General features: G+C 54.2%; 3 long non-coding RNA genes across 3 annotated transcripts; all 3 read left to right on the forward strand.

Moving 5' to 3' along the window:
• Positions 1–2959: 2959 nt before the first annotated feature.
• LOC125114661 (uncharacterized) lies at positions 2960–5422 on the forward strand. The gene is made up of 4 exons (XR_007131870.1): positions 2960–3370; positions 3528–3766; positions 4162–4313; positions 4822–5422. It is a non-coding gene; the product is annotated as an uncharacterized LOC125114661 (long non-coding RNA).
• Positions 5423–8423: 3001 nt separating this feature from the next.
• Positions 8424–9035, forward strand: LOC125115177 (uncharacterized). Its single transcript, XR_007131994.1, has 2 exons — positions 8424–8574; positions 8820–9035. It is a non-coding gene; the product is annotated as an uncharacterized LOC125115177 (long non-coding RNA).
• A 6753-nt stretch (positions 9036–15788) lies between these two features.
• Positions 15789–58347, forward strand: LOC125115044 (uncharacterized). The gene is made up of 3 exons (XR_007131969.1): positions 15789–15939; positions 53107–53263; positions 58227–58347. It is a non-coding gene; the product is annotated as an uncharacterized LOC125115044 (long non-coding RNA).
• The last annotated feature ends 11811 nt before the right edge of the window (positions 58348–70158 follow it).

Genomic DNA, 70158 nt, shown 5'->3' on the forward strand with positions numbered 1-70158 from the left:
CTGGGGGCCAGGGCCCTCCCCGTGCCCTGATTCCGACCCTTGCTGGAGCAGATGAAAGCAGCCCCGCAGCCCACCCACCTCGCAGTTGCAAGCGTTGGGGGACAGCTGGTGCGCCCCGATTAAACCTATTCATTTCGCCGGGGCACCGAAGGGCCTCTGGCTGGTGACTGTCACTCTGCGGGGCGCCCGGAACCAATTTCCGGAGGGTGATGGATTTCTTCTCGTTCGCTGCTCTCAAGCTGCGCTTCCTTCTGTGGCGGGGAGCAAAGCACTTTCAAAAGGGCTCGTCTCCTGGGACTGACCCCCGGGGAGGGGGCTTCGGAAGGCAAGTCCCAGCAGCTGGCCCTCGGCCCTTCTGCCCGGTGGTGGGGCTGACTGTCCCCTGAGGCACGAGGGAAGCCAGGTGGGGTGGAAAGGAGAGGAGGGAGGGTGGGACAGGGGTAGGGGCGCTGAGAGGGGGTGGGAAGCGAGGTGGGCGGGGTCAGGAGTGGGAAATGGGCTGGGGGGCCAGGAGGCCCCCGGACCCCGCCTGCTTGGAGGCTAGTGGTTGTCAACTTTGAGTGCAGGTCAGAATCCTCTGGGAGCTTTAAAGATTCTAACGCCAGGAACCACCCCGAGAAGTACTGATTTTTAGAGTCCAGGGTGTGGCCCGGGATCCGGATGTTTAGACGTTCCCCTGGTGAGTCTAATGCTCTGGACTGAGGCGCTCTCTGTCCTGTAGGTGTGAACAGAGTAAGAGTAGATCTGGGAGTTCCCGTCGTGGCGCAGCGGAAACGAATCTAGGAACCATGAGGTTGGGGGTTCGATCCCTGGCCTCGCGCAGTGGGTTAAGGATCCGGCGTTGCCGTGAGCCGTGGTGTAGGTTGCATCCTGCATGGCTGTGGCTGTGGTGTGGGCTGGCAGCTGCAGCTCTGATTAGACCCCTAGCCTGGGAACCTCCATGTGCCGAAGGTGTGGCCCCGCCAAAAACAACAACAAAAAAAGTAGATCTAGAGAAATAGTCCATTCCTGGACAATGAGTGAAGAGATGCTGGGTGTGCCGGTGCAGTCCCTGCCCAGGGCTCGCCTGGGTCTGGCCCAGCCTGGACCTTTGTCTTTCTCTTCACTAGGCTCTTTTACAGCTGGGAGGGGAGAGACGCTGGGCTGTAGAAAATGGAAATCATTCTTGTCCACAATGATGCAAACGGATTTTGTCCTGCAGAGAAACCGTTGGTTTCAGCTGCCTGGAAAATATGACCTCAGCCATTACATTTTATTGCTCTGATGACCAGTTTTGCATCTATCAGCAAACCCGTTCCAGCGTTCCTGATTGCCTGTATGCATGGCTGGCTTTCAGATGTTCCTTTCAGCTGGGCTTCGTATCTTATTGGTTCCCTCATTCATTAATGGGTTGGAAACAATTACTTACATGTCTCCATTTTATATGTAAAAGTCATGTTTTCAGCTTTTAGAAAATTATCACGCAGCCCCTTCAGGGCCAGCAGGTGCTCTTTCTGCTCCCTCAGCCCCTGCAGGCTGCCGGCCCAGCTGGCTCCACCCCCGGGGCTGCCCCTGCCCGTCTCCCCAGCTCTGCTCAGATGTACTGATGTAAGTTGTTCATAGTATTTATAAATAATTTTGAAACTCCTTCATCTGGAGTTAACCCCTCTTTTCCATTCCTGGTCTTTTACCTTTTTTCTTGGCTGAAATTTTTCGTAAATTTTTCAAAGAAAAAAAAACTAGATTTTATTGATGCTGTCTATTGTTTTCTGTTTCATGAATTTTTGTTTGCACCCTTATTATTTCTTTTATCTTACTTTCTTCAGCTTTGTTCTGCTGTCTTTTTTTTTTTTTTTTTGGCCACATCCCACAGCCGACAAAGTTCCAGGGCCAGGGATGGAACTTGTGCCACAGCAGCAACCTGCACCACAGTAGTGACAACACCAGATCCTTAACCCACTGAGCCACCAGGGAACTCATGTCTTTTTGTTTTTCCCTAGCTTCTTGAATTGCCTGCTTGACTCATCTTTTCCATCTTTTTTTTTTGGCTACCCCATGGCAAGTGGAAATTTCCAGGCCAGGGATGGAACCCAAGCCATAGCAATGACCAGTGCAGTGACAACACAAGGTCCTTGCATCTGCAACCTACAGCACAGCTCACGGCAACGCCGGCTCCTTAACCCACTGAGCCAGGCCAGGGATTGAACCTGCAACCTCATGGTTCCTAGTCGGATTCGTTTCTGCTGCGTCATAATGGGAACTCCCTGAGGATGACGCCTTAATCTTACAAAAAAAATTGTCTTGCAGCAACGTACATTGCCTAAATTATCCACTTGGAAGTCAAGTGTTTTGTTTTTTTTTGGTTTGGGATTTTTTTTGTTTGTTTTTGTTTTTGGCCACTCCCACAGCCTGTGAATATTCCCAAGCAGGGATCGAACCCACACCACAGCAGTGACCAGAGCCACAGCAGTAACAACCCTGGATCTTTAACCTGTTGGGCTACCCGGGAACTCCTGGAGGTAGAATTTTAACCTACTCATGGGGGAGGCTGCCTAAGGAATGAAGAACCCGGACTCGGAAGAAGCCAATTTTTAGCTTCGGCTCCCTTCCTTAGGAGCTGGGCTCCCTCGGGCAAGTCACTGAACCTCTCTGTTGCAGTCTTGGCTCTTCACGCGTACTGTGGTACGCCCATATCCTCGGTGCGGTTAAATGGAACCCTGTCCATTGGAGTTCCCGTCGTGGCTCAGTGGTTAACGAATCCGACTAGGAGCCAGGGGGTTTCGGGTTCCATCCCTGGCCTCACTCAGCGGGTTAAGGATCTGGCGTTGCCGTGAGCTGTGGTGTAGGTCGCAGACGCAGCTCGGATCCCCCGTGGCTGTGGCTGTGGCGTAGGCTGCCAGCTGCAGCTCTGATTTGACCCCTTGCCAGGGAACCTCCACATGCCGCGGGTGCAGCCCTAGAAAAGGTGAAAAGACAAAAACAAAAAAAAACTCAAAAACAAAACAAACGAAAAACAGAACCCTGTCCATAGCATATTTTACGCCTGGTGCGAATAAGTTCTCAGTACATAGTAGTTTTATTCCTCTCCATGTGTGAGTAAAGACTATCGCCCAGAGGTCCCCGATGTTATCAGGGACCCAGTGCAGAAGGAACAAATCGTGGGGATTTGAACCGAGACGACAGCTCATCAGGTGCAATATTTCTGCCGCTTGGCTCTTCGGAGATCCTCCGTGTCCCCGGTGCCTCGGCTTCTTGGGTTCTCGGTGGGGCTGGAAAATAAAGCCTGCCCCACCTCGCCTTGTTCTACTGCGTGGCAGTATCACTGGATGATCCGCTGGGCTTCTGTTCGTCTCCCCGTCTTTCAAAACAGCAGCCACAGGACGAGTCACACGTACGTGTTTTATAAATTCTCTCTCCCTCCTGTCGATTCCTTGGCAAGCGTCTGATTCCATTATGACACGGAGAATCAACTCGGGGCCGCGGGAGGCTCATTGAGTCTCCGGAATGCCAGGGCATTTATTCATCATTCTCTCCCACGCTGCTTCCAGGCTTGTCACTCAGCACCACAAATACTTAATGGATCCTGGCTCCCTCGAGGCTTCATGTTTCACAACCGGGAGGCTCTGTAGTGGGTCTGCTCCTTCCTGCTTCGAGAAGAACGGGCAGCGGGGTCATCGTGAAGGTTTATTCTCCCGTCTCCTCCTGCTCATCTGGAAGGGCTTCGGGACACACAGGACTTATTTATATTCTGACTCTGAAAGACCCTTGCTCCGTGAATGCCTGCTGGGTAATTGAAATGATGGCCCTCAGAATTTTTCCACTTGCTGTCAGTTTGCATTCAGTTATAGACAATGGCAGCCCTGAAGCTCGACGGCTCCTCCGTGCCCTTGTGAGGCTCTCCAAGGGTTTTCAGAAGCCGTTTGACTGGGCTTACTGTGGCTGGCTCTCCTGCTTACGTGACCCGGTGACGGGCTGGGGGGGTACCCGGGGCCCCGAGGAAGAGCCTTTGTGGATGGAGAATGATGGAAGCCCAGAGCCAGGAAGGGACTTTGTGTCCTGTTCCAAGTTAATCCCTAAAGGGGCGTTGCCTGTAAGCTTCACGTACCCATGATGGCCCATCTCTGGGAACCCTGCCTCCCAGGTAATGAGCATTAAGCTAAAATACCTCTGTTGACCTCGCAGGAAACATCCAGGCCAGGCCCACCTGTGAGTGATGGCAGGTGGAAGAAATGAACACATCCCCTCCCCTCCGGACCCCGCCGGCCCGGAACCAGGGGGTGTTGGACTTTGCTCCCTCCCCTCTTAATATAAAAGACGCCTGACCTCTAATGCAGGTAAGATGGTTCTTTGGGACACGAGTCCACCATCGTCTCCGGCTGCATCTGTATGAACAGCTTCGCTATCCCTCGCCCCCCAACTCCTCTCTCGATGTATTGGCCTGTCGAGCAGTGAGCAGCATGAGCTTGGACCCAATAATAGCATCTTTCTGTGTATCTTTATGGCTTTTCCATTCTTTCTTCTTCTTTCTTTTTTTTGGTCTTTTTGTCTTTTTTGAGGGCCTCACCCATGGCGTATGGAGGTTCCCAGGCTAGGGGTCGAATTGGAGCTACAGCTGCTGGCCTACACCACAGCCACGTCAATGTGGGATCTGAACCACATCTGTGACCTACACCACAGCTCATGGCAACGCCGGATCCTTAACCCACTGAGTGAGGCCAGGGATCAAACCCACGTCCTCATGGATGCTAATGGGGTTCGTGAACTGCTGAGCCATGATGGGAATTCCTCCCTTTTAAAATTTTTTTTTTTCTTTTTTTATTGCACCTGTGGTTGTTTTCCCAGGACAGAAGTGCGTGGAGCAAAAGGGTGAGCCCAGAGACTCTTGAGTCAGACAGCCCTGCATTTAAATCCTGGATCTGCATCTGTGGTCAATGAAATCTTTGCCTCTGATCCTTTACTCACCCCCAGTGTCAGGACTAGAAGTTGCTGCCCTTGAGCGTGACTTTGTGGCTCCTCCCACCCCAGCGGGCAGAGGATGCGGGATGCGGGAGCCTGGTCCAGCCAAGGGCTTCAGAGATGCCATGTCTTTCTGCCCACACGTCCTCCGTCTGGGAGAAGAGTTCCCCCAGAAAGAGGCTCTGCAGCCTGGAGACCCTCCCAGCCAGTCCAGGAAACTGTGAGGGAGAAAAATGAACCTTGGCAGGGTGGGCTCACTTTTCTGGAAAGGACCAGATAATGAATATTTTGGGCCAGCTGTCACTGATGCAGCTTCTCAACCCTGCTGTTGTGGTTCAAAAACAGCCCGAGACACCTCGTAAGCAAATGAGGGAGGCCGTGCCTGTTAACACTTTGCCACTGAAATTTGAATGTCACATAATTCTCTCATGTCACAACATATTCCTCTTTGGAGGTTTGTTCTTTTCTTTTTTGTTTTTGTTTTTTTTTACCCTTTAAAAATATGAAACCTGGAGTTCCCTGGTAGCTCAGCAGGTTAGGGACCTGGTGTTGTCACTGCTGTGGCTCTGGTTACTACTGTGCCTCGGGTTCAGTCTCTGGCCCGGGAACTCTTGCATGCTGCAGGCACGGTCAGAAATGATAAAAATAAAAGAATTAAACATCGGAAAAGCATTTGTAGCTGTGGGCCATAGATAGATAGGTGGGGGGCTAGGTTTGGCCCCCTGGTTGTGGTTTGACCCCCCCCACTAAATCTCAACTTTTTCATCATAAGACACAGGTTACAATAGAATATTTCTCTCAAGGGGGAGTTCCCGCCGTGGTGCAGCGGAAACAAATCTGACTAGCAACCACGAGGTTGCAGGTTTGATCCCCAGCCTTGCTCAGTGGGTTAAGAACCTGGCGTTGCTGTGAGCTGTGGTGAAAGTCACAGACACAGCTCGGATCTGGTGTTGCTGTGTCTGTGGTGTAGGCCGGCAGCTGTAGCTCTGATTGTTCCCCTAGGCTGGGAACCTCCATATGCTGTGGGTGCGGCCCTAAAAAGCAAAAAAGAAAAAAGAAAAAAAAGGAATATTTCTTTCAGGGGAAATGAAATGATGCATAGGGATGGCTTCGATGATAAGTGTTTCATCTATCATGGTTAATTATTATTAATTGGGGTAATCTATTATGATTTTGTTCTGTAAATCTAGTAGAGGGAGGGAGAGGCGCTCTGCTCTTCAGCCCAAACCGAGAGAGGCAGTGATTCCCAAGATCAAACAAGGGGAACTCTGGGGGGTAGCGCTCAGAGTTGGGGTTCCTACCAGGAGAGGCCAGGGGCAGCCCTCCCCCCTCCAGCCTGGCTCCTGCAGAGCTGCTCAGTTCCTGCTCTCAGGACAGACTGGGGCCGAGGAGACGTGCAGGGAGCTGGGCCTGGGTCCCTGGAGTATCGCAAATCTGTACATCTAGAAGCAGAGGCCTGCTCCCACCTGGAGCACTCTCAGGGCAGGACTCTGGCCGGAGCAGCTGGTGATGCTGGGCAAGGAGGACCATGGTGCAGCTGCCAGGAAGAAAGGAGAGGGGACCCCCCCCAGCCCACAGCTTCCCAGTCCTTCGAAGGCATCGGAGAGGCCCTCATGGACTCCCAAGCTTCCGCATCAATGACAGTGACCCGGGAGGAGGCAGCCACCATGCACTGTTCAGGCCGCCGTTGAGTGACCGCTGGGTGAGGGCCCGAGGAGATACGCGGGCGTTTCTTTAAGGGGGCGTCCCCGGCAGTGGAGATGAGGTCCAGCATGGGTCTGAACAGCACCCTGGGAAACTCGCAGGGGGGTGGTCTCCATGGAAACCACCTGGAGCGCAGGAGCCCTCAGGCCAGATGGTCCAGAACCAGCCAGAGAGAGACGGGCAGCGAGCCCCCGCTCCTCCTGTCTCAGGGCCGGGCCCGGCTGCCGTGGGAGACGGGCGCCCAGGAGCTTGGACCTGAACGCGAGGTAGTGATTTAAACCCAGGAGGCTATGTAATAACTGGGGGCCAGCAGGAAGCAGTGGGATCTGCCTGAGCTCTCGGTGGGAGATGGAAAGCAGAATTTGACAGAGTGCAGCTGGCGGCATTGATTAGAGAAAATAAAAAAACACTCTATGTTTATACCCCCGGGTCTGAGGCTGCTCAGTAAACCAGCTAAACAACTGATCACAGGCCTCTCAGGGGCCCTCGGCCCAGCTCCCTGCCTGTGGGGAAATGGCACAGGCTTCACCTTTTTGCTGAAGGAGGGGGGAGGAGGAAGGGGGGAGAGGGGTGAGAGAGAGGGAGGGGGGAGTGGAGGAGCTGCTGGCCTGCACCACAGCCACAACAACACCTGATCCGAGCCCTCTCTGTGACCTACACTGCAGCTCACAGCAATGCCAGATCCTTAGCCCACTGAGCAGAGGCCAGGGATCGAACCCGAATCCTCATGGATACCAGTCGGGTTCGTGACGGCTGAGCCACAGCGGGAACTCTTCTTCTAGTGTTTTAATGGTTCCCCTTTGTGCCTTGATAGCTCCGATCTAAAGTGGATTCAGGGAGTTCCCGTCATGGCGCAGTGGTTAACGAATCCGACTAGGAACCATGAGGTTCGGTCCCTGCCCTTGCTCAGTGGGTTAAGGATCCGGCGTTGCTGTGAGCTGTGGTGTAGGTTGCAGACGCGGCTCGGATCCCGCGTTGCTGTGGCTCTGGCGTAGGCCGGTGGCTACAGCTCCGATTCGACCCCTGGCCTGGGAACCTCCATATGCTGCGGGAGCAGCCCAAAGAAATAGCAAAAAAAAGACAAAAAATAAATAAATAAATAAAAATATTTAAAAAAAATAAAAAATAAATAAAGTGGATTCACTTGTGTGTAAGGAGGCAGGTGAGAGGCATGGTTTCAAAACGAATGTGTATCCCCCCAAATCGTGGGATGTCACAGTTCCCAGCTCCCCCCTCCCTTTCACACCTGAGGGCAATGTTCCCACGGGTAACACAGCCCATGAGCCTGTGTGGGGCTGCGGAGGTGCCTGGTGGGTCGGGAGAGGGGACGGGACACAGGCTTGGAGGATGGGCTGTTCCCACAGAGACAGTGGCAGAGCTTGGAGGGGCGGCATTTTCCAAGGAAAGCAGCCGAAAGAGCAGAGCACGTGCTAAGAACGGAACTCGGGGTCACGGCCTGGGCTGGGAAGCAGGGACGGGAACGAGAGCCCTCAAGCTCACAGGCTGGTTGGAGGGTGGAGGCGAGAGAGGAGAAGGCTAGTGTCGCAGGTCGTTTGGCCAAATACCACGCGGAAGGACATCCCAACAGCTAGAACAGGTCCGGCTGCAGCCGGGGTCTCCTGAGCATTGGTTGGGGGGGAGCTGGTGGCAGAAGCAAGAGCGTGGGCTTCGGGGCCTGACATCCTGCCTCCACCCTAGCCCCGCCCAGGGACCGTGACCAGCTGACTCCCCTCCCCTAAAAGCCTTTGTAAACTGGAAAGAATTCCTGTCTCCGGGCTGTTCCGAGGATTAGCTGAGACCGTCTGTAAAGCTCCCGGCCCGGTGCCCCGGGCCTGGGAGAGGCTCATAGGCTCCTTAATTTCTCTCCCTCCCTCTGCTTTGGATTCCACCAGAGGGGTGCAGCGACCGAGGACCCAGATCCACACACGTCTTCAGGTGAAGCAGGTTTAAAGGCCTCCCAGGTGGTTGCTCTCAAGGGTGGGGTGGGCGCTTTGGGCTGTAAGCGGGGCTTCTCTAGGAGGCCCGCCCTGGAGGGCACGGAGCCCCTTCAGTACCTCTGCACCCCCTTCCTTGGGTGCCACGCGTCTGTAGCAGGTGCTGTTGTCTGCGGCTCCCGGGGGTGGGGGGGGGGGGGCTGTGACTGCAGGAAAGAACCACGGGGTCTGAAACTCCGCCTGCAGGACCATGGGGACTTCAGGAGCCACCACGCCACCCGTTGGCTGGAGCAGCGTCACTCCCACGGGGACTCACCTCCTGACACACGACAGAAGCGGGCTTGCTGGGGCTCCTCCTCAGCTCTGAGTATCACTCGGCGGGAAAATGTGGGTCCCCACCTGCACGTGTCACATCCCCACAGGGTCCAAGAGCCAGCTCTCGAAATCACCTTGTGGCTCCGAGAACCCAAGCCACCTCTTCCTTGTTATTTTGCTATGATGGCGCCAGAAAGAGGTGAGAGAGAGAGACCGACAGAGCGGGTGGGGGGAAGAGACAGACAGTACGAAGGAAGGACCCTCAAGATAAGAAAAGAATTCGGAGTCCCGTTTTTGTCTCTCTAGAGGTTCTCATTTTTCAGGCTGCCACAGGGACGCTGGTGGATGTCAGCGCTCGCGTGCAAACCCAATTCTCCCTGATCCCACAGCGCCTGGGCCCCGTGACAGCCTGAGTATGGGGACGTGTCACCCATTTGTCCTTCTGACCAGGCTCCTGCCACACACCACCCATCAGCCATGGTTGGGGGGAGCAGTGTTTTCCAGCCCCCCCCCACGTGCCTTCTCTCTCTACCTGCTCCACGTGCCTCTGCAGACAGGATGTGGTGGGAGGGGCCCCCGTTGGGCCCCTTTGCCTCTTCCGCCCCTTTGCCTTGGGTGTCTCTGGGGTCCTTCGAGCTTAGACTGTCCTGAGGCTGATGGCCTTAGAATGACTTCCCAGTGACCCCCGTCAAGTTGTTTTGGAATTCTCCTTTATTCTGGTGGGGGGGGGGGGCGGGGGCAGAGACAAAGAGGGACAGGGGAGCTGAGCCTCCAGACCCTCCGATTCCGCACTTCAAGGGTGCAAAGGAAGAGGAACCGGGGAAGCAGAGTGGTCAGGCTGGCTTCTGCAGTTGATGGGGGAATGAGGACGCAGGTGCTGCGGGGGCGCTGGGGAAGGCATGGCGTGGGGAGGGGCACCTGTGGGCCAGGTGCACCAGGGACCCTCCGTGCCTCCCCTGCCTCTGCGTCTCCTACCCGCTTCCTGCCAAACCTCTTTGGTTCCCCTGCCCCGTCCCCCACCCCCACCACGGAGTCCGCACGGTGGCCGCAGCAGCCTGCGTGGGAAGGGGGTTATCGGTCCACAGCGCGCCAGCCGCTGGCATCTTTTATGGGATTCCGAAACCGTGGCAAGAGGAGGGACATTTTTCTGCCAAGCTTCCCCCAGGAGAGAGAGAGGAAAAAAAAAAAAAAAAGAGGAAGGGGAGAGATGAAAAGCCTTTTTCCTCCTTCTCAAATTGGAACCGGACTTCAGATGAAAATACTGCACCTTGTGGGTTGTGATAAGATGGAGAAAACCCGCTCTCGAAGCGTCTGAGGCAGCGTCTCTCTCTTATCTTCTGTGTCCATGTCCGCGGGAGATGGTGTTTTCCACTGATGGAGCAAACCCAGAACGGGGAACAAAAGCCGTCTTTAAAACCCGGTCTCTGAGAACATTAGCCCATTTTTTAAAGTGTTTAATTTCAAGGCTTCAACACTTTCCTTTTTTATTTTTATGTTTTTTTTAAAAAAGGAATTCATGAGGCAAAACCGTGGGGAGAAAACAAGAGGCTGTCAATTAGTGCAGCCTTGCTGGCTGGTCCAACTGCTCATCTTTTGTTAAAGCTGTCAGTGCGTTTTTCCAAGTCACTGGGCTTCCTGGATGCCATATATTTAGTTCGCCTGGAACATTCCACAGATCGGGTGCATTGGTTTTTTGGTTTTTTTTTGGTTTTGCTTGTCTTTTGCATTTTTAGGGCTGCTCCCATGGTACATGGAGGTTCCCAGGCTAGGGGTCGAATCGGAGCTGCAGCTACTGGCCTACACCACAGCTCACGGCAACGCCGGATCCTTAACCCACTGAACGAGGCCCGGGATTGAACCCGCAACCTCATGGTTCCTAGCTGGATTCATTTCCACTGTGCCATGATGGGAACTCCATCTCGGCTGCTTTTCAATAGCGTTTCTTTGGCGCCTGTGGATGGCCCAGGGAGGGTGCCAGCCCGTGCTCTCTCCGACAGGGTGACACTCGGCTCACCTGGCAGCCTTCCTGGCAGACGTTCATCAGAGAAATGGGTCACTGGCGATTATGGGTTGACCTGTGTCCGCCCCCTTAGGCCCCCCCAGATTCATATATTGAAGCCCTAACCCCTAGCACCTCAGCATGTGACCTTACTGGGAGGGAGGCATTGCAGATGTAACCAGCAGGGGTCGTGACCTAATAACCCGGTGTGACCAGTGTCCTTATGAAAAGGAGGAATTGGGGCACAGAGACATGCCCAGAGGAAAGACGCCACCCAAAAACCAAGGGGAGGCACCTGGAGGAGGTTCTCCCACCAGCCTCAGCACCAATCCTGCTGACACCTTATTTTCAGACTTTGGCCTCCTGGACCAGGCGACAATGTTCCCACTGCTTAAGCTGCAGGTCCGTGGTGACTTTGTTACAGACACAGAAACCCTGACTTCATAGGAGAAGCCCCTGTGTGGGCTAGAGCATGCAGGAGGCAGCCTCAGCGTCCCTGCGTGGCTGAGCATACACCTGTTTTAGGGGGTGGGGCCAGCTTTTTTTTTGTTTTCTCCTGCTGTGCCTGTGGCATGCGGACATTCCCAGGCCAGGGATTGAACTCTTGCTCCACCAGGGATGGCGCCAGGTCCTTAACCTGCTGAGCCACCAGGGAACTCCGGGGTCAGCTTTCCTCAGCCCTGTTTTCGAGCCTCTCCTCCCTCATCCTCACCCACCTGGTCTCCTCGTGGGACCATCAGTCCAGGAGGCCAGGTAGGGGCGAGAGGAGTCTGCCGTCTGGTTCTGCTCCTTGAGCACCAGCTCCTGTCCGCCACCAGGCCCTACTCTGGCCACCCTAGAGGTGCTGGTGTCTCAGCCGAGCTGTCCTCTTCCCCAAGGCTCTCAGACCCATGGGAGTAAAACTTCTCCTTAACAAACTAAAAGGCTGACCCCTTAACCCAGGAAGTCTGGCTTTCTAGAACATTTTTGGTTTTTGTTTTTGCTTTTAGGGCCACACCCACAGCCTATGGGAGGTCCCAGGCTAGGGGGTTGAATGGCAGCTGTAGCCACCAGCCTACACCACAGCCACAGCCACGTGGGGTCCAAACCACATCCACGACCCACACCACAGCTCACAGCCAAGCCAGATCCCCGACCCACTAAGCAAGGCCAGGGATCCCACGCGCAGCCTCATGGATACTAGTTGATTCGTTTCCGCTGTGCCACAGTGGAGACTCCCCTGGACTTTTTTTTTTTTTTTTTTTGCATTCAGATCAATTGGTCACGTCTCCCTCAGAGGCCTTCCTGGACCAGTCAGGCGGCCGGAGCATCTTCTGACCTTGAGAAGCGGGCTGAGGGGCTAGAGCCTGTCTGTGCTGAATCCCAGGAGAGGCGCAACAGCTGGCGCCTGACTGCCTGCACCTGCTGGGGGGTGGGGGCGGGTGGACGCTGGAGACGGATCTGGGGACACTTAATGGGGTAGAGACCACTCCACATCCCTTTAAGGGGGGGAGGTGACAGGGCTGATGGAAGTGATTTCCAGCCTGAACAAGGCCAGACGTGACCACCGTTTGGAGGTGGCAGCCTGCAAACCCGGCATGGAGGGTCCAAAGCGAACGCGAGTCCCCCTAAAACCAAGTCCCTCTGCGGCGTTTATGATTCCAACACCTGTTCCCCTCAACACGGAGGTGCATCAAAGAAAAGGGGGCATGGAAACCAAGCAGGACCAAGCCTTTCTGTGTCCCCCGTTCCTGGATTGCGGGGGCAAGGCTTCAGCCTCCAAGACCTTCCCTGAGTTCCAAAGAGCAGATTCAAACCGTTAGTAATTAGGCCAGGAAGGGGATGCTGAAGAGATGGAGCAGCCCCCAAGAAACAATAGTGCAGCATTAAAGCAGGGCCCTTGAGTACGGCTGTGAGTTTTTCTACCCAGGGGGAGGACGGGACCTCCAGGCTGAGCACAAGCACGTGGACCCAGGCTGGGTGGAACCGGAAGCCTGATGACCACGCTTCCCAAGCACCGCCCTCTTACCCCCACCAACCCATCAGAGAACGGCCACACACCTGCAGCCCATCTCCCAGATTTCGCCTATAAAACCTCTTCCCTGAAACCCCACGGGGAGTTTGGGCGTTGAGCGCACGGACTGTCGGTTCTCCTTGCTCAGTCCTTGCATCAAACTTTCTCTGCTCCAAACGCTGGCGTTTTGGTTTGGCCTCACTGCGTGGTGGGCAGGTAAACTGGATAGCCCCAGGCTTAGGCAGGGCTGCAGCGGCGGACACCAGCCAGTGGAGACCTGGTCTCGACTCCCAGGTAAGAAGGGAACCCGGGTACCGGGGGCTCTGTCTCTGCAGGCTGCTGTCCCCCATTCCATCCTAACCCCTGACACCTGTAAGTGTGCAACAGTCATTGCAGATACAACTGCGCTAAGATGGGAAGACGCCTGAGGAGGGTGGGTTAGGGCCCTGGTCCAATGACTGGCGTTCTTGGAAAAGGAGAAGGAACTCAGACGCACACCCACCAGAGGCCAAGGCTGGAGGGCTGCCCCCACCAGCCCGGGAACACTGAGGGCGGCTGGTCACCACCAGGAGCTGGGAGAGCTGCCGGGATAGATGCTCCCTCAGGGGCCCCAGAGGGAACCAGTGCTTCTGAAACCTTGAGTTTGGACTTCTGGCCTCCGGAGCTGGGAGAGAGCGTTTCCATTGTTTGGAGCTGCTCTGTGTGGCCGTCTGTTACTGCAGCCCCAGGACACGAGGACGAGGGCCTCCGGTGTGCAGAGCTTCAGGTCTGTCTTCATCAACAACCCGGCTGTGGGTCCCGGCTCCATTCTCCAGAGGAGGCCACCGAGGGTGTGAGTGGGCTGTAGAGTGCCCATCTGAACCCCGGCCGCCTGACTGCTCAGGGGGCCTGCCCAGGGCAGAGAGAACCCCTCTCACCCCAGGATGCAAACCCACTTGGCCATCTCCTCTGTACCAGCTTCCCACGCCTGCTCCCTGGCCCCGGGCAGGGCCAGCCTGCTCCCTTCCGCAGGCTGCCTGGCACAATCTCTAGACTCAGGGGGTGGAGGGGCACAGGAAGGTGGAGCCTCGATGCCCAAGCAAAGGCTGCGCCCACCCTCGTAGGGTAAGAAGCCTTCCCAGGCAGAACAGCAGGCTGTCTCGCCACAGACATCCTTGGGTAGCACGCCAGGGCCACACCCAGCCTATGACTTTCTGGAGGGCTGGGCCCCGAGTTTGCCCCATGGAGGTCTGAGGTCAGACCAGGCTAAACTCTCCAGCATCCTTTTAAAGCCACAGAGAATTCTGGTTGCCCCGAGAACCTGAAACGCGGGCCCCTGTTCTGGAACACTCCTGGTACCAGGTCTGGGAAGCCACTAGATGGCAGTAAAGACCAAGCCTGGACCAAGTCTAACGGAGAAGGCATGGGGGAGGGGGACCCAGAGGAAGGTCTATGGGGAAGGGTGTACCTGTGTGGCCTGTGTTAGAGACCCGGGGAGCAAAAGGGTCCCTGTGTGGTGAGCCCAGTGGTTGGACCCAGAGGAACCTCTTGCTTAGAAGGATGTCCCTTGGGGGCCCCCCTGGACCCTCCAACTTGAAGCCTTCCTTTGGGTGTCAGGGCCAGAGGCTGTTTGGCCAGGTGGCACCCAAGTATGTGTCAGGCCAAGGAGACCCCAGGAGATGGGGTGAGGGGTGCATGACTGAAGGCCACTGGCCTTGGGGAGAAGCCCGGCACCACGCTTACCAAATTAGCCGGCGGCTGACTCCTGCTGGGTCACTTACCAGCCCCTGTGAACTGGGGGGGCAAGGACAACATCTTCCGGGTAGAGTCACATGAGACGGTGCCTGGCGCTCCGTCCAGCCCAGAACACGTGCTGTTCGTTGTCAGCTTCACCCGCTGCTTCATCCTAACTGTTCTCAGCGGTGTGGGATGATCCTGGGCAGGTGGGTCAAGTGTGAAAAAGACAGTGAGGCCAGAGTTGACCCACCTGAGTGCATGGACCCACGGGACATGCGAAGCCCAGCTTTGAATGGCTCGTGGTCAACCTGGCCTCATAGATACCGTCCCAGGGTGGCCCCCTCCCACGGATCACTCGGGGTGTCCTCAGATGTACCCGCACTCCCCGCCGACTGTCAGGGGCACCCCACGTGCCAAGGGCCTCTCAGGTGGGGTTTCTGTCTGCCGTTACACATAGTCGAGGCCAAGGGAGCAAGCCCAAAGCTGGACACCGTTCTCCGGGCCAGGCTGAGAGTGGGAGCCACTGTGTGAGGAGGAGGGATCGGGACGGGGTGGAAGAAGGGGCTCGGGGCTCGGGGCGGGGGCTGGCAGGGGAGAAACTCCGGAGAGAAAGGAGGCGGCGGGTGGCTCTGCAGGGCTGGTTAATGGGGCTGAGCAGTGCCGCGCGGGGAGGGAGCAGCCTGGAGGGCCCTTGCTGGGCTCGAGGGAGGTGTTGCTTGTTTCTCTGGCGGTGGGGGGGGGGGGCCCTGGGAAATGCTCACGGGTTAGGACAGGTGCCTGAGGGTCCTCTCTCTGCGGAGCGTTTGCCGTCAGCAAGTGAAGGGCTCCTGGTTGTGCTGAGCACTGGGTCCTGTCTCCACTTCCCGTACCCCAGACACGATCCTTCCAGGTTTGTTAGTTCGTGCAAATCTTTGGGAACCTCTGGAGAAGCATCAATTACCGTTTGCCGGCAAGCCTGGCTGTGTTCTGTTTCCCCAAGTTAAAATCACAACCATCCTGTAAGAGGCTTCGTGGGCTCTTTGGACCTGATGTTGGCAGTGATGAAAAGGCACCAGGGAAGCTTAGTGAAGACATTTTAGTTCTTAAAAATTAAATACGACAATAATAGCTAGCATTCGTCAAGTGCATACAATGAACCAAGCATTTTGTGTGTGTGACTTAATTTAGTTAGAAATGACCCTCCAAGATAGGGATTAAAACGACAAAACTCCTGTCTTACAGATGAAGACACTGAGGTTCAGAGAGGCTCAGAGACTGTGCGGTGCCACAAATCCAGAGCGTCTCAGCGCCGGGGTTCAAGAAAGATACTGGACACGTGTGCCAAAGCCCCCGCCGGACATGAGGTGAGGCGTCGCGGTTGTCGTGAGGAAGGGGTCAGACAAAAGGCTTTGGGTTGCAAAGATTTTGCTCCAGGTGCAATTGTACTTCCCCCAAGTGCATGAAAAGAGCTCTGCGGGTAAGACAGCCGGGGGGAGGCCAGGCGAAGGAAAGTGGGACAGAGTTTCTAGTGGCAAGGGTTCCTGGAGAGCCAGCGTGGGCCTCTGAGAAAGGAGGGAGGAAGGGACCCTGCTGAAGTGGTTCTGAAGGCTCTTTGATCATAGAAGTCTCTTCACCATCATGTGCAGAGGGGCTTGGGTTCCAAAGGACACGCTTGGGGAAATTCTGCTCCATTGGAATCTGGGGACTCAAACGGAGAAGGGTCCTCCCACTCCTGGAACATTTGGCGACGTTCGTTTCATGGTGTGCAGTGAGAGCTTTGTTCTCTGCTCCTGGAAGCTCACCTCTGAGCCCTTGGGAGGTCCCACCTGCTAAGAGTGCCTTTGTTGACCTGGGGACCTCGGCCAGCCAGGTGATCTGTGCCAATGATGTGATTTGGTTGAGGGGGGGAGCTTGGGCCACTGATAGGAGCTTGACCTCTGGAGGGGCTGCAGCCCAAGGTGGGCCACGTGGGCAGTGAGATACATCTGTGTGACTGAGACCCAGTGAAAAGTGGGCACCAAAGCTCTGGGGAGCATCTCCGGTTGGCAGTGTGCCGTGGGTGTGGTAGCCCGTGGTTGCTGGGAGAATTAAGGGCTGTCCACATGACCCCACCGCAGCAGGAACCTGGATGTTCATGCCTGGTTTGCCCCAGATGCCGCCCCAGGTGCCTCTGCTTAGTGCTGATTTCACCCTGTGTCCTGCTGCTGTAATAAACCGTAACTCTGAGTAGAACAAACTTTTTTGTTTTCTCCCCAAGTCTTGTGACTCTTTCGAGGGAAGGATCCAACCTGAAGGTGGTGTCGGGGACTTCCACGCTTTGCATATAACAAAAGGAACATTGCAGATGTAATTAGAGATCTTAAAATAGGGAGACTGTTTGGGATTTACTGCTGAGGGGCGGGGGGGTCACATGAACCCTTAAAATGGGAGAACTTTTTCCAGCTGAAGTTGGAAGAGGAAGCAGAGGGACTTGAAGTGCGGCGGGCACTGTACCTGCCAGTGTTGGAGGGGGGCATGTGGAAAGCATGGGCCAGAGTGTCAGGGTCCTCTAAGAGCAAAGACGGGCCCCAGCTGACAGCCAGAGGGGCGGTGGGATGCTCCGTCCTACAGCTTCGCAGAACTGAACTTGGCAAAGACCCAAATGATCTTGGAAACAGCTTCTTTCCAGAACTTTCTGATCAGGCTGACCCCTTGATTTTTGCCCTTAAAAACCTGGAGCAGAGAACCTAACAGACCCACCCAGACTTCAGGCCTATGAGCCAATGAATGTGTGTTGCTTAAGCTGCTCAATTCCTGGCAGTTTGTTACAGTGGAATAGGAAATTAGTACACTCGCCCTTCATGCATTTTTTTTTTTTCCCATTCCTGTTTTCTAGATCAAACTGCATGTTCTCTGGCCCCCTTGTCCCATCCTGGGGCATCTCCAGGGCCTGCCGTGCCTGGCCTCGGCTCCAAGGACGAGACACGAGTGCCAAAGCTCAGAGGTCCTTTGGAAATTTTTAGTATAAAACCAGGTCTTTGAAGCATGGAGGGAGCGGCGGGAGGCAGGGAGGATGTGCTTGGCCCAACAAAAGCTATTTTAAATTTGAACACAAAGATTCCAAATCTAGAAGCCTCTCCAGCACATAGACTGCATGGAAAATTAAAGTTGCCTAAAAGTAATTATCTGGCTTTATGCTTCGTTAAAGAAACCAGACACAAGAGAGTCCATTCTGTGTGATGCCATTTCTGTGACATTCTAGAATAGGCCAAGCTAATCTATGGGACAGAAATCAGAGGAGGGGTTGTGACTGGGGTGGGAGGGGGAGGGAGGCACGGACTGAGAAAGGACATGAGGGAATATTCTGGAGTGAGAGAGGTGTTCTAAATTTTGGTAGGCATGTGGGATACACTGGGGTATGTATTTGTCAAAAATCATCCAGTTGTATACTTCGGAGATTCATTTCAATATATGTAAATTATGCTTTGGTTAAAATTAGAAAATTAGAATAATTGCCTAGAAAAAAATAACTGAGTACTGTGAATTAGGCCGTGTCCTTTAGAGGAAAGGAGTTACAGCTCTAGATAAAAGGAATTTCTCCTGGAGTTCCCTGGTGGCTCAATGGGTTAAGGATCAAAATATATATGGTCCCTGCTATGGCTTGGGTCACTGCTGTGGCGTGGGTTCAATCTTCTGCATGCAGCCAAAACCAATTTCTCTCTAGAACTTTGTACATTTGCGCCCCCTCCCCATTTATTTATTTATTTTTGGTCTTTTTGTCTTTTTAGGGCTGCACCCACGGCATATGGAGGTTCCCAGGCTAGGGGTCTAATCAGAGCTGTTGCGGCTGCGGCCTCCGCCAGAGCCACAGCAACGTGGGATCTGAGCTGCGTCTGTGACCTACACCACAGCTCACGGCAACGCCGGATCCCCAACCCACTGAGCAAAGCCAGGGATCAAACCCGCAACCTCATGGTTCCTAGTTGGATTCATTTCCACTGCGCCACGATGGGAACTCCCCATTTTTTATTTTTAAATGCATTAAAAACTGTGCTAGTCTCCTTTGCTGTGCAGACTTCGAAGTGCACGGAATGCAGTAAGTTTCATTTTTGATTTAAAAAAAGAAAATATATATTTAAAGCACACCTTTCAAGGGGCAGCTTGGCTCTGGGGTTCAGAGGTGATGGGCAGACGTTGATCTTTGTCTGCCCCCCATCCCCGTGGCCCTGACTGTATGGGAAGCTCATCAGGGTGTGATGAACTGGGAAAGGATGGGGATTTGGGTGTTGGGTTTAGGTCTGCCCAAAGCAGGGGCTGGAGCACGGGACCCTCTGAGGCGCCCGTCGGATGGGTTTGGGGTGCATCCCACAGCCCCTCCCCCGCCCCACCGCCGTTGTACCCAGGAGAGGCTGCGAGGGTGTTACATGGGCAGAGGGTTAACGGACGGTGGAGACTCCTGATGTTTATAGTCTTGGACGACCCCTGCTGAGGTGCTGGGTCCCAGTCGACCCTGCCGGCTTGCCTGGGGTGTGGGGGCATTGTCCCTTGGAGGAGGGGACAGGGGGCAGAGAGCTCTGGGGGCCCTGCCTGCAGCTCCTGAGAGCACCTGTTCCAACGGCATGAGACCGGATGGACGCATCTGACCTCCCTTGCCAGGCACACGGGGCCTGGCCTGGACCAGGGTTGGCGTGTGGATGTGGGGGAGGTCTGGGTCAAGGCTGCAGCAACCCCAGACTCTGAGGCAGACCTGGGGGAACAGGGCCATTACCTTCATCAGTCCTAAAGGCTGGCCGGGCGGAATGCGGGGTGAACGCCCTCAGTGGCTGGATGTGCAGAAAGCAAGCAAGACGGCGGCAGGATATTGGGAGGTGGAGGCTAGGTGTGCCCTGAGTCCATGGAGCTGTTATTTACTCATTTTTACGGCTGCACCCTTGGCATATGGAATTTCCCAGGCTAGGGGCTGAATCGGAGCTGCAGCTCCCAGCCCACACGGCAGCCACAGCCACACTGGATCTGAGCCACATCTGCCGCCTACACTGCAGCTTGCGGCAACCTCCTGAGCGAGGCCGGGGGTTGAACCTGCATCGTCATGGTTACTAGTCAGATTTTTAACCCGCTGAACCACAAGGGGAACTCCTCCGTGGAACCTTGGAGAGGCGCCGGTGAGCAGGTGAATAGGACTCTAGAATGAGCATTTGACTTAGTCTTGTAACCTTTAGATTTAGGGGGTGCCCTGGTAAATTTTAACAACGGATTTGTTTGGACCAAAAAAAGAAAAAAAGCCATGCGTTTTTACCAATTTCCCTGGTGTAAATGCTCTCCCACTGTGGCCTATTTGAGTCTAGACACGCACACAAAATGAAGTTACACCATTACCTGGTACTTCCACCATGTAAATCCAAAAGCCATGAGTAACCTCAAGCGCAGGGGTCAGGCAGGATGCGGTGATGAGCGAGGGACGCGTTTGAGTGTGCATCGTCTTTTTATTACACGGTTGTAAGTTTACGTAATTTATATTTTTAATAATGGCTCTGCTTAACAATTGGTTTGCTCAAGAGCTGAAGATTTCAGTCTTGGGAGCCAGTCTGAGCTGGCTGCCGAACCCCACTGTTGAGACCAAATCCAAGAGCCAGGCCGCCAGCGCAGCTCCGAGCTGGGAGGTTGGGCAGCAGCCAAGCCATCGAGAAGTCCTGCTGGAAGAGTGGAGTGTTTCTAAGCAGTGCTCTCTGCTGGGATAACAGAGCCCCTGGGAGGGCCACGACCAGAAGAGGCCTCAGCCCCAGCGCTGGTTCAGGAAACGGGCCCCGTTTCCCTGCAGTCCACCCCGCTGGTTCTTTGTGGACAAGTTTAACACCTTGTATTTTCAGGCCCTCGGTTCTGGCTCCTGTCAGTGTTCACCCCCACCCCCCCCCCGACAGCTTCTGTTTGGTTTCCACGCCCTCAACGTGGATCTCAGCATCTGGAGGTTCGTCGGAGGTTCTAGGCTCCTAGGTGAGCAGTCCTGTGTGTGGACGATTCTCCGTCTCAGCTGAACACGGAGTTCCCTTTGGATGCTTTTGAAGCCTCTGAGGCCCTGGGTGCCATCCCACTCCCGTTTTGGAATGAATGGCTCTTGGGTGCAGCCCTCAGGGGGTGGTATAAACCCCCCCCCCCGGGGGGGGGCTTCTAATGTGCAGCCACACTCAAGACAGGAGTTAGGTTAGTTTATTCACTCACCAAGAGCTGCCCAGGTTTCATTCATTCTTTAAACACTGACCTGCTGCCACGTGCCAAGTCCCGGATGTGAGCCAGGCATCGGGGACAGGGGGCGAGGCCACCTTCCCAGCCCTCGACGAGCTCCCAGGGAAAGCCCAACGGGGGAACCTGGACACCGGAGACGGCGGTCTTGTGTCTCTTCCCCGCCATCCGTTGCGAATAGTGGCTCCAGGTCCTTCTGTCCCTTCACGGTTGTCCCTTTGCCGTGTGACTTCGCCCGTCCAGCCACCCAGAGGTGACGTCTGCTCTACTTCCCCTGGACTTGGTCTGGCCTGGAGATTTGCTTCGGCCTTCAGAATGTGACGACAGTGGCCTGGGACGGAGGTCAGGCAAACCACAAACCTTGAGGGGACCGTCCTTCAATCTGCCCTCAATTCAGACGCCGGCCACAAGTTCTGGGGTCCCAGCATCCTGGAAGTACCACCCAGGCCAGCTAGCTGCCAGGTGGGGGGTCCCCACAAACACCTTCAGGTCAGGCAATTCGCTCAGTGAACTTCAGAAACTCAAGAAGGTGCTGTACGTGTCAGCGCAGTGTTATCACAGCGAGCGGGTGCGATGAGAACCAGCCAGAGGGCCAGGTGAAGCGCGGGGTTCAAACACGAAGCCTCTGGTCATCCTCCCTGTGGAGTCCTGGACGGTGTGACCGTCTCACGGCTGCCACATGTGACGATGGCCGAGAGTCTTGCCAACCAGGGAAGCTCCCCGAGCCTCAGTGTCCAGTTTTTACTGGGGCCGATCATAGACCGCCACGTGGCTGACCTTCAGTCTCCAGGTCCTTTAGAAGCTGCTGTTGATATGGTCTGTCCCAAAGCTTCATCATAAATCACGTTGTTTTGGGGAGGTCCCACTGTGGCTCAGAGGTAACAGATCTGACTAATATCCATGAGGACACGGGTTTGATCCCTGGCCCGGCTCAGTGGGTTAAGGATCCAGTGTTGCCATGAGCTGTGGTGTAGGTTGCAGATGTGGCTCAGATCTGGCATTGCTATGGCTGTGATGTGAGCCAGCAGGTATAGCTCCCATTCGACCCCTGGCCTGAGAACTTACAAATGCCATGGGTGTGGCTGTAAAAAGAAAAAAAAAAAAAATCGCATTGTTTTTACATCCCAAAGGCGGAAGCCCCATCAGGCAGGATACCGCAGGGGCCTAGGGCCCCACCTCCCTGTAGCTGAGGGCAGAGGCCAGGCCTCCCCTCATTTAATATTTATTCTTCACTCATCGCATAACTTCTGAGCCCAGACCTTAAGAGGCCTGGCAGCTCCCACGTGTGTCCTCTGGCAACGTCCCTGCACCTGTGAGAAAGCCCAGGCTTCGCCTCCTGGAGGGTGGGAGACCCCACGGGGGCAGCTGTCACCTGACCGCCAGCACCAATCTCCAGACACAAACCTGCCTTAGTGGTGCCCAGGCCGGACTGTTGACCCACGGACTTAAGAGCAAACCGAGTGGTGTTGTGTTATTTAAGCCGCTACGTTTGGGGTACTTTGTTCCACAGCGGTAGATGCGGAATGCGCCATCCCCGGCGGTGAGGCCGAAACAGGGGCCCTCAACCTTCTCCATGCGTTAGAATCACCTGGAGAGCCTGTCAACATGCAGTTTGGGGGGAAGAACAAAAAACTAATAGCATTTCAGGTTTAACCTAGACAAAAAAATTTTTTCTTTTTAGGGCCACACCTGCGGCATATGGAGGTTCCCCGGCTAGGGGTCGAATCAGACCTACAGCTGCCCACCTACACCACAGCCACTCGGGATTGGAGCCGAGCCTGTGACCTACACTACAGCTCATGGCAACGCCAGATCCTTAACCTACTGAGCGAGGCCAGGGATGGAACCTCAGCCCTCGTGGATGCTAGTCAGGCTTGTTTCCGCTGAGCCACAATGGGAACGCCCTAGACCAAATATTCTTATGTAAAATCATAATGCTTTTTATTTTGTAAAATCGCGGACGTTTTTATTTGGGAGATCTTTGTTCCTTAGGAAATTACATTAGGCGTTAGTAAGGTCGTCACCTGTTGAACTGTGGCTAAACCATGGTGATTATACTAGCTAATAATCTTTAAAATGTGGTGTGCGGAGGCCTAACCCACGTTTCTGATTCAGTGCTTCTGGGATGGGGGAGCCAAGAATCTCCATTCCTGACAAGTTCCCTGCTGTTCTGAGATCCACGCTTTGAGAATCAGTGGTCAAACTGTTAAGGTAATACTTTCACGGCCAGTGATTGGCTCGGGAATGAGCATGTGACTCCATTCTGACCAATGAGTGCTAAGCAGAGGCCTGCTGGAGCCCTTCTAGGAAAGAGCTTCATGGCTTTTTTCCTGCCTCGGGATGCTGTGCTCTGGATGCAATGCCTGGAGCGGCCTCCGCCACCTGGCAGCCCTGAGGGGAGCCAGCCCGGGGCCACAGTCAGCACCCTGGGGAAGGCAGAGCCCGGGCGAGAGAGAAGCTGGGTCCTTGAGACCTTGTCGATTAGCTGACACCAGCCTGCTCCCGGCCCTTCCCCGACAGCTCCAGCTCTGGAGACGGCAAAGCCCCTTATTGATAAAGCCACATTGATTCAAGGTCTCTGCCACTGCAGCCAGAAAAACCTAAACCAGTTTACCAATATGCAATTTGCAAACGCTGTGACAGATGCTAGAATGGAAACCGACCCTGGACGTAGTCCAGCTCACCTCGGTGCTTCCCGAAGCTTTTCGTGGACCGAGCTGGGGGTGACGTCGGGATGTGAGGGTGGGAGGGAACCGGGAGCTCTCTCCGTGTGCCCAAGTTTCAAGGTTAGGATGCCGAGTTCAAGGCACAGGGACCCCTTGACAGCCAAGGTCAGCAAGGCCTTGTGTACCTGCAGTACCCAGTGCGAAGTCTAGTCTTTCTGGGGACAGATGCCCCTCAGTTTTTATGGGATCGGAGAGGAGAGGGTCTGGCTCGGGGGAGGGGACCTCTCCCCGCTCTTGTAAGCCTCCCTGGAGTGGGTGGAGGAAGCGGGGCTGCTTCCTAACCAAGGGCACGTGGGGAGACTACTTTCCAGTCTTCCAGGAGAATTAAGAGGGATCTACGCTCCTGGGCACGGCTTAAGGAGACAAATAAACCCCTGGTTATTGGATTAGCATCGCCGAGGCAGCGACGGATCCAGCTTGCTTTCAGGTGCTTTGTGAGCAGGACGGGAGAATCTTGCAAGCGTTTGGCCAGTGTCCAACCTCTGCCTTGTGGCTGCTAAAGCCATTTTGTGTCTTTGGGACATGGTCTAAAAATAAAGTCCAAAGTCCTCAGCACAAGCCATTCGGATACCACATGGGGGCTGGTGTCCTTTCTCTGACAAATATAGGTCCTGGGACAAAACAGAGGAAGACGGGAGAATGAGATGATGGAGCTGGGTTCCCACAAGGTCAGGGCGCCAGGAAACGGGTAAAACCGGAAGAAGTCATATGTGACCATGCAGGTAATTTGCATGAAAGCAGGCTTGGAAGGAGTCACTGGCGTGACTTCATTTTTGTTTAAAAAAAAAAAAAAGTTAATTGTTGTGGGTCAGCGGTTACGAATCCAGCCAGCATCCATGAGGATGTGGGTTTAATCCCTGGCCTCCATGAGTGGCTTAAGAATCTGGCGTTGCCACGAGCTGTGGTGTAGGTCACAGACACAGCTCGGATCCCGCGTGGCTGTGGTGTAGGCTGGCAGCTGCAGCTCGGATTCGACCCCTAGCCTGGGAACTTCCATGTGCTGTGAGTTCGGCTCTTAAATGGGAAAAAAAAAAAAAGCAAAACCAAACTGAGGTAAAATTCACATAACATAAAACCACCATTTTAAAGGGAATAATTTGGTGGCCTTTAGTACATTCCCAGTGTTGTACAACCACTTTTCTCTCTCTAAAAAGAAACCCTCTACCCATTAAGCTATCACTTCCCGCTCCCCCCATCACTGTCAGTCCTTTCTGTATGAATTCACCCATCCTGGACATTTCGTATAAGGGGAGTCAAACAGTCTGTGTGTGGCCTTTTGTGTCTGGCTTCTTTCACTAAGAATAGTGTTTTCAAGGGTTATCTGTGAGTAGCATGTCCATGCATCATGCCTAGATGTTATATCACATGTTCTGGCCTGTGTCAGTGCTTCACTCCTTTTTTATGGCTTCATAATATTCCACTGCATAGATGGACCACATTTTGTTTATTCATCAGTTGATGGACACTTAGGTTGCTTTGAACATTCATATGCAATATATTTGTTCAAATACCTTCCTTTAATTCTTTTAAATGTATTCCTAGAAGTATAACTTCTGATAGAGTAAGCTTAAGCAGGTACACAAATAAGTTCACACATGTACGTGCACACACATCTAGACACAAATACATCTAAGAAACCCACAGATGGGGGGTTGGGAAAATGTTACTGGTCTCACACCCCCAAATTGACATATAAGCAGCATCACAAGGCTCCCACACTTAGTAAAAGGAGAATTCCCCCCCCCCCGAGAATGGTCAGAGAAACAACGGAAGAGGGAATGCAATGAGCTGTTAAGATTCTATTTTGCAAGACGAAGGACCTCGGGTCATGAGGTTATGTTCAGTAGAAGAGGCAGAAAGCAGGAGTGTAAAATGGTCACAATTTGGTTAAAAAAATTCACAGGCAGAGATGCTCCTCTCTCTGCATGTGGGGAAAATGCCAGGAGAAAATGCATGATGGGACCAGGGGCTTTATTGCCCTTCCTTGTGGTTTCGTATTTTACAGGTTTTCTACTTTGAAAACATTAGGGTCAAATGAGCTGAGGTCACTAAAAGACTTAGAAAAGGACTTGGTGCATGGCATGTGCTCTAGAGGTATTTGCTTATAATCAGACAATTTGCAAAGAAAAAAATACTTCTGGAGTTCCCGTCGCGGTGCAGTGGAAACGAATCTGACTAGGAACCATGAGGTTGCAGGTTCGATCCCTGGCCTGGCTCAGTGGGTGAAGGATCCGGTGTTGCCATGAGCTGTGGAGTAGGTCGAAGATGCAGCTCGGATCTGGTGTTGCCGTGGCTGTGCTGTAGACTGGCAGCTGTAGATCCGATTAGACCCCTAGCCTGGGAACCTCCACATGCTGAAGGTGCGGCCCTAAAAAAAAACAAACAGTGCTTCTTTCTGCCTTTTCTCAGGGTTGGAGTGCGTGCTCCAAGAGGGCAGGGAGGCAAGGGCTGGCTCCGTGGATGTGACGTGAAGGGCAGCTTTCCACCCTTGGCTCTTGTCCCTGGATGAAGCAAGAATCCCTCTTCCCCCTCCCCGAGATCCCCGTCCCATCTAGCAACTCTGCAGAGGCCTTCAATGTGCTCTCAAAGGACTGTTGCCGGGAAAGGTATAAAGTGACCAGAGTCGAGGTGACACCTGAGAACGGTCTTAGTCCCAGGGGAGGTGTGGTTTCCAGGTACCCAGGGGCCTCTGCGTGGTGAAAAGCACCCCACTAGAGCACCCAGGACCCTGGGGGAGGAGGCGGGTCAGCAGGGGACAGGAGGGGGTGTGCTTGGACCCCCTGCTTTCTGCCACCTTTCAGGTATCAGGAAGGCACCTGGACCTCAGGGGTCCAGAAGCTGTGCTTGCATGAGTTCGCCACAAGGGGGAGCTCTAGGCACCGCGAGGAGCTCCGATGTGCAGACAGTGAAAGAAAAAGGAGACTCATGACTGTTTTCTTCCAAGGGTGGGGGAGATGTTTTTGGCGCAGGGGGTCGTTCCTAACGCGGGTGGTGCACACAGGGCACCGGAGGGGCCGAGGAGCGGTTGCTGTAATTTCCCTGCCCGGCCTCAGGATGGGGCCTGAAGGTGGGGGCCTGGCCTCTTGCAGAGACCTTGGCTCCTCCAGAGAGGCGGGTCGGGCAGGAGGCAGGAGGCCGAGGGGCAGCCGTGAGGGGGCAGGCAGGCAGGGCAGCGCTTCTGGGATGCACAGAGCGCCAGGGCCCCGGCTGTCTGCTCAGAGTTGAGGCCTGTCTACTGGGGACCTCCAGAGCCTCCTGCTAAAGTGTGTGTAGAGTGTGTGGCTGCGCGTGGCGTGGCTTCTGATCATGGGCACAATGCCTGCTGGTGGCCAGGGTGGAAGGTTTCTGCCTGGGGCGCTGTGAGGTGAAACTCCATCTCATCTCTGCTATCGCATACCTGGGCCTCCAGCCTGGAGCTGTAAACACACACACACATGCACGTGCACATGCACAGATGAGTGTACACGTGCACACACAGTCAAGCACACATATGCACACACACAATATCTCTACCAGTTGGAGATAATGTGACAAGACACTCCCAGATGAACAAGAAAATTTAGAGGCTGAAACAAGCCAAACCTCCAGGCTCCTGGTTACCTGTAATCAGCTCCACTGAGTCGTGACTGAGGCAGAAACCCAGTGATTTGCCTGCTGACATCCTGTGAAAATGCCCCTGATGTCGTTTGCTTCTAAGTGGGGCTGCTGTGCTTTTCTGGTGACTCAGCAGCGGTGGGGGGAGCCGGGATCCTGGGAGGAAAAGGGGAGCCCTGGGCTGGGCTGGGCTGAATTTGCCGGAGATTCTGGCACAGCTGGGGGAAATGCCAGCCACCATCCAGGGAGGCGACCGGAAGTGTGAGTCCTTCTCGGCCTGCAGAGCTGTGACCTCAGCCTGGCTCTGCTCCGGGCATGACCTTTCAACCTTGAAAGCAGAGCTAGAAGTTGCTGTTTCTGCCCTGGATGCCCTTCCTCCCCTGCCCCCTGCCCCCCCACAGGGCTTTGGAGAACAGGCTCCTCCAGCTTCTGGCCGAAGTGCTTCCCAACCTGGCTGCCCACTGTCCCTCACATTCAGCCCCCTACACTGCTCTCTCTCTGGCCCTCCCGCACCCCAAAGTCCTGCCCTTCTCTGATCCCTCAAAGTTCTGACCTCATCACCACACATTTTTTGGGGGGAGTCTTTTTAGGGCTGCACCTGCAGCACATGGAAGTTCCCAGGCTAGGGGTCCAATCAGGGCTACAGCTGCCGGCCTACACCACAGCCACGCCAGACCCGAGCCACATCTGTGACCTACACCACAGCTCACGGCAACGCCAGATCCTTAACCCACTGAGCGAAGCCAGGGATTGAACCTACATCCTCATGGATCCTAGTCAGGTTTGTTAACCACCAAGCCACAATGGGGACTCCCACACTTTTTTTTTTTAAATGAGCCTTTCCCCCCCATCACAGAATTGCCCTTTCTCCTCTCTGTGCCACCTCGTTCTGGAGAGGCTTCTTTTGCGTGATTCTCACCCAAGTCTCCCACCTGGGAGAGGGTGACGGGCTAGTTGGTGGAAGGTCTGGCAGGAGGAGAATGGAGCTGGGATCCCGGGCAGGGAAGGGAGTGAGAAAGGGGAGGCTGAGGGATAGGCAGGGGGACTGCGGGGAGCGAGGGTTTGGGGTGAATGGGAGGCGGCCCCTTGGGGACCTGAAGGGACCTCCACACTGTCCTCCAGTCACTGCTAGCAGGACGGGCCAGCGGGTGACCTCCTGCAGGGTCTTCCTGCCACACTGTCACCCGTGCTGCCGGCACAGCCTGGGCTTCCAGGGAGGCCACAGAGATGCTGCTGGACCCGGCCTGGGGAGCTGAGACCCCAGTTCCAGCCCACTGCCTGGTCGCTAGGGTCCCCCGTCCTGGGGTAGCCGGAAAGGGCATGGACAGTGGGGGGCACACCGATCGCGGGGACCCGGGTGGGCAGGATAGCCCAGCCTCCAGAGCTGTGCACTGCAGGCGGGGAGGCCACGTCAGTGGTGGTGGAAGCAGAGCGCTCTGGGCCTTACCTGGGGCCACACTGGTCCCCGGGCTTCCTCCCTGTTGCCCTCCGGTCCTCACAGCCAGCAAGCCAGCCGGCCTTCCCATCACTGTCTTATGGATGAGGAATTGGAGTCCTGTTCCAGATGGAGGGCTGGAGAACAATGAGCATTTCAGGTCGGGGAGGAGGAATGAGAGAGGGGGCTGGCGGCCCGGGCGGCACCCACAGGCCTGTCTGCAAGGCTGCCTCTTCTGTGCGGCTCTCGGGCTAGCGGGGAGGTGGAGGAGCTTGGAATTCAGCCCCGTCACTGCCTTTCGGATAAGCTTGGTCTTGACGGGGCTGACATCAGGGCGCCGCTGAGGGAGTTTTCTATTTGCATGGTTTTCAATTTATCTTGTGCAATTTCTTCCTAATGCTTTGAGGTTTCAAATGCCCATCAGTGGTCCTTTCCAAATGGTCATGGACACGAGGTCATTGGCTGGGGCTGGCATCAGAGCGAGCGCAAGGGCGGGCGGAGGAGGTCCCTGAGCAGTGGTCGTGTGCTCCAGCCCTCCTCCATCCTGCCGCAGTGGGGTTAACCAGGGCCAGAGCTGGGGTCCCTGGCACAGTAGCCTAAGCCCATATTGTCTGCTCTGGGTTGCCTTAAAAAAAAAAGTTGGAGTTCCCATCATGGCTCAGTGGTTAACGAACTCAACTGGGATCCATGAGGACTCAGGTTCCATCCCTGGCCTTGCTCAGTGGGTTAAGGATCCGGCATTGCCGTGAGCTGTGGTATGGGTTGCAGATGCGGCTCGGATCCTGCGTTTCTGTGACTGTGGCTGTGGTGTAGACCGACAGCTGCAACTCCGATTTGACCCCTAGCCTGGGAACCTCCATATACTGAGGGCGCAGCCCTAAAAACAAACAAACAAACAAAAAAAAGTTCTCTTGGTGTTTCCTGGTGGCTCAGTGGTTTAAGGAGCCAGAGTTGTCACTGCTGTGTCTCTGGTTACAGCCGTGGCACCAGTTTGATCCCTGGCGGGAACTTCCACGTGCTGTGGGCGTGGCCCAAAAATGTTCTCTTTCCCACTCTGTTTAGGTGAAATCCTGTGTTAGTGTTCGTGGGCCTCTAGTCGAAGACACCACATGATAATAAAAAATTGCAGCTCCGCTCCCGCCCTGCCCGCCCCCCAGTCCCGGGACGGACCCTTCTATTTTCGTCTTTTTCTTCTGGGTTTTGCCTCCATGATTCTAAATACCATGATTACACTGCTGTTTCCTCGACTACTTTGCCTGTTTGTTTGTTTGTTGTTTTTTTTTTTTTCTGCCTTTTTCAGGCCGCACCTGTGGAGGTTCCCAGGTGAGGGGTCAAATCGGAGCTGTAGCTGCCGGCCCACACCACAGCCACAGCCACACCAGATCCAAGCCGCATCTGTGACCTACCCCACAGCTCACGGCAGCGCCGGATCCTTAACCCCCTGAGCGAGGCCAGCGAGCCAGCCTTCGTCCTCAGGGATGCCAGTCAGGTTCTTAAACTGCTGAGCCAGCACGGGAACTCCTCAAGTTAGCTTTTGATAACGTTTTCCCAAATGCTTTGAAAAGGTTTCAGATGCCCATCAGTAGTATTTCTAAAGGTGTATTAGGTGATATCTCCGTCTCCTTATTTTCTTGGCGACCTCTCTCATTGCTCTGATCTAGGGCTATCCTTTCTGTCATTTCCCCTTCTCCATCATTCTGGAACTCTCATTATTTTCCTCTGGCTGGCTGGACGTCCTGTTACCTGCATCCTGCATTTTTGTCTGACCACATCCTTGTCCTGCTGGAGCACATCCTCCAGTAGCTTCTGCAGAAGAGGTGAGCGGGAGGTGCCACCGTGGTGACCCTGAAATGCTTCTGCTCAGGCCTCATACTGGCTCCCTCCATGACCCAAAGGGACAGACTCCTCCAGAACCAAAGCCCAGCCCAGAGCCAGGTGCATTCCAGGTGTCACAAGGGGACAAGCGTGGGCCATCAGCATCCAGAGGACCCCACCTCCTGCATCGGCCCGGGGTTCACCCCAGCGGGTCTGGGCCTGTAAGGCAGAGCCCTGTTTTCCACATGCTAAAGCTTGGGCTGCTGGTCCCTCACCTCTGCAGCACCATCTGGAGGGGCTCCTGTCTTGAGTACCAGCCTGGGGGCCCAGCCTTGGTGGGTCTCACACATGCAGTGGCCACAGGTATTCCCCAAATCCTGATTTTTTTTTTTTGACAGAAAAAAACGCAGCCTCCTCCAGCCCCCATGGAGCCTACTTCCCTTCCCAGACCCATCTCTAGTGTGTGTCATAAGGCAGGTCAGAGTCGGAAGCCTGGACTTGAACCTCAAACCCAGCAACCGTGAGCCCGTCAATCAGCTCCATCTTACAGAGGATGTAATGAGGCTCGGGGACCCATACATCCTTTCCCATGGTCAGGTTCAAATGAGAACATCTATGAAAGGGTTTAGATAGTGTTGAAACACCGCAGGGAGGTAGGGCTGTTATTACTCTTGAAGGAGATGAAGTCATTCCTGGGGGTCCAGTCTGTTGGTTAATTTTCCAAGTTGCCGAGGTTCTCAGGGTCCATTTTATCTGCGTGCAGATGCTTCAGGTGCATTTCTTAAAGCCAGGGGGATGCGGAGTTTCCAGGGGCTCATTTTAAAGCAGTAGGAATAAAAGTGTTTAGCGCAGTGCTTCAACCTTGGCTGAATATGAGACTTACCTGGGGAGCTTTAAAACATCTCGTTGCCCAGGCTGTACCCCAGGCCCATTAAATCAGGCTCTCTGAAGCGGGGTCCTGCCATCAGTATTGTTTAAAGCTCCCAGAGAATTCTGGTTGTAGCCAGAGCTGAGAAACTCTTGCATGAAAGATTGCCATTAAGGGGTTGACTTTCAGCTCTGGCTGGGCCTTCAGATCCCCCCTCCGGGGGGGTCTGTTAAAAACCCTGACGCCAGACCTCACCCCAGAGGGCTAGACTGACTCGCTTTGGGGCAAAAGCAGCCCCAATGATTCAAATGTGCCGGCGGGGGCCCCTGGGTATCAGAAGGCGGAGGCTGAACGTGGGGATCAGGTGCTCCAGGGAGCTGTGGGAAGTAAAGTTTGCTTTGCTGGGAGGAGCCTGAGGGCGTTGCTGCTGCCTCTTGACTGCTCGTTCTGCCTCAGCAGCCGCTGACGGTACCTCTTTCCAAACCATTTCCTCCACTGTGGTCCTGGCCCCCGCAGTAGACCCTGCAAACCTGGGGGTGACGGAGGACAGCCTTTCAGCTCAGCCGGGAAACCCCGCTGGCAAAATAGGAGAGGCTGGAGGATGCCCTTCCTGAACGTGTGCCTGTGCAAGGGACCTGGGATGGTACCCTGGCCCATCATCGTGCCAAGAGGTCGTTCTGGAATCTGACGCTACCGAGAGGTTCTACGTAGGACGTCTCACCCATGTGAAGACACTTTGATGAGCACAACGGTTATTGGGCATGGAAGACTCCTTTGCCCTGGAGAGAGATTAAGAAATCCGGGTTTGTCCTCCTACAGAGAACTGGGTCATTGTCTGAGACATGGTTTGCCTACTGCCGCCTGGTGCGTGAAGCACCCTCCCGAAGGGGGTATAAACCCAGCCACTTCCTGGTCCACAGAGGACAGAGGCTCACCAAACAGCCACGGGATTGGGGTCTCCCTCCCTGACCATCAAGACAACAGTATCCTGGGCTGGTCCTCCATGTGAACTGTTGGACTGACTCTCCCGAGGTAAGCGCGTGAGTGCCGGGCACTGTTGCGCTGACAGCATCCCTGGATGAAGCCAGTAGTCTGTGCCTTTGAGACCTGCCCCTGCGCCACGCCAGCTGGAGCCTGGACCGGGCTCGGCGTGGAGGCAGGCGGGTTCTAGGTTGGCCTTTTCACTCACTCGTTGCTGACCCAGACTGTGATAGAGGTTTTCTCACCTGCCGAAGAGGATACTTGCTTTTACTTAACAGGATTGTGAGGCTCAAACATCATAATGGGAATGAATTGGCTCTGAAAAAGCATCTCCAAGGCCTATCAACAGAAGGGATGGTAGGACGAAGTCCCTCTGGCTCGGCGGCAGCGCTGTGAGGCTGTGTGCACAGCCCATGATCCCCCGTGGAATTGGGGACCGAGGAATTCATTGCCTTTTGGGGGTTCAATTTGCCGTGTGTGCACAGTGAAGAGGAATGGGGGAGCATGGCCTTTGCCATTTATGGCAGTCTGGGAACTTGAAACACTCAAACCCATCATTCTCAAAAAGCTTTTTGTTGTCCTTCAGAAGCTTATGTCTCCAAAGATCCACCCGTCACGGGTATGCAGCTAGACGGGGCTCATCACATCATGAGCTGGCTCAGGGGCGCATTAAATGCTTCTGACACTTGTTACCATCTGCTGAGGTGGGGGTGAGGTCTGAACGTTCTGTGTGTTTTATTAAAGCCTTCGCGTCCCCACCACCCCTTGGGTTGAGCTCTTGTGGTTTCGGCTCCAGAAGTAAGGAGACACTATCCGAAGATGGATTCGATCCTTAACTGATTTCCGTTTTAAGACACAAGCTTTGGGGATTTTTACAAAATTACTTCAGTTAATTAAAAAAAGAGAAAAGCTTTGAACTAATTTACTGGCACTTATGCATTTGGTCCCAGCGTGGTCTCTGCGGACATCCTAAATTCCAGGACTGTGTGGCTTTCTGGGTCGCCAACGGCAACAAAGAGAATCTGTGAGATTAATTATTGACGTTGATTTTCTTTGTCAGTAAATGAATCCCTCAGGACCTCGGAAGAATCTTGGTCAGTTGGGCTTGGAACACTGAGGTTCTGCTTTCTCCTAAGTCACCCCGCTTCTCTTCCTCCAGAAGAGATGTAGAGTTCTTTTCCACGGCTGGAGGCGGATGGATGACGTGGCCGTGTGTCCCATGTCCACCCCCCCCCTGCTGCCCCCCACCCCCATGCAGTCTGAGCCTTCTCTTAACTGATTTTCATGGTTACATTTGGTTCTGGGAGGAAGGACTTAGAAAACTTTTATTCAAAAGGAGCTGTTTGTCGCCTCTAGTGGGGTGTCTACCTTTTCCTTAATGATTTGCAAGGGTTCTTGATAGAGTTTTACTTGATATGACTCCTTTGTCAATTATATGCATGGCACCTGTCTCCTCCCACTCTGTGGCTTGTGAATCCCTAATAAGCCATCAACACCTTCCAAAAGAGAGAAGCAGGCTTTATAGATGACTGGTAAAGACTTTTCTTACTTGCTGTCTTATTGACACATCAACCCCAGGTCTGACCAAGCTGCTTGGTTTAACTACCAGTCCTCAAGAAATATGGGGGAATGGAGGGACGTGGTAAAGATTTAACTCAGAGGACTCCCTACAGAGAGTCAACAGCTAAGATGCAAGGAAAATCGGTAGCTTAAAAGAAACTGAAGAACCAAATCAACCCATGACAGTGTTTGGAATTCATATGGACCCTGAGGATAGTAAAACTGTAAAATGCTGAAGACATTTGGAGACATTTGAACATTGACTGGCTATTTGGTGTTGTGACTGCATTAAGCTAATTTCTTACAAGTGTGATAATGGTGTGTTTTTAAAAGCCCTCTCTTTTCAGAGATGCTTATGGAAATACCTACGGGTGATGCTGAGAATTTGCTTGGATATAATCTGGTCGGGGGAAGGGGAGATAGAATCAAAATGAATTTACCAAGAGTTGATGACTATCGAAACTGGGTTGTGGGCATTCATGATAGTATCTCTGTAAATAGTTGAGATTTTCTACAATGAAAGGGTTTTTCAAGCAGGGTTGCTCCAAGCCTGGGTGTCAGATGAAGCATTACCAAAGTCTTGAAAGCGGCAGGTCCCTCTTCACCCTGTGATTTGATCTCCTGGCTCTACGTGCGGCTGAGCCTTGAGAACCAGGCCCACGGTGCTGTTCGTCTATTCAGCTCCCTTCATTGCATGAGGATGGTGTGAAAGCTTCCAGTTGCCTAGCAATGTCTGGCGACAAAACGATCCCCTGCTCTGGAGCACAGTAGCCGAATATTGATTATCTGGCTGATTTGGAGATTTGACTCTCTGGATGGACAATTTTTTTTCTGGGTAATTGACCAGGGCTGTTCCAAGGGTCATCAAGAGACATTCAGGAGAGGAGCTGGGGAGTTCCCATCATGGCTCGGCAGAAACAAACCTGGCTGGTATCCATGAGGATGCGAGTTCGATCCCTGGCCTCGCTCAGTGGGTTATGGATCTGGCGTTGCCTGAGCTGTGGTGTAGGTCATAAACATGGCTTGGATCCCATGTGGTGTAGGCCAGCTGGCAGCTATAGCTTCGTTTTGATCCCTAGCCTGGGAACCTCCATATGCTGCAGGTGTAGCCCTAAAAAGACGACAACAACAAAAAAGAGAGAGATGGGGGAGGGGCTGGGATCAGGTAAAGAGACTGGGTAAGATAAAAGAGAGTGGTCAGGCCAGGGATGGAGAGCTGCTGACCGATGCCAGCCATGTCAGGGTACTCAACCCCTGAGTCCGCCCTCCATTCAGCACCTCTGCAGCTGGACAGCACCTCGGGAGGCCAGTTTTCTGAGGGTGGGCTTTTCCCCAGCACCTTCCCTCAGGTGCTGGGTGGTCCCTGTTACAGCTGGCTAGTTCAGCTGGTTAAGGAGACCAAGGCCACAGCCTGGCCTTGACCCAATGGCTCGACCAGCTGAGTTGGCTTTGCTCTATTTCTCACCCTATTATGAGTATGAGTGAGTGGTTTTTGCTGGGCAGCCTGGGTAGACAATGAGTCTGATTCCATGAAAAAAAGACACTCCCTCCTGGAGAAGCTGCTCTAAGTTCATGTTCTTCCTTGTGGATGATCAGCAATGCCAACTGCAGCCGATGGCATATTCAAAAGAATCGTCAGCCTGCCCCCTTGAATTAGCTCTTCTTGACAACCGGTTGAAAAACTCAGTGGCATCCAATCAGCACTAACTTCCCACTCGTTTGTCTGCAGGTCAGTGTGAGTCTGGCTGATCTTGTTTGGACTCAGCTGGAATTGTCTCTGCAATGTGAGTGGGGTCCAGATCCACTCCCATCCTGGACCTAGAGTTACTCGGGGCACATTCCAGTCATAGGGGGAGGCAGGTGGATAAGAAGATAAGCCCATTCTCGCACACATGTTTCAACCCACTTGTATTATATCTGCCAGCGTTTCACGGGTCAAAGCAAGCCCCAAGGTCAAGCTCGGTTCCAATGGGACGAAGGGGTATGCTCTGCTTGTAGTGTACGCAGTGAGTCGTTGCTGAACAGTAATTTACCTTAGCACCTCCCACGCCTGAAAGGTGGCCTGCATTCCAGCTTGAATAGTCCTGAGAGAGACATTGGTGGGAAGGGAAGCATTGATAGTGCCTGTTCCAGTTAGCAGTTGTACAGGGAGGATCTGACTCTGACCCGCCTGCCCTCCATGGGTCCCTGGATGTGATAGGCAGTGGGGGAATTGATGCAGGAATCTGGAAGCTGCCGGCTGCCATCGTGGGAGCTAAGAGAACCCCTGGAGGTGGGGAAATGTGTCTTTAGCTTTTCTGAGCTGAGCAGTTTTGCAGCCTCAGTTCTCCTCTGTGTGTGTGCACGAGAGAGCATCTCTCCCCCTATTTATAGACTCTGGGTGCGGGGGGAGGGGGGTGGTGCAGGGAGAAGTAAAGCCTCCATCACCACCAGGCAAAGGGACTGTCAAGTCTGCCAAAGATGTGTCGAAGATGCAGTCGTGTTTGCACAGAAATCCCTGGCGCGCAGTAAAGGCTGGGAAGAGCAAAGAGACTGAAATTAAAACACAGGCTGGCTAGTTACTAAATACAATGTTTTCTGGGAGGTGTTAGCAGCTGTTTAAATTCCAGGGCATGGAATACCATGTAATTCTGTTTTACTTAGTAGCAACTACACAGAGCTCTGGCTGGGAATTGACACAGAGTGACTGGAAAGGCAAACACATCAACACTGGAACAAATGGCAGGTGGGCTCAGAGAGCCCCTGGCTGGTTCCCATGACTGAACCTCAGAGAGTGGGAGATGCCCTCCTTCCTGGAAGAAAGTGACAGTAAGTTCCCTCAACCCTGGTACATCAAAGAACCCTTTCTCTGCCTCCTGCCTGCCACTACGTTGGTTGGTTGGTTGGTTGGTTTTTCCCCAAGATGCATGATCAGAGAAGATGACACCATTTCTGAAAATGGTTGGGGAGGCTCCCTGCAGATTACAACAATGAATTAAGTATTGAAATACATTTAGGCCAAGAGGAGTGTATAAGGGCATTTCGGACTAAGGAAAAAGCAAGAGTATCACGTCTGTATCTGTCAACCATTGCCTCAATAATGCTGTGTAACAAACGTCCTGAAAAGTGGCTGAGAAAGGTGGGCTGGAGTGACTGTATTCCGCCTATATTCATCGGTGGACCCAGGCACAGCAGCTGCCACAGGAAGCCCTCCTCCGGACAATGACAGATGCGCAAGAGGCAAGCTCCAGGGCACCTCTGCTGTGTCACGCCTGCTCCATCCCATTGATGAGCACAAGTCACATGACCGAGACACACCTTTGGTGGGAAGAACTACGGAGGCACATCATAAAAGGTCTGGATACAGGGACGATGAGGAATTAGAGCGGATACTGACATCTCCCACAGTATGGGAGGGGCATGCGCAAACAGTTTGCTCGAGTGCGGGGTGGAGGTGGGGGGTGGGGAAGGCATTGAAGAGATGAGCAAAGTGGAGTGGCTGCAGCCTTGGGTGCCAGGCAAGGCTTGGCCGTTGCCAGTGGGCAGTAGGGGGACCTGTTTTTAGCTCTCGCTGCTATAACGGAATAGCGTAGACTGGGGTGTTTCAACAACAGGCATTTGTCTGCACGGTTCTGGAAGCTGGGGAACCTACGATGAAGGTGCTGGCTGACTGTTTCTGTGTTCAGAGCCCTCCTCCTGGCTTGCAGCTGGCTGCCACCTCACTGGGTCCTCACAAGGCAGGGAGAGGAGCCAGCTCCCAGCTATTCCTTCTTTTAATGGCCCTAATCCCATCATGAGAGCCCCACCCTCATGACCTCATCTGAACCCAGTCACCTCCCCAAAGGGCCACCTCCAGATACCATCACGTTGGGCATTAGGGCTTCAGCACATGCATTTGGATGGAGGCAACTCAGTTCTAGCAGAGCCTGTGAAGGATTTGGAGCTGCCATGTGACAAGACCAGGTCTGTGGGTTGAAAAGTAGGCTATGCAGGAGAGATTTGAAGTTTGCAGCTAACAGACTGGTTGTGATTGTGTGTGTGTGCGTGCTCGCGCATCTCTCCCTCTGTTGGAATAGGTTTGAACCAGCCTGTGAACATAAGGATAGGCAGGCAGAGGACCCAGCTGTAAGAAATGAGTGGGCAGCAATGGCACCTGGTGGGGTGGGTAGATCAGGTGATGTGGGCAGGCAGGGCAGACCTCCTGACCTTCCAGCTTGGGGCCTCTGGGTACCAAACCCCTCCTGAGACCTGAGGATGAGGTGTGGCCGGAGGAGGAGTGAGAATGTGCATTCTCACGGGACCCTGCCCAGCCATCACAAGCATTCTCCTCAGGAGCCCTTGCAAGAGAAGACCCTGGGGCCCAGCACCTTCTCCGGCTCATCTGCTGCTGGACCCTCAGTGCCTCAAAGAGAGCCTGGGACCCTAGAGATGCCCAGGAAGTGAATGGTTGTTTGAGATCTGCCTGGGCATTTGAGTCTGGAATTCAGGGAGAACCCTGGCCTGGAGTCACAATCTGGGGGGCCATCCAGATCCAGGCGGTCGCTGCACCATCTGGGACCAACAGCTCTGTAATGGCCCTGTTGTGGTCTCATGGATCATATGGCCACTGAAGCTGGTCACTGTTCCCCAGTCCCACCGGCTCTTTCTCCTCCGTGTTGAAGAAGCCCCGTTCCTCCAGCGCCCCGGGCCCTCCCCAGTCTGTTCCTGCCCGCCCCCCACTCTCCTCCGCTCCCGCACACCATGGCTGCTTTGCACTGGGGACTCACCCCCCTCCCCGCCCTTTCAAGCCTGTCCTGCCTCCTCCACTCCTTTCCTCCTGTGGTTCTCCTTGCTCTCTTCTCTCCCTCATGTCCTGAAATGCTATGAAATGCTACTCATCCTCCAAGGCCAACCTTGAATGTCACCAGCTCCCAAAGGCCGTCATCACCTCACCACCTGGAAGGAAGTGCTCCTACCTCACCTGCACCTGCTGTGGGGTAGGCCTGAAATTAACACACAGATGCTCTTAACTGGGGGCGTGGCTTGCTTTCTCCGTTGTCTTTGTCCACACCTGAGCTGAGTTAGGGAATTCTGGACCAACATGTATAGGTCTCTTCACCAGCCTGAATTCTTGCAGAGATTTCTTCCAGAATCAATAGCCAAGGCCATTTAAATACTGTTGGATACCGAGCCAGTCCCCCCCCCCCCGCCCCCGCTCATTTCCCTTGCTCAGCTCCAAATGATGTTTAATTTTTCTGTAAATTAACTTGCACCGTGTCACACCGCAGTACCGCACCTTGGAACGTTCCGATTTCGATCCGTGAGCCACGGACATGCCAGAGATGCCACGCTTTTCCCCAGGGACGTTTTCCCGTAATGACGCTGATTAAAATAGAGCTGACTGCAGTTGAAGCGCGGCCCGCCAGCCGGCCTCGGGGGAACCAGTGAAACCGGAGATAAGGAATAATGGTTTGTGGCGAAACTGAAACACAGTCGTGTTGACTGGGGCTTCGACTTCAGTTAATCGCTCTAAACGGCGAGGCTGGGGCTCGGGTCCAGCGGAGGCCTGGCTGCTACCTTCCTCTTCTGAGATTGTCCACTTGTCTGACGTTGGGTTCCTGTTTCTTCCTCCTGTAACTCCTCGCGGAGGAGGTGGCTCTTTTTGCTGGCGGCCGCTGGCTGGTGGGAGTGGGAGTGTGGCGCGCATGCTTCCCGCGGGCCCCACCTGCCGGCGTGGGCACACCGTGTACGACGGGGGCCGTGCCCTCCAGCTTGTTGGTCGAGGTGGAAAGACACCCTGGGCGCCGTTCCTCTGCTGCCCGTGCAGGAGCGAGGGGCTGGGTGTGGGGTTCTGGAGTCTGTCTGGGAGTCGTTTGGACTCTACCTCCCCCGCTTTCTAGCCTCGGCCCCTTGTCTATCAGGTGGTGAGACTCCTGGGCCCAGGAGGAGGAGACTGTTTAGCACTGTGCCTGGTATAAAGCCGGCTCCTGCTAGACAGACTGTGTGGCCGTAAGCGTGAGGCCTGTGCAGAGGGCTACGGGGCAGAGCAGGAGTGCCCGGCTCCCCGGCAGGGTGGGGCAGCCTCACCAAGGAGGCAACCACGGGTTCAGTTTGTAGGAGAGCAGAGGCAGGAGTTGTTTCTGCAAAGGCCTGGCGGGGCCAGGGGTCGACCCATCTCAGCTCCGGCTATGGGGTGGTCCTTGTCCTCTGCCAGGGGGACCCCGAAACAGCCCTTCTCCACCCTCCTGGAGCCGCGGCCTCCTGCCCTGCGGTGGGCGAGGCTGGGGCACAGTCCACGTGGCTCCCAGGGGCCCCCAGAGGCTTAAGCCTGGAATCCCAAGACAATCCTTCACCGGCCTGGCCTGTGCTCCCTCCCCCGTGTTGCCCCTAAATAAACCATCCACACCCATGTCCTTCCGGGGAACCCAGCTGAGGGAGAGGAGCACCCACCTCGCCATCCTGCCCTCCGAGACCATCCCGGCTGATCCTGAGAAGAGGGAATGTGGCCAAACCCCCTTCCATGGCTGGAAGCCTTGGGCGGGTCACCCCAAATAGAAGCTGGGCTGGGAGCCTCCTGGGGGAGTAACTGGCGCCCGGCCTCTGTCTCACTATGACCTTGCGGGTGGTGCCAGCTGCCAGCCCTTGGCACCCAGGGCCCTCCTTCAGTCCCAAGCCCACCAGAAGGTGTCCCTGGTGCCAGAGCTGCCCACATGCAGCCAGGCCCGCTGACTTGCCTGACGCAGGTTCTGGTTCAAATTCAAGTGTGTCAGTTGTCTATTGCCACAGAAATGTCCCGTGACGACTCAGCCCCCGGCTGCATTCCACACGGAAGAATTGCTCTTGCTCACCAGGCAGCGACAGCTGGCAGGGTGGTTCTGCTCCAGGCGGGGCTCGGCCCGCCTCAGGCCTCGCGGGCACCTGCTGTCAGCTGCCAGTGGCTGGGGCTGCCTTGTCTGGACAGACAGCTGGGTCCATATCACTGCCATGCTCCCCGGGGGCAACAGGGGCGGCTGCAGCCCTGCTGGTGGTGGCCTGGAAGAATGGGAGGCTACAGCTTCTGTCCTATCCTGTGGCCAAAGCAAGTCGGCAGCCGGTCCAGACTTGAGGGGTGGGGACTAGACTCCGGGGGTCACAAAGGACGTCACAGAGGGCGAGGGGGCCAGCTTTGCCATCCGTCCACCCCACCAGTTGTGGGGAAGGAACCGGGTCCAGCCCCTGCTCCACTTCTCCTGTGTGACCTTGGGCTGGTCTGAGCCTAGTCTCATAATATCACCTGCAAAAGGAGATTAATCCCCACACCCCCAGGCTTCTTGTGTGGATTGGAGCAATTCATTTCACCATGTTTACTGAGGGTATATAAGTGTATATATGGGACAATTCACTGGGACAATCAGTGAATCGGACAAAGAGGCCTGGCCTCGTGTGGGTCGCAGTTCCCAGCAAGCAGGAGACTCGCCATGAACAAGGGGCACGGCTGCTAAATGGATCGGAGTTAAGCGGTGCCGGGTGCCGTGGCAAAGGAAGACAGAGGGGAGCTCGCCCTCTGACACAGGCTGTCAGGACAGGCTTCACTGAGGAGGGCACATTTGCCCCCAGGTGTTAAGGTGAGGAGGAAGTTAGCCATTTGGGAAAGAGCGGTTCAGCAGAGGCACCCAACCCGTGCAAAGGCCCTGGGGCAGAAGCGGGGCTGGCGTGTTGAAGACGAGGGAGGAAGCCACTGTGGCTGGAGCCACGTGAGTGAGGAGGTGAGGGCACCAGATGACCCGGCCAGATTGGGTCGTGCTTGGAAGCCCCTGCAAGGACGCCGACTCGGTGACATGGGAGCCCGCAGAGAACCCCCAGCACCATCGAACACCAGCAGGGGGCAGCATCGGTAACCCATGTGATGGGGGCAGTAGGGGAGGTGGGGAGCCCTGGTCCCGCTCTGGGTCTATTTTGAAGGTGGAGCCGTGGGAGGGGAGAGGGAGCCCGGAGGGCCTCCAGCCACATGCAGGCGGTGCCTCGGACAGGGCGTCCAGAGAGAGAGGAAGCAGAAGACGTTGGGAAAGGCCTCGGGTCAGGAGGGTGAGGTGACTGCAGGCACAAGCCCTGAGTCTGGGGCCTGGGTTCGAGTCCCACCTCCACGGTTTACCAGCTGTGTGGCCTCGGTCATGGCGCTGCCTTCTCTGTGGCTCTTGGTAAAACAAGGGATTAACAAGGGTGTCCTCTTCACGGGGAGCCTCGGGGACATGAGAGCTAAAGTCTTAAGCACCAAGGATGGGAATTCAGGACGATGATGACGCCGTGATGCTTGCAGCTGAGGCTCCCGGGGCGGGGGTGGGGGGTGCTGACCCGCCCTCCCGCCCCCCACTCCCAGCCTCTGCTGCCTCCCCATCCACCCAGGGAGCAGGAGGCCCAGAGCCGGGGGGGGGGGGGGGGGGGGGGGTGTGCCCGGTCCCGCCTCTCCCAGATCCAGGCGTGCCTGCGGCGCAATGGCTGGGAGTAAAAGCCCAGCCGCTGAGCCTCCCCCAGCCCCAGTCCCAGCCGGAGTCTTTGGAGAGCATTCATCACCCTTACAGTCCAGGGTGATTCATTCTGCGCAGCCAGCTCTGCACACGCGTGTGCATGTCACCGTCCCGAACCCCCTGACCTCAGGGCTGGCAGCGCACTCCCTCCGGGCTGGGACGCCCCCCCCACCCCTCCCCCCTGCCCTCTCCTCCCCCATCCTGGCCAGATCATGACCCCCAGCGGTCAACGCTTCATCCCGCTCCCAAAGGCGGTTCATTAAATGGACAATCAAGTGCCCCTTGGCGTGCACACTTTTGGGGAGGCTGCTTTGTGTAAGTGGCTAAATCAGGAAAACCTCTTTGGGCAGACCATCTGTCTCCATTTGAGCTTCAAAAAACACGGTCACCTAACCGTGTTCCCGTGTCAGACATAAACCGCAGGAGCGGGCAGGCAAGCGAACATCGCTCAGGCTCTCAGAGTGGCTTGTCTGCCCGGGCTTCGGGAGTCGGGGAGGACCCGGCCACAGATGACCGGGTTGGGTTGGGCTGCCCGGCTGGGGGAGGGGCCGGGGCTCCGTGGGGAGGGGGGAGGGGAGGAACCCCGCCCCTGCCCCTGCCGTACGGTTACCGGTGGCTCCTGTTCTGGTTTCTCCATCTCTGCGACTTTCACGGGGGCCAGACAAGGCTGGCCTTTGGGGCGCTCCCCTCCCCTGACCCTCCTGGTCCTTGGGACGGAGAGATCCCGAGCGGCGCGTGGGAGGTGAGGCGGGTGGCGAGTGGAGGAGGCGGGTTCCGAGGATGGATGGAGGTGCAAAAGCCTAAGAGGGTGGCTTTTTGGTGAGAACGACGGTGGTTCAGGGCAAAGGTCGTTCAGGGACCGAGTCGGGCTTGGACCAAACTCTCTTTGATCAGAGTTTACACGTGATGACCTTTTTTTTTTTCTTATTATATCATTTGAATTTCCCTCACGGCCCAAGCCGGCGGCCAAAAGCACTCCAGGCATTAAATTCGGAGTGGCTTTAATACGGGGGACGTTGGGAAAGGCGGTCCGGCTGTGATGTGCTGTTCTCTCCCGGTGCCGCCGTCATCTAAGAACCGGCCTTGGGCCTGGAAGGTCCAGAGGCTGCGCGGGCATCTCCCTTTGTGTGGGAATGTTTTCCTCTGCTCTGGGCTTGGTTGTACATCTTTGGCTCAAGCCGGTCTGTCGCGCAGCACATGGCCAACCCCAGTGTTAGAGCCGTTTCCACGAGGAGGGCCCCAGGTCCCTCCCCTGCAGCAGGAGAGGGGTGCTTGCAGACTGGCCCCCTGCCCCGGCTGGTGGAGCGAGACCCACCTGACCCATGAGTCGTGTCTGTCTTGGTGACCTGACACCTGCTAGCCCTGGGTCAGCTGGCCTCGTGGTCCACCCCCAAGCAATGAGCCCCTCCCCTGAGGGTGACAACAGGTGCTGCTTGCCGGAGAGGTACTGGTTACAGGGGTGGTGGAAGAGTTGGGCGTCTATCAGGGGCATCCGAGAGGTTGGCAGATAGGAGGCAGATCTCTCCTTAGGGCCAGAGGGACCCAGTGCAGATGTGGGACGGCAGGACCTCAGGACCAGGGTCGCTGGCAGGGCCACCGGGAGGAGACACAGCTCCTGGGCAGAGGAAGAGAGAGGCGCTCACGGGGACCCAAACCCTCCCGTTTCCCCATCAGTGCCTCCCCATGGCCTGCAAGCAGAAGCCCAGTGACCTGGAAGCCCAGGAAACAGACTGCAGGGCTCAGACCCTCAGGACTCAGGCGCAGAAGGCAAGGAACAGGTCTGGGTGAAAACAAGCCCGAGACTGACCAGGTCAGACATACATGCTCGGGACCAAACTCAGAAAGTACAAGGACAGGGAGTTCCCGTCGTGGCGCAGTGGTTAACGAATCCGACTAGGAACCATGTGGTTGCGGGTTCGGTCCCTGCCCTTGCTCAGTGGGTTAAGGATCCGGCGTTGCCGTGAGCTGTGGTGTAGGTTGCAGACGCGGCTCGGATCCCGCGTTGCTGTGGCTCTGGCGTAGGCTGGCAGCTACAGTCTGATTCGACCCCTAGCCTGGGAACCTCCATATGCCGCGGGAGCGGCCCAAGAAATAGCAACAACAACAAAAAAAGACAAAAAAAAAAAAAGAAAGTACAAGGACAGGTGTTCCCATTGTGGCTCAGCAGGTTATGAACCCAGCTAATATCCATGAGGGTGTGGGTCCGATCCCTGGTTTCACTCAGTGTTAAGGATCCAATGTTGCCTGTGGGCTGTGGTGTAGGCCATAGAGGTGGCTCGGACCCCATGTTACTGTGGCTGTGGTGTAGGCCGGCAGCTGCAGCTTTGATCCAACCCTTAGCCTGGGAACTTTCATATGCTACAGTCGTGGCCCTAAAAAGCAAAAAAAAAAAAAAAAAAAAACCCAAAGGTCCAAGGATCATTTCCTCTGGCTGCTGTAACAAATCACGCAAAGCTGGCGGGTTAACGGAGCACACGGTGACCCTCGGAGGTCAGAGAGCCAGAATCAGCCTCCCTGGCTGGAATCAAGGAGTCCGCAGTCAGGGCTGCCCCCCCTCCCCCAGAGCCTCTGGAGGAGACGGTGTCCGTGCCTTCATGCCTCCACTGTTGCCTCCCTCAGCTTTTGCAGCTTCTTCATCTTCGGAGCCAGACGTGTGACAACTTCCAGTCTCTGGTCTCTGCTGAGGTTCTTCCCTCACTTTCTCTTTTCCATCTGGTCCAAGCTCCCCCGGCCTGCCTCTTAGAAGGATGCTTGTGATTATATTTAAGGCCCATGCAGAGAAGGCAGGATGGGGTGTCTTGGTGGCTCCGTAGGTTAGGGATCCAGCATTGTCACTGCTGTGACTCAGGTTTGATCCCTGACCCCCAGAACTTCCGCATGCCATAGGCATGGCCAAGGGGGGAAAAAAAAAAAAAGGCAAGGCTGAATAATCTTCCCATCTCAAGATCCTTAACCACAGGAGCCCAATCACCTTTGCTGTGTGAGGTGATAGTCACAGGACACAGGAATGGAGAGCAGGATGTCTTTGGGAGCCATTAGCCAGAGCTGTACCGCCTCTGTAATAGTTACCTACTGCCGCGTAACAAATTACACCCAAACTCACCAGGTCAAGATAACAGATACTGTTATCTCACACGATTTCTGTGGGTCAGATCTTCTGCACTAGCTTAGCTGGGTGGCTCTGGCTCAGGGTTTCTCGTGAAGCTGTGGTCAAGCCGTAAGCTGGGGCTGCGGTCATCGGAAGGCTTGACCTGGCTGGAGAGTCCTCTCCAGGGTGGCTCCCCGACGTGGCTGTGGACCGGAGGCCTGGGTCCCCCCCAGAGAGGCCTCTCCATGAGGCTGCTTGTGCGTCCTTCCCGTATGGCGGCAGGCTGGCTTCCCCAGAGCGAGTGTTCTGAGGCAGGTGAGGGCTGATGCCGAGAAGCCTTCATGGCCTAGCCTGTGTGTGTTGGCTGGGGTTACCATGACAAAGAACACAGACGGGGCAGCATAAACCACAGGAATATCTTTTTTCACCATTCCGGAGGCTTGATGTCTGAGGCCAAGGTGTTAGCAGGCTTACTTCCTCTTGAGGCCTCTCTCCCTGTCTGGCTGGTGCTGCCTTCTCCCTGCGTCCACACGTGGGCTTCCTTCTGCATGTGTCTGTGTCTAGATGTCCTCGTCGTCTCAGTTGACCATGACCAGGGGCCGAACCCGCACCACGGCAGTGACAACACCAGGTCCTTAACTACCAGGCCGCAGGGAAAGCCTCAGCTTTTCGCTGCTTCTAAGGACACCAGTCCTGTTGGAGCAGGGCCCACACCCTGAGGTCCTCGTAGGACCTCAGCTGCCACTTCCAGGCCCTTTCTCCAAACACAGTCGCATGCCGAGGCCCTGGGGACCGGGACATCAACCAAGAAATGGCAAAAAGACAAAAAAAAAAGGGGGGGGGGATAATGTGTGCATAGCGCGGCTACATAGTAAGTGCTCAATAAATGCGAGTTGTTATTAACCCTCCAAGTCACCTGCCAAAGGGTGAAATAAACGCGTCGTGAGGGAGTTCACAGGAGGGAGAAGGCGTGGCCTGGGATGGAAGATGGGAGACTCCACGTTTGGATCTGGGAGGGGCCTGGTGGAGACCGCCAGGCTGTCGTCGCTGTCGCTGGCGAGAGCATCCTGGGGGGAGGTGCTGGGGCCGGGGGTGCCACCGAGTGGAATGCGCATGCGCTTTCCATGCTCCTCGAACATTTCACTCAGACACGAGAGCACCGCTGATTGCAAATTGTCTCTTCCCGTTCCTTCCAGAAGCCAGCAAGAAATTTGACGAGGCAAATTCTATGTTGTTACGTGGCTGCGCACAGTTTAAAAGTTCTTTCAGAGTCGCCCAACAATCTGTAATTCAGTCTTTTCCTCAGTGAGACAGAGCTCGACCCCAGTTAGTCTCAATTAGAGCCAGTTTTGGAAGCGGGAAGCCAGCAGCCACCTACCGGGACCACCTGCGCTCCCTGTTCCCTCCTCGGAGATTATCTGGGGAGCACGTGGGGTGATGTCAGCCTCTCTCCAGGTGTAGACGCTAGGCCTCCGGGCAAAGCATCCGTGTGGCTGTTCCTAAGGCTTAATTACTCGTCTTCACTCCCTCTGCAAACTTCTGAGCCAGGTGCAGGTGTGGGTGGGCTTGGGCCTTGCCACCTGGGCAAGTTGTCCGGGACTGAATTAGTCCTGAGTGTGGGGGACCCTCCCCCCTTCACCCCACCCCCGGGCCCACTCCCTCGTCTCTGCGTTTCCTCCCCCTGCTCCTGGGGGCGGGCAGCTGCAGCAATCCTGAGGTCCCAGGGAGAGGACCCATCCACAACCTTCTTCTAGTCCTGGCCTCTGCCTTCCTTTGGGGGCTTGAACAAGCCAAGAAGCCCCGTGCCTCTGCTTCCCCATCTGTAAAATGGAGATATTAATGGCACTGTCTTCTCAAGGTGGCCGCGAGCATCTCATGAGTTCAAAATGGTAACGTTCTAAGAGCTGTGCCAACCCCGGGGAGGGGCTGCCTCGCTGCCTGTTAAACTGGCTCCACTCGACAGTCATTCTTTATTTACTCTGACCCCATCCTCTAGTTGTCATGACTTTTTTCCCTCTCATTTTTTTAGCTGATTTGTTTTGGGGGGTTTTGGCCACAGCAAGCAGCAGCTTGATGTGGGTGGGCTCTCGGTTCCCGGAGCCAGGACTGAACCCAGGCCGCCGTGGTGAAAGTGCCCTATGCTAATCACTAGGCCACCAGGGAGCTCCCCACGTTTTCTCTTCCTATCCATTCAGTTATTCTCCTTCACTCATCCCATGGGCCCTGAGTCCCTGCCGAGGCCCGGGCCCCAACTTCAATGCACAAGTGTGGGTGTGGCTGCTGCCCCCGGAAGCCTGGTCAAGGCCGCGCTGTATGCATTCCACCCGCCCCATCCTGCAGGCTGGAGAAGGCCAGGCCTCGTTGAGGTGGAGCGAGGCCCCCGTTTCACAGCTGGCAGGTGGCCGAGGGAGGTCTGAGCCTTGGTGGGTCCACCTTGTTAGCGTGCAGACCCCCACAGCTGCGCCCCCAACCTGAGTGCTGGCAGGAGGGCATCTGACACCTTCCTGGCAAATGGCAGCAGGAAGGGCCGCTGGACACTCTGCTGTGAAGCACGAGCCCAGCCAGGGTAGACCAGACTCGCAACTCCAAGGACCAGGCATCAGTGGGGTGGACTGGGCCGCGCTGGGCCGCGCTGGGCCGGGCCTGTGGCCATGGACAGAGCCTCTGCCCTCTGGACATTTCCTGGCCTAAGCGCTGGTACCAGGCTTGGGGGCTGTTGGAGGTGAGGCTGTTGATTCTGGAAGAGGAGGCGGCTGGAGCTCTAGCTCCGGAGCCACATGCAGGCAGAGCACAGGGCTTCCTCCCAGCGGGGCCTCCATTGGTAGGGAAAGGACCTCTGTGCTGAGATCCAGTAAAGACGAGAGTCGCCTCATCTCCGTTTCGGCCAGCGTCACTCCTGCCCTGGGTACTTCTCCACCTTTGCTGTTTATTGTCCTGAATCCTAACAACGGAACGCAATGGGCACTGATTTCTGCGTGATTTCAAGCGCTCCGGATTCCTGCAATTCTAATCTCTGTTTGTACACGTTAACCAGTAGCGAGCTCCCTAGACGCACGTTCCTGGCGTGTAAATAAAAGCAGAACGTATATTACTTTATCGAAATTCCTGCCTGTGGACACAGTCCACACGATTTGATTTCCGATCTTATAGCTCCTCCCAGGATGCTAAAATTCCATGCTTTGCTTAGCTATGGCCCAAGCGTAGGGGGCACGCTTTCGTTCAGAGGCCTTTCTGTGGCTGCGTCCCAGAAGTTGATTCTGGAAGGATATGCACAGTGACAGGAGGACATGCAGCGCCCCAGGCAAAGACTGGCCTGGGATTGAGGTAACCAGTTACTGCCCAAAAACAGCTCCAGTGAGACGTGGCACACCGGATTTCCTGGCCAACGTCGGCCTAAGATACAGCTTCGTGGTACCAAGCCTTCTGAATCAAGCAGCGCTATCCAGCACCTCTGTGTTTGGATGTAGCCTGCCCCCAGCCCATCACCCCGCATCTGGGCCCTTGACCACCAGTCAGCGGTGGGCAGGAAGTGATTAGGGGACTCAGCAGGAGCCTGGGGCCTCGGCCATCAGAGCACCTGAGGGATCCCCTCCCCCCATCAGGGGGTGACAGCCACTAGCTAGGACAGGATTGACCCCGGTGAAGTACCTAGATGCCACCGTTGGTGGAGTCGGGAGGTGTCCCAGGGAGGAAGCCTGGAGTCAGGAGAGGCCACACCGTGGCCAGAAAAGGTCTTTGAGCAACCTGACCCCCCAGTTGCTAACAAAGACCAGGCCTGGTGCATCTGATGACACGGACCCCCTGACACAAACATCAGGTCCCTGGCTTTTGAATGGCTCGACATCCTTGTGGCAGCGTTTCCCCTCACTCCAGCCAGCCCGCAGCGTCCCCAACCCGGCCTCCTTCCCAGGCCAGCTTCACAGGAAGGCCCTGTGCCGGGCGAAGGGCTCCACGGTCACCAACTTGAATTCCTTAATAGTTGTTTTGTTTTGTTTTCTGGCTGTGCCTGTGGACATTCCCAGGCCAGGAATCGACCCAAGCCACAGCAGTGACAATGCTGGATCCTTAACCACTAGGCCACCAGGGGACTCCAGTAACTTTTGGACGGGGGGCCCCACATTTTGATTTTACACAGGGGGCCGGGATGTTGGGAAGCTGGCCCTGCTCCTTCCATACTGGAATTTCCTGTTTCCTTGTCTGACGCTCCTTCTGCACCGTGGACACCTAACCCTCTCAGTCTGTTACTGACTCCTGGGCTCCCAGGAAGGGTCTGCTCTCTGAGAGACCTATGGGTGCGGTTGGATGGATATAAGGTATCGAAGCCTCAGAGCGGGACCAGCAGAGACCAGTCAGGTGGCTCAAAGCCAGGGCTCTCCCCCCACTGGAGGCCTGAAAAGAACCCCGCTTCTGGCTCCAGTCCAGCGCCTCCCTCCGTGGCTGCTCGGGGCAGTGACACAACCTCTTAGCTGGTCTGGGGGGTGGGAGTGGGGCTGCATTTCTTGGGCGGGAAGAGTGAGTCTCTGCTTCTGAACTCCGCTCCTAGGGGGAGAACTTAACAGCTGGGTCGGCATTGAACTAAACTCGCTACAAGGAGATTAGGCTAGATTTTCATGCATGCAAATGAAATGTGTCTTTGCTCATGTCGAGAACCTGGCAGAGAAACATTTGGGGAGCAGACTGGGCTGGATGTGTGAGACGTGTGGGCAAGAGATGGAGCCAATCCCAAGAGAGGGGCCTGTCCCAGAAGGGCCAGCCCTGGGTCCCCTCCTCTGGCAGAGGGGGAGGGGCTTGCTCGTCCGTCAAAGCAGGTGATTGCAATAAACCTGCCGCCGCTGGGCCTTGGGCGCCAGGTGCCGACAATACAGCACACGCAGGAATAAATTCTTGGTTTTGGCACCTTAATTTCCTCCTTTCCTCCTGAAGCTCCAGACTGAGCAGCTGTTTAGCAGGAAAGGAAACTCAGAGCAGGGGTAATAAAGACGACTCGGGGCGGGAGCAACTATGGGTGTGCAACTGTCTCAGCCGTGTTTCTAGCTTCTGCAAGACTGGTGTCTTACCAAGCGTACCGCCGACACCTCCACGGTGAGCCCGCGGCACCTTGCCGTGGCCGCCTTCTCCCCCCCATCTTCTCACCCTCCACCTTGCGCCTCCCCCGTCTCGGAGGGAGTCCTCCTGCCTGGGGCCACGCTTTGCCAGTACAAACCAACCGATCCAGAGCCCACTGCCCAACCCTAAGTCTGAACCTGACCACCCCAGAGCCGGCAGCACTTCCTCCGCGTGGCCAGTCCGCAGCCTGACGCCCCCACCCCGCCCTGCCCCTTCCCCCGGAGACCCCAGGAAGGGCTCTTGCCCATGGTCCCCTCAGCTTCCTCTGCCCCCCCCCACTGACCCTGGTGCTTCCCCACACGCCCCCTTGGGGTGCTGTGTACCCCGTGCCCCCCTCAATGAAGCTGTGAGTAGCTGCCTTTTCAATGGTGAGCATCTCCTGACGTGTTGTCCTTAGCTTACCTTGGCGTTTCTATTCATACCCTCTATTTTAAAACGGGAACAAACACTCAGGCTTCCGTGCCCATTTCCAGAATAGGCAGAAGAAGGAAATAAATGCCTCTCTTCTCATCCGCTCGTCCATCCGTCCATCCAGTATTCCTCGAGCAGTATGGTGCTTTTTTGTTTTTTCTTCTTTTTAGGGCCGCACCCTCGGCATATGCATGTTCCCAGGCTAGGGGTCGAATCGGAGCTGCAGCTGCCACCTTACAGCACAGCCACAGCAACTCAGGATCCAAGCCGCATCTGGGACCTACACTGCAGCTTGCAGCAATGCCAGATCCTTAACCCACTGAGCGAGGCTGGGGATCAAACCCGCATCCTCACAGATACTACGTTGGGGTCCTAACCTGCTGAGCCACAACAGAAACGCCAGTATGGTGGTTTGAAAACATCTTCCAAAGTAGAGCTGGCCTTTTTACTTAAGTACTCTCCTTTTTACCCTAATCAAATACGGTTATCCTATCCTGTGTAATTTGTGCTCTGTGGATCTTAAGAAGCCCTTCTCTGTCTTAGAATAAATGAACAAAGATGTTCTAGAGTTCCCCAGTGGCTCAGCAGGTTATGGATCCAGCATCGTCACCACTGCGGCAATTCAATCCCTGGCCTGGGAAACACTGCGTGCCTCGAGTGCGGCCAAAAAAAAAAAAAAAGATATGGTACCTTTGAAAAAAAAAGATGTTCTATATTTTGGTCTCTGCACATGGTTGGAAAAAGAATTTTCTGGATTTAAAGCAAGCTCTAGAAAAGACAGGTTTATTGAGACAAGAGACACTTAACACAGTGGGCCGACTTCCTGCTGGCAGGGAGAGCCGACCCTGGGTGCTTGGTCGTGTCTGTTTTTACAGCCCAAAGACACCGGAGTTGGAGGCGTGGCCTTGCCATGCACCTGTCGACCTGCTGATTGGTTGGGGAAGAACGGGGTCCTCGGATACACTCGCTGGTTGGTTGGGGAAGGGTGGGGTCTTTGGGTACCCTTGCTGGTTGGTTGGGGGTATGTGCTGCCCCTCCAGGGATAGGGGAAGGAGTGGGCCACATACCTCTCCTAGTCGGGGGCAGGAAGGAGAAGGCCAAGCTGCTGGAGTGGGGAGGTCCTTAGGAACATTGTAACGACTACAGAGAGGCTGGCGGGATGATAAGAGCCATTCTTACCTCCGTCGGGAGGCTTTTGGAGTTGTATCGCCTTGGAGAAGCCATGAAGTCTCACGTTAAAGTTTTCTCTTTCACATCTAGGGCTTTAATTCCTTTGGAATTGATTTTCACACGTAGGATAAGGTATATACAAACGGTCTGTTTTCGCGTATGGACAGGCGGGCATCATAATACGGATTATTGCATGGCTCCCTCTTCCCACCACTGATTTGTACTGAGACCTCTGTCCTTGGCCAAGTTCCCTCACACGGCTCATCTGCTCTGGTTTTCCTAGTCTGTCTCATCCGTTTATTTGTCTTAGATCCAAGCCACACTATTTTATTTCTGCGTATTGCTTTGTTTGTATTTGCATCTGAAAGGTCAGCTCTCTTATCCATCTTCTTCCAAACTGGCTTGGCGATTGCTGGACTTTCACACGTGGACCCAGGGGCAGGTGTGGTGGGCCACGGGACGAAGACAGCATGCTAGGGATGGCGAAACAAGATCGATGGAGTCTGGGTCCCCGGACCGCCTCAGGAACCACAGACACCAGCCCTGGACCACCTCCAGATACGAGAGGAAGAAATACTCGTGGGGCTGAAGGCGCTATCAATTTGCATGGATATTAACTAAGTGCAGCCAAATATTTATCTTAAGTAATATATTTTTCTTATTTATTAACTTAGCTGAAGATTCTGGTAAAACACGGAGTCAACTTGATGGAGCAGGCGTCCTTGCCTTGTTCTTGGCTTTAGAGAAAATAACTCTACTATTTTACCATTCAGTACAATGCTTTTTTGGTAGATATTTCTTACCGGTTTAAGAAAATTTCCATCCATTCTGTTTGCTGAGAATTTCCTTTAAAAAGTTATGAGTGGATTTTACATTTTATTGAATGCCTGCCCTGCATCTAAGATTATTATATATATGGACTTCCTCCTTTAATCTTTTAATGTGGTGAATGATTTTAGCAGATATTTTAGTGTTAAGCTGCCTTTATTCCTGAGTTAAAGACTCTGCGTATAATAAAGGATTTATATATAGGTTGCTGGATTTGCTTTGCTAATTTTGATGCAGGATTTGTGCATCTGTGCTCTTATTTTCCTTGTAGGTGCTGTTCTTGCCTGCTTTGGGGAGCAAAATCCCGCTACCCCTATGAAAGGAGTTGGGGAGCCCTTCCTCCAGCCCCATCCCAGGAAATTTCTATGGACCAATTTGTTCCTGATGAGGATTAAGTGTTCCTTGGAGGTTTCGTAAAACCTGTCTTGGTATGTGACCATACACAACTTAAAGGTACAAAACGTACATGGGTAACACTTGCCCAGTAGAGTGCTGCTTTTTTAAAAAATTGTTTGCAAATCAATCTGTGACTACTGTTTTACTGTCCCGAATGCTTACAGGGTTTCTCTTGCTTTTTGAGAGACTTTTGATCGTTCCTACTTTTTCTACACCTTTCTCTGTTTCGTCCTTTTCTAAACACTTTGACATAACGCTGTCCCTTCATGTTGTCTATTTTTCTTTCTTTTTTTTTGTCTTTTGTCTTTTTTGTTGTTGTTGTTGTTGTTGCTATTTCTTGGGCCGCTCCCGTGGCATATGGAGGTTCCCAGGCTAGGGGTTGAATCAGAGCTGTAGCCACCGGCCTACGCCAGAGCCACAGCAACGCGGGATCCGAGCCTCGTCTGTGACCTACACCACAGCTCACGGCAACGCCGGATTGTTCACCCACTGAGCAAGGGCAGGGACCGAACCCGCAACCTCATGGTTCCTAGTCGGATTTGTTAACCACTGCACCACGACAGGAACTTCATGTTGTCTGTTTTTCTAAAGAATTCTCCTGGGTGGTTCTGTCTTCCTCTGCATTCCTCATCGTCTTCATTTGTAGTTTCCCTTTTTTTTCATGATCTTTATGACTAAAAGGCGATTTGCTTTGTCTTCTGGAAGAATCAACTTTGCATCGGGTAATTATTTGCTGTATACATTTTGTTTCACTCATTTTTTTTTTTTTTTTTTTTTGCTCTTCACTGCACCTGAGGCATGTGTGGAAGTTTCCAGGCCGGGGATCGAACCTGTGCCACAGCCATGACCAAGCCACTGCTGTGACATTGCCAGATCTCAACATGCTGCTCCACAAGAGAACTCCCTGTGCTTAGCTTTATTAGGTCCTTCCTTCTGCTCTTTGAAAAACTTCTCTGGTATTCTAATTTCTTGTGTTGAATGCTTACTTGCTTAATTTTCCCGTTTACGCATTAACGAGTTTTTAAAAAGTACGCGTTACTGCTTTAGCTGTCGCCCACGTTTGGAAATGCAGCCCTTTCGCAGACATTCGGGTCTACAGACTAGGTGCTTCCTGTTAGGCTGCATCTCTTGAATGAGGTGGAAGCAGGCCGCGCGGTTTCCAAGCCTTTTGTGATTCCTCGTTTTCTTTCTTTAGCGTCAGCAGGTGACCTGGATGCTCTCAGTTCTCTGGTGTTTGTTGGACCTTCCTCTGTAGCCTGGCATCTGATTAAATGCGTTGTGTCAGACGCCTGTTTGAAAAGAATATTTAGTTCCTATGTATGTCTAGATCAAGCTTGTTAATTATGCGGGGAAATCGTCTGTCGTCTTACTAATGAAGCTGTGATTTTCTCTCGGAGATACGTTAAACGTTTCCCTGTGACTGTGAGCTACTGGTTGCTCCGACAGTTTCACCTTTTATGTTTGAATAGATGCACAGAGGCTCAGGACTGGCGTGTTTTCTTTTTTCTTTTTTTTTCTTTTTGTCTTTTCTAGGGCTGCTCCCTTGGCATATGGAGGTTCCCAGGCTAGGGGTCTAATTGGAGCTGCAGCCACCAGCTTACACCGCAGCCACGCCGGATCCGAACCACATCTGCGATCTACACCAAAGCTCATGGCCACGCCGGATCCTTAACCCACTGAGCGAGGCCAGGGATCGAACCCGCAACCTCAGGGTTCCTAGTCGGATTCGTTAACCGCTGAGCCATGACGGGAACTCCACGACTGGCATGTTTTCTTAAAGAATTATTTATTTCTTTAGTCTTGCTTTTTGTCTTAACGACGCCTTTGTCTGACAGTAGTATACGGCTCTACCAGCTTTCTTGGGCACGCGTATTTTTTTCAACCGTTATTTGTTTTCAATCTTTCTGTGTTGTTTGGTGCCAATTGTATCATAAAACGTTTTGTATAGGTGGATTTTTTTTTTTTTCATCCAATCCAGTAAGTCTGGAGTTTTTTCATCTAGTTAGTCCGAGTCAATTAATAGGCAAGTGTAATACGTTTATATTAGTGTCATTATGGCTGTGTTTGGATTGAGACTTACTATCTTCTTTATCATGTCTCTTCCCTAATCTCCCCTCCTATCCTGTGTGTTATTCTGGGCTAGCGTTTTAGTTTCGCTTTGTTTTTAACCCCCTCGATTCATCCTTATCATTATTAAGATTATTGTTAATTACAGTCAAGGCACATTAGGTTGATTCTCATTTAAATCATGCTGGATTTAATTTCCACTCCAAAGCTCTTAATAGTTCTTTCAGTGAGGAGCCATGAAATTCTTTTTGTCTCTGTCTGAAAATGTCTCCATTATCATTCTCAATTTTGGATGATAATTTACCTGAGTGTATAATTCTAGGCTAACAGATTCACCCTCTCACTCCTTTGCAGATACAGCTTTGTCTTCTGGCAGGCGTCGGTGATGCTGAGAATTCTGTCAATCAAATCGTCATTTCTTTTCAGGCGGCGAGTCTTACCTCCCCGGTAGCTTTTAAGATCTCTGAGTCTTTGATGCTCTCTGTTTCTCCAAAATATGTCTAGATGCCAATTTATTTATTTATTCTCAGCCAAACCCACAGCATGTGGAAATTCCCAGGCCAGGAATGGGACCCGCAACACAGCAGTGACCCATGCCACTGCAGTGACGGTGCTGGATCCTCAACCGGCTGCACCTCAAGAGAACTCCAAGATGCCCGTTTATTTTTACTTGTCCTATTTGAATATTATCGCGCTTCACTCTGGAGGATGTGTGCTCAACCTGCTCATCCGCTCTTCCACGTTTCTGTACTGTGTGTTCATTTTCGACCTCTTTATATCTCGTACTGCATTTTGAATGATTTCCCTCCCACTTTTCTAATTCTCTCTTTAGTGCTGTAAACTCTCATACATTTAATTTATAATTTCAGTGTTGTTCTTTTTTTACTTTTAGGCCTGTTTGATTTCTTTTTTTTTCATGTCTGCTTACTCCCTTTTCAAAATGTCCTATTCTTCCTTTTTTGTTTGTTTGTTTTTTCTTTTTAGGGCTGCATCTGCAGCATATGGAAGTTCCCAGGCCAGGGGTCAAACTGGAGCTGCAGCTGCCAGCCTACACCACAGCCACAGTAATGCCAGTTCTGAGCTGCATCTGTAAACTATGCCACAGCTTGCAGGAACGCCAGATCCTTAACCCACTGAGTGAGGCCAGGAGTCAAACCCACATCCTCATGGACGCTAGTCAGGTTCTTAACTCAATGAGCCACATGGCAACATCCCCTATTCTTTCTTTATGTCCTGATTCCGTCTTTTACTTCCCATGTCATTGAAGATATACTTTAAGAGTTCCCTGGCGGCTCAGTGGGTTAAAGATCTGGTATTGCCACTGCTGTGGCACAGCTTCAGTCCCTGACCTGGGAACTTCCACATGCCACATGTCCAGCCAAAAGAAAAAAAGGAAAGAAAGAAAAAAAAAAAAAAACGCTTTAAATGTATTTCAGATGTTCTATTCAGTTGTTGGGAAGCTAATTTTCCTTTTGTAATTTACAATGTCTCTTTTTTTATGGTAGTTTGTTTACATACATATTGGTAATTTTTCTATTTTGGGTCCATATTAGGAATATTTACCCCTGCTCTGTGGGGGTCCAGTATGCTCCGGGCTGTCCCTAAAGAGAAGTTTCCTATTTTCTTCTGCCAGCGTGCAGGTGTTTAAATGGTTCTGGACCCATTTTTATGTTGTTCCTGTGACTTGAGTTCCCTCTACGCCTCAGATTTCATGAAATTACACCCTTCCCCCACTTTTGGTAGAGGCCTGGGGTTTTGATTTCTGACAGATTTTTTTATACCCAAGTCATTGACTCAATAGGTAGGGTTTTTCTAGCCCCCTTGGCATCATCTTCAGGGCAGCAGGGGGAGCTCTAAAAGATTCTAGGTGGGAGTTCCCGTCGTGGCTCAGTGGAAATGAATCTGACTGGTATCCATGAGGATGCAGGTTCGATCCCTGGCCTCCCTCAGTGGGTTAAGGATCCGGCATTGCCGTGTGCTGTGGTGTAGGTCACAGACCCGGCTCGGATCTGGCATTGCTGTGGCTGTGGGGTAGGCCAGCACCTGCAGCTCCAATTCAACCCCTACCCTGGGAAGCTCCATATGCCACAGGTGCAGCCCTAAAAAAAAAAAAAAAAAAAAAGACACACACAAATAAGAGTCTAGGCTTCTATTCCAGCTACATCTGCTCAAGTGAGCTCCAAACCTCACCTCCTCTTGACATGTTAGACCCTCCGCCCCCTTCCCAAACCTGGGGAGCGTTTAGCGCCAGCCTTTGCTATCCTGCCCCAACCTTTCATGACCTATTTTCCACCCTGGGAATTTTCCTTTCTTTTGAGTGTGAATACTCATGCAAAAAACCCGTGGGTGTGGGGTTCTGCTCCGTGCTGCCTCCCCTCATGCTGGAAGAGAGGAGAGCAAGGCCCCATCACTTGGTCTGCCACCCTGCGGGAGTTCCTCTCTTCTGCCATTTGCTTGCCCCCCGCCTGGTTTCAACATAGACACAGATCTGTTTCCAAAGGTCCTTCGAGAGAGGAGGTAGGAGGGAGAGATGAGGACCAAGGGAGTGGAGGGTAAATAATGATAGAGGGATGGACGCGTGACCAGGGCGACTACAGGACCAGTCTCTGCAGGCATGGATGTGGGGAGCCCTGGTTTGGGATGGGAGATGGATCTACTTAAACCAGCAGTTCAGGTGGGGTGACTTGAGAGACCCCCTCCAAAGAGGAGGCATCCTGCGCTGACTTACCTCTTTTCAGTGGTAGCATGCCTGACCTCTTGGGAATCAATACCCTGGTTGCCAAAGGTCAGCACCACTGTCCAGGCAGGTGCGCCACCTCCCTCTAGGAGGTCCAGCCTGCACATCATCCCAGCCCCTGGGGACACTGAGACCCACGGCTCTAGAATTCAGGATGGAACAGGGATACTGGATATTATTTGGCTTCACAGAGAGCCCAGAAATCCCTGGGGAACCTCAACGTCATAGACCGGAAGCCTACTCGCTGCCCATCTCCAACCAAGCAGAGGAGACAGAGGAGGCAGCTGTCATCGAGCTGTCACAGCTCCAGAATCACCGGTGAGTAATTGCTTGAAACTTCAGGTCTGGGCTGGGGACTCTTCCAGCCATATCTCACGGGAGAGATACTGAGCCCTCAGCGGGAAGAAGAAATACGGTTGCTAAACAGGCAGCTACTGGTACACCATCCATCTGTGGGCAAATTCGTGAGGTTCCTTAGCTGACCAGCCCAGCCTTGGGAGAGGGATGCAGAATGAGCCAGAGGAGGGGAGAAATAAACAGGAGAGAAGTCAGGTAGAGAATGCTTACCTTCCAGGTGCTGACTCTGGAACATGGAAGGGAAGGAATTGGATTTTTCTTCACTGCCCCTTACAAGGAATGTTTTGACTCTGCAGCACAGAGTTTGGAAAAGGATACCCAGTGGGTACATCTGCCCACCCCTGCCTCCAAGATCACCAATGTCTGCTGTTAAATTCCCACCCCGTGCCACCCCCCCAAACCCAGAAGACCGCTCTGCAAAAGCCTGCAGCAGCACCCCGACCTCTGGGTCATCAGAAAACAGAGAACAAAATTCTTCTCATCAAAAAAAAAGCTGGAATCTACCTGCCCTGGGAAATCTTTATGTAAATTCAGACAGATTTGCAGTCTTCCTGGTGCATCATTTTTGGTCTCCAGCCAGGTCTCAACCGAAGATCAGAAGGCGCCAGCGGCTTGCCGGTCAGAGCCAGACCTGCCAGGAGGACGGGATGCTGTGTGGACGAGGACTGGAGGTGGGGGTTCACAACTCTAAACCATGTCCCAGAGCCCCCAACCTACAGCTCACCTGCCACCCTTAACATCGTAATTGATGCCCTTGAAAAAAAGGGGGGGGGGGACACAGGTGGAAGAAAACGGCATAATTGGAGATATTACAAAACAAAGCTCTCTGAAGGCATGGCTTTCCTCAGGATGTGCTTCGGCCTCTCATCGCTCTGGCCACGCCTGACGTCCACCCTTGGAGGCTCTCGGACGCCTCTCTGTCATGTTGCCTAATCATGTTCACCACCGCCCAGCGCAGGCTGCCCGGTGCCGTGTGGCAGGACGGCGGCGTCGAAGGAGACAGAGACTGGGGCAGTGAGACTGCAAACAGGTTTGTGGACCAGCAGAGAGGCCGGGGGCACCGAGCAGAGAGAACGCAGCCACCCCCCCACACACACACACCCCACCCCGCCACCGCCCCGCCCCGCCACCTCCCCCCACCATGGGGGCAATTGCTTTTTTCTGGCTAGGATTTCCTGTGACAGGTCACCTAGTCTCCGGGAAAAACGGGACAGGGTCTTGGGAAAGAGGGAAGGAGGATTTCGGTCATGACGTGTGAATTTGAACTGTCCTCTTGGCTCTGAGGAGGTTTATTTTGAGGTTTAACAGCTCCTTAATCGTCTTGGGCCTGGGGCCTTCCTCCGGGCCGGGAGTCTGTTTCTCCTGTTGGTGTCGTCCGCTGAAATCGTGTCTGGAGCCTGGGTGGGGTCTCGATGGTGTGCCCACGTTGCATCCTCCGCTTGGAATTCTCCCTCCAGGTCGTAGATCCCACGCAGTGCAGAGGCAGGCGACCGCCGAGTCTCAGGGGCCCCTTGTGAACAGTGTCCCTCGTGGGTCAGCTAAGGCCCTGCCCCCCCACCCCCACCCCGTGATGACAGAGGCAGGGGTTAGAGTGACACAGGCACAAATCAAGGAACCCTTGGGGTCACCAGGAACTGCAGGGGGCAAGGATGAATTCCTCCCCCGCCCCCAGGGGTCTCAGGACAGAGCACGATCCGGCGCCACCATGATTTCCGCCCTGTGGCCTCCAGAACTGAGAGAGAATCGTCGTCTGGAGTTTGAAGTTCCGGGAACTTGGTTACAGCGGCCACAGGAAACTGACGCAAGTTGGATCTTCGGTCGGGACCTTGGCTGCTGGGGCAGCCTCTCCTGAGACCCCTGGGCCTTTTCCTCCAAGGGAAGGAAAGCAAGGCACTGAGTGCGAGCCGGTTCCCAGCGCTTCTGTGCGAGGGCGACCCGGTCACCTGCTCACACTTCCCCGGGCAGAGCAGGTCCCTGGACTTCCGAGTTCAGAAAGCAGGGGAATCTAATTCCGCGCTGCAGAGGTTGGCAAATTTCCTCTGTAAAGGGCCACATGGTAGTTCTTTTAGATTGTAGGCTGCGGGGTCTCTATTATGGAAACGCTAACATTTTATTCAAATTTTTTTTTTTTAATTTCTTGGCCATGCCCATGCCCATGCCAGGCAGAGGTTCCCGGACCAGGGATAGAACCTGCACCACAGCAAGGGCTCCAGTCACAGTAGTGACCGCAATGGATCCTTAACTCGCTGAGCCACCAGGGAACTCCAGATCTGCCACTTTATTGCTGTTATCATTAGTTTTTTTTAGGGCCTCCCCCGCGGCATATGGAGGTTCCCAGGCTAGGGGTCGAATCAGAGCTGCAGCTGCCGGCCTCCACCACAGCCACGTCCATGTGGGATCCGAGCCACATCTGTGACCTACACCACAGCTCACAGCAACGCCAGATGCTTTAACCCACTGAACGAGGTCAGAGATTAAACTGCATCCTCATGGACACTAATCGGGTTTGTTACCACTGAGCCACAACGGGAACTCCCAGTTCTGCCACTTTACTGAGAAAGCCATGCACAAGCATAAATGAATGTGTGTTCCAATAAAACTTTATTTACAAAACAGGGCAGGGGGCCAATTTGGCCCGTGGGCCATATTCTGCTGCCCACTGGGCGACGGGAAGGGGCAGTGGATATTGGTGGGGAGCAGGACGGTCCAGCACACGTTCCTTTGTGCTTCTTACCTCCTCTTCTGGTTACCTGCACTGCACGGCACATCAGCTCCAGACTTAGCAGCTTAAAACAACCACCATCCTGTGTGTTGTTGCTCACAGATCCGGGGGTTGACCGGGCCCAGCGGGCAGTTCTCACTGGGGTCTTTCATACAGGTGCTCTCAGACCGTGGCTGGGGCTGGAAGCATCTGAAGTCTGCAGCCTGGGCTGGCGGCACCACAGTTGGGGACAGATGCTTGGGTTCTGGGCTCCCCCATCTTTTTTGGTTTTGGGGGGGGGTTTTGGCTATGTCTGCAGCATGCAGAAGTTCCCAAGCCATAGCAGTGACAACACCAAATCCTTAACTTCTAGGCTGCCGGGAAGCTCCTTCCCTGTCTTTATCTGTCTCTCCAGGTGGTCTCTGGTGTGTGGCACCTCTTATTTAATGGCTCAGGGCCGCACAGGCTAAGAGGGACAGAGAGAGAGAACCAAGCCCAGCGGAAGCCATATAGCCTTTTATGACCTAGTCTCCGATCACACGGCGTCATTTTTCACTTATCTGCTCACAAGCTCCCCTCCCCAGGTTTAAGAGTGGGGGGACTAGACCTCGCCTCCTGATAGCAAGCGAGATACTGCTGTGGCCATTTTGGGGGTGGGGACCCCACTGCAGAGCCTGCCCTTGAGATCACCTGGCAGTAGCCGAGGCTGAGCCCCGATCTCTCTTTGGGTGAAGGTCATTCTTCTCTACCTCGTATCTATTCTCCAGGTGAGGCTTCGGAGAACTAATCCCCATCAAGAGTTCATTGTGGCACCGGCCACACAGTGCGCACTCAAGAAATACAGCTGCTGTCATGTCCCGATTTTATATGCGCAAGGCCAGCTGTGTAAGAATGCTGTGAACTGGGAGCTCTCGTTGTGGCGCAGCAGAAACGAAGCCGACTAGGAACTATGAGGTCATGGGTTTGATCCCTGGCCTTGATCAGTGGGTTACGGATCCAGCGTTGCCATGAGCTGGTGTAGGTCACAGACGCGGCTCGAATCTGGCGTTGCTGTAGCTATGGTGGAGGCTGGCAGCTGTAGCTCCGATTCGACTCCTAGCCTGGGAACCTCCATGCGCTGCATGTGAGGCCCTAAAAAAAGCAAAAAAAAAGTTATGAACTGAGTATCTGTGGCTCCCCCAGATTCATAGGTTGCATCATAAGCCCCACCATGATGGCATTAGGAGGGCATGAGGGTGGAGCCCCCATGAGTGGCATTAGTGTCCTTACAGAAGGGACTGCAGAGAGCTCCCCTGCCCCTCTGCCACGTGAGAACGCAGTGAGAAGGTAGCCATCTAGGCAGCAGGGCCTCCCCCAGTGCTGGATCTGTCAGCGTCTTGATCTTGGGCTCCTCAGCCAGAACGGAAAAATCGCTGTGTGTTGTTTATAAGCCGCCCGCGTCTGTAGTGTGCTTGTCGCAGCTGCCCAAACAGGCTGGGGCTGTTAGAACTGAGGCTCTTGGAGTTCCCGTTGCCGTTCAGCGGTTAGCGAACCTGACTAGCATCCGTGAGGATGCGGGTTCAATCCCTGGCCTCGCTCAGTGGGTGAAGGATCCGGCACTGCCGTGAGCTGTGGTATAGGTCGCAGATGTGGCTCAGATCTGGCGTTGCTGTGGCTGTGGGGTAGGCTGGCAGCTACAGCTCTGATTGGACCCCTAGCCTGGGAACCCCCATGTGTCGCAGGGTGCGGCCCTAAAAAAACCAAAAACTGGAAAAAAAAAAAAAAAAGAACTGAAGCTCTTGCACCTGAGTTTAACTGAAGATCCAGAGCCTCGGATGTCATGACCTCCCACCTTCACGCCATGCAGAATTACTACGTCACCACAGTGGCGGCGAAGGCAAATCTGTCTCTTATCTTTTCTATTTTTTCCTTTTTGGCCACGCCCGGGGCATGCGGAAGTTCCTAGGCCGGGGATTGAACCTGCACCGCAGCAGCGACCGGAGCTACTGCGGTGACCAGGGTGGCAAGGCCGGTTCCCTAGCCAGCTGTGTTGCAAGGGAGCGCCTGTTCCCTTGTCTCTTGAACCTGCCCACTCCCTCCAGAATGTTAGAGGGGAGAGTGTGAGCAGGAGCCCCCACTCCAGGAGGACTTGGAGGAGGTGAGCGGCTATTCTGCAGGGAGTCCCGCCTGCCCCCCACACGCTCCCCCATTGGTGGAAGGGTGGGGTTAAATCCTTCCAACCCCAAGCATGGTGAAAAGCCATGGGGCCCCTGCCATTGAGAGTTGCAATTAACTGACACCCAGCCCCCACACCCCACTGCACCCCCACAGACACCACGGTGGGGAAATGGGCTTGAGCTCTTCGGATGGTAGAGCCAGGAGAGGGCCTAGGGGATGGGAGGACGGCCCCCAGGCCCAGGCAGGTCAGTCCAAGCAAGGAGATGGGATGCTCCTTGTGGACGAGAGAGAGAATCCACAGGGGCTACCTGGGGGTCTGTCCAGTGGGACCTCCTGATGATGCTGGAGGCGGTACCCAGCAGGATGCCGCAGGGGCCTCTGATGGATGTCCAGTCAGAGGAAGGAGTCGAATGGGGAAATTCGGAATTCGAGGAGCACCCCAGGGGTCGCAGGTACCCTTGAGTCGGGCAGGGAACATTTAAGGAATCCACGGAAGCCAGGAGAGGATGCTTTTCTTTGCAGCCACGTCCTGACTGCCCTTAAAATGGGTGAATTTCATTTACCACCTGCTTGTTTGCTGGAGGCTCCCAGAACCCCACCCAGGCAGCCAACGGTTTGGGGCTCCTGGATTGTCTACCTTTTGGGTTTTTCTTTGCTTGTTTGTTTTTTGTCTTTTTGGGGCCACAACAGCAGCACATGGAGGTTCCCAGGCTGAATAAGAGCTGCAGGTGCCAGCCACAGCCACAGTAACACCAGATCTGAGCCACGTCTGCGACCTACACCAGAGCTCACAGCAATGCCGGATCCTTAACCCACCGACTGGGGCCAGGGATCAAACCTGTGTCCTCATAGACACCAGTTGGGTTCCCATTCAACCACAATGGGAACTCGTGGATTTTGTGCTTCTGAGCTGCATTTTTTTTCTCCCGCTCACGGCCTTCCTCACGGTGATGGGAAGCCGGTAAGTGTGATTCGAGGTGGGAGATATTGAAGTCCAATTCCCGGTGGCAGGAGGGCTGGAGAAAAAGAAAACCTTTTTTGTCTTTGAAATGCCGGCAGGGCTCTGGGTTAATTGCTGTGCCAGGAGCTGTGCGTGGGATCTGCAAAGCTCGCTCTTCCACCTCGGCCAGGGCAACTTCTGGAACATTCCTTAATTAATAGCCATCTTTTTCTGCGGTGGTTTCTGGGTCTCTCATCAGCCAATTGGACTGTTCTCCTGGAAACAAAGACCCATTTGGAGGTGGCAGGCTTCCGGTAATTTCTTTCTTCCATCTCTTTGTCTGGAGACAGTTCACTGAATGGCGTGGCTGATGAATTCCTTTTCGCGATGACAAAAGCCCTGGGGAGGGGGGTTGCCATAGTGATGGGGGGGCCACTCCATTAATTTGTGGAGGAACAATGAGAAAGTCTCTGACCCTCGGCAGGAAGCCTGAGGCTGAACCCATCACTGTCTCTGGCAGACTCCTCTGTCATGGCTGGGGGAGGGAGAAATGAACCCGCCTGGTCACTTCAAACTCAGGACCAGAAAACTGCCCCCCCGCCCTGGGCAGCCCTGGATGGTGACATTCCTGCTCCCTGCTGCTTTCCAAATGTGCTGGCATGATCATTTGTGCACAGGTGTAGGCTGTGCGCTGAAACAAATGTCCACCTCCCCAAAGAACAAGTCGGAAGGAAACCGCTTCCTAAGGCAGGGGCCGGGAAGAGGGTAGCATGGGAGCGAGCCCCTGGTATCATTAGCTGCCTTCACTGTCAGGCAGAACCTGTGCTGATTTTCCTTGTATCTGAGGAGGACGCAAAGCTGAAAGGAAGAGAGCAGAGGAAGGCAGGGAAGGACCCCTCCTCGCCTGGTCCTGATGCAGGACTGTGGTCCTCGTACCCAAAAGGCCTTTGCCGCCTCCTCCACCATCTCTGGCCCTCCTCACGCCAGGTCCTGGGGTTGGGGGCTCAGCATTCCAATGCTGGGCTGCACGGCCATGCTCTCCATCCGCAGAGCCCACAAACCTTGGATCAAATTCACTCCTGGGAGTTCCCACGTGGCACAGCGGAAACAAATCTGACTAGCATCTATGAGGATGTGGGTTCCATCCCTGGCCTCGCTCAGTGGGTTAAGGATCCAGCACTGCTGTGAGCTGTGGTGTAGTTTGCAGAGGCCGTTCGGATGCTGTGTGGCTGTGTCTGTGGGGTAGGCTGGCAGCGGTAGCTCTGATTTGACCCCTAGCCCGGGAACTTCCATATGCTGCAGGTGTGGCCCTAGAAAAAGCAAAAAAAAAAAAAAAAATTCACTGCCGATTCAAGAAAGGTCTAGGAGCCAGTCAGGTCACACGGTGTCCTCGGCGGAATCATGGTCCCCGGAGGTGTCCATCTTCCAATCCTGGTAACTTGTGACTCTACTACATTCCGTGGTGTGGTGCAATAGAATCTTTGCCTCGGGTCCCAGGAACAGAGCTCCTGATGAGCAGGAGATGGATGGGCTCCGTGATGGACTTTTACAACCAGCCCCCCGTTTATATTCAAGACAGAATTTTTTTTTTTGTCTTTTTGCCATTTCTTGGGCCCCTCCCGCAGCATATGGGAGGTTCCCAGGCTAGGGGTCCAATCGGAGCTGTAGCCGCCAGCCTACGCCAGAGCCCCAGCAACGAGGGATCCAAGCCATGTCTGTGACCTACACCACAGCTCACAGCAACGCCGGATCCTTAACCCACTGAGCAAGGGCAGGGATCGAACCCACCACCTCATGGTTCCTGGTCGGATTCATTAGCCACTGAGCCACGACGGGAACTCCCTCAAGACAGAATTGTCAGAAGGCACTAGGTACACAGCTGGAATTGGTTTTCTGTGGGCCCTCTGAACAATGCTAACGGCAGGGCAGAGAGGGGCTAAGCCCCCCTTGGGCGAAAGCTCAAGAGGTCCCAAGCTGCTTATCCTCAGGGTCAGGGAGACCCCCGACGACACGCGCGCGGAAAAACCCCTCTGGGTGGGAAAGGGAGGGGCTGCCAGGCCATAAGAAGTCTGGGTAACCTTCCCAGCATGCCTTGCTTTGGACGCCATCGTGGCCGGAAGATGCGCACGCAGCTCGGGGAGGGTCAGGTGTGAGAACTGAAACAAGGTAATTGGCCAAAGGAAAACAAAGACCTGGAAGAACCACCTCTTGGAGGGGGTTTGAATCCCCTCTCTGGCATGCTCCTCTTTTAGGAGGATGCACGCACCTGCTCACCTTTGGGTGCGTGTGACGGCTTTGCTTCTGCCTTCGATAGACAGGCTCCTCTGGGTGCTCTCCCGCCGGCTGTGCTGTGTTTCTCACGCGACACTTTGTACCTGTTTTTACCGTCTTTGTCTCCCTGAGACATTCCTGCTTTCCACCGGGGCAGGAATCAGGGCAATTCTGCGTTTAGCCTCTGCCTGGTCTAGTTAGTGGTGAGGATTCCTGGTTTCCACCCAGGCTGCCCAAGTTCAACGCCTGAGCGAGGAATTAAGATCTCGCTTCCAGCCTCACTCACCGCCGCGTCTCCGAGAGCACTAAGACCCTCGGAATTTCCTGAGCGTCAGGCATGTCCTCTGTCATTCATAAGGAGCCCCTCGTGATCTCACCTGAGTTTATGCTCCTGAGGTGACCTGGGCAAGGGGGTGGAGCCCTCAAGTGGCCTCTGGTTGGGGCTGGTCTCCAAAAACGGCCAAGTGATGAGAGAGTTGGAACTTTCAGCCCCACCCACTGGCCTCCAGGGAAGGAGAGGGGCTGGAGATTAAGCTCAAGGAAAACTTTTTTTTTTTTTTTTTTTGTCTTTTGAGGGCCACACCTGTGGCATGTGGAGCTTTCCAGGCTAGGGGTCTAATCGGACCTGTTGCTGCCGTCCTACACCACAGCCATAGCAGTGCCAGATCCTTAACCCCCTGAGGGAGGCCAGGGATTGAACCCGAAACCTCATGGTTCCAGTCGGATTGTCTCTGCTGCGCCACGATGAGCCACAAGATGTGATGAGCGTCTGGTTGGGGAGGGTGGCTCATCACAGCTCCATGGAGACCAAAGCCCTTGCTCTCAGGATGCTTCTGGACCTGGCCCTATGGACTTCTTCACCCGGCTGTTCATCTGGATCCTTTATCATCAACTGGTGAACATAAGTAAACGTTTCCCTGAGCGTCCTGAGCCGTCCTAGCAGAGGGTGGAACCTAAGGAGGTGGGGGGCATCCTGATTTGTAGCTGCGAGGTCAGAAGTACCGGTGACAGCCTGTGTGCTGGCGGGTCCTGTGGGACTGATCCCGTAATGTGTGGGGTCTGCCAGTATCTCCAGGTAGATAGGGTCAGAATAGGGTTATAGGACGGGCCAGGAGTCACAGCTCAGAGGGCCCCCAGGGACGCCAGACCCCCTTCAAGGGGGTCTCAACTTGGGTCAGGGAGGAAACAGCCCCTATGCCTGTAAACGTTGATGTGTGCTCACAGCAGATTGGTCAGAACAGGATTATTTTCTTGACCAGCTCCTATTACAGAAGCAGCAGAGAGGCTTTTGGGACCAGCCAAAAGAAAGGGAGGCCTCGCCCTGCAGTGACCCAGTAACTCAGGGAGAACCAGACCCTCAGGCTCAGAAGAACCTGGGTTCCCCGGTGTGCAGGATGGATTCGATCCCTGCTGGGGCAGCTGTCAAGGGGAGGAGTTCCCGCTGTGGTGCAACAGGATCAGCAGCGTCTCAGGAGTGCTGGGACACAGGTTCGATCCCCAGCCCTGCACAGTGGGTTAAGGATCCGGCATTGTGACAATTGCGCCTCAGCTCTGATCCCTGGCCCAGGAACTCTATATGCTGCAGGGTGGCCAAAAAAAAAAAAAAAAAAAATTTAGAGTGAGAACGCCAGATGAGCCCATTTCTGGGAGGCAGCGAATAGGAAAAACAACCCAAAACACTCCTGTATTTCCTGAGCCCCAAATGATGTCTGGATTCCCCCTAGAGAAGGCATTTAAACAAAGAAGGTGATGAGAGCCAGGTCTGTGCCCCTTGGCCAGCCCTGGTCCAGCTCCCCCCGGCCCTGGGGGCTCAGCTCTTCCTGGTCCCTCTGCTTGCCATCCCTTTCTTCTAACTCCCTGACTTCAGGTAAACACAGCGCCACTGGAGCTTTGCCAAAACAGCCATACATGTGGTCACATTCTGTTATGCATTTAATAACTTTCCCTTATGGGAAAGAATAAAAGCTCACGAGCAGAAATAGAAAATCCTGGAGTTCCCGTCATTGCCCAGTGGTTAATGAACCTGACTAGCATCCGTGAGGTTGAGGGTTCGATCCCTGGCCTCGCTCAGTGGGTGAAGGATCCAGCATTGCTGTGAGCTGTGGTGTAGGTTGCAGACACAGCTCAGATCCTGCATTGCTGTGGCTGTGGGGTAGGCCAGCAGCTACAGCTCTGATTCAACCCCTAGCCTGGGAACCTCCATATGCTGAGGGTGCAGCCCTAAAAAAGACCAAAAAAGAAAGAAAGAAAATCCTGCAAAAATACACATCTGTTGATGTAATAGTTGAAATTGCCAGGGTTTTGGAAAACCAGAGAGGAATGCCGTCCGTCTCGGGGAGACCCCACTGCAGACGCCGTCTCATGGGTGAGACGCAAACATCCACCACCTTCAACCCCACCCCCGGCCCCATGTCATCAGTGGAGCCCAGGTCAACTTCAGGGCAGTAGGCAGGGGTCCCTGGAACCCGGGAGGGGGTCAGTGTTTTGTGAGTTGAACCCCATTTCCAGCTCCCTGGGGGTGCTTGCTGTTGAGAAGGGAACGCTTGGATGTGGTAAATGGGGGGCTCTCACACTGCCCGTCGGCCTGAGCTGTGCTGTCGTGGTTTTTTTGGCACATCTGACTTTCGACGCCTGTGTCTGGATCTGGGAAGAGTGTCCTTGAGGGAAAGGACCGGGCAGCTACAGGTGCTCGTTAGCCTCTGATGGGTGATGGTCCAGCTGAATGTTCTAGGGCGGCGGGCAGCTCACAGGGGATGCGCGTAGGGAGATCGTGACTCTGTGCTCTCCTGCGGGGAAGGAGCTGCAAAGACGTGGAGCCCCAACGCCTCAGGTCGAGGGAACCAGCTGGCTGCTCTGTGGGAGTGGGCTTCTGCCTGTGACCCCAGGTGACCCCGCGTGAAGGTGTAGCAGAGCCTCGCCACGCCCCTAAGCACCCCTCATCTCTAGTCTCACCATCGGGGCTGTTACGCAGGAAGCTGCTGCGCCTATTTCTGAACAAGCCTTTGAGTAAATACATTTTCTTTTCTCTTGGGAATGGAATGACGGGTCAGATGGCAGGAGGATGCGTGACCTCCTAAGAAACGAAGCAGGTGTTTTCCCAAGTGGCTGTGCCGTATTCCATTTCCACCAGCAGCAGCCGAGCGTTCCGGTTCCTCCACCCTCCACGTCCTCTCCGACAGCCACCCGGGAAGGCGTGCGGTACCGTCTCATCATGGCTTTCATTTACTTGCATGGCCCCAATGGCTGAGGATGGCGAGCATCTGTCCCTGCACTTCTGTGCCACCTGTGGGTCTTCTTGGATGACGTGTGTATTCAAGTCTTTGGTCCATTAAAAAAAGCTAGGTTATTTGTCATCGAATCTCATTGCAACAGTACCTGGTGCATTTTGTATTGGGAGCGGGTGGGACACGGCGTTCAGCTTATCTCTTCACACCAATCCATCAACTTTATGTCCTAAGTCCTTTAAAGCTGACTTTCATAATTCCAAATTCCAGGTCCTTGCCAATCCAAAGCCTCGATTTTGAAACTCAGAAGCACTTTCTCTGCTTCTCTGCTCCATCCTACCTTCCCTCCATCCCTGGCTCTGGTGAGGGCAGCCAGGCCTCTTCCCGGGGTCAGCAGAACGACTCATTTCCAAGCAACTTTGTCTTTGCCCCACCCAAGGGCTATGCCTCCTCCCAGAGAGCCACTAACCACC

This window comes from Phacochoerus africanus, chromosome 14, assembly GCF_016906955.1.
Source record: "Phacochoerus africanus isolate WHEZ1 chromosome 14, ROS_Pafr_v1, whole genome shotgun sequence".
NCBI lineage: Eukaryota > Metazoa > Chordata > Mammalia > Artiodactyla > Suidae > Phacochoerus > Phacochoerus africanus.